The sequence below is a fragment of the Neophocaena asiaeorientalis genome, unplaced genomic scaffold (assembly GCF_003031525.2).
Source record: "Neophocaena asiaeorientalis asiaeorientalis breed wild unplaced genomic scaffold, Neophocaena_asiaeorientalis_V1.1 scaffold70, whole genome shotgun sequence".
In the NCBI taxonomy this organism is placed as follows: Eukaryota; Metazoa; Chordata; class Mammalia; order Artiodactyla; family Phocoenidae; genus Neophocaena; species Neophocaena asiaeorientalis.
In genome coordinates, this window is record NW_020175410.1 from 9,988,292 (window position 1) to 10,060,380 (window position 72,089).

Here is a 72,089-nt window from a genome sequence, read left to right on the forward strand (position 1 = left end):
AGTGGCATGGACATATATACACCACAAAATTTAAAATAGATAGCTAGGGGAAAGCAGATGCATAGTGCAAGGAGATCAGCTCAGTGCTTTGTGTCCACCTACAGGGTTGGGAGAGGGAGGGTGGGAGGGTGATGCAAGAGGGAGGAGATATGGGAATATATGTATATGTATAGCTGATTCACTTTGTTATAAAGCAGAAACTAACAGAACATTGTAAAGCAATTATACTCCAATGAAGTTTTTAAAAATAAATAAAACTAAAAAATAAAAGTTCTCTTTGTATATCAAAAAAAAAGGGAATACATGCACCCCAATATTCACTGCAGCGTTGTTTACCATAGACAAGACATGGAAGCAACCTAAATGTCCATTGACGAATGGATAAAGAAGATGTGGTACATATATACAATGGAATATTACTCAGCCATTAAAAAGAACGAAATAATGCAATTTGTGGCAACATGGATGGACTTGGAGATTATCATGCTAAGTGAAGCAAGTCAGACAGAGAAAGATAAATATCACATGGTATTTCTTATATGCAGAATCTATTTAAAAATGATACAAATGAACTTATTTACAAAGAGAAACAGACTCACAGACTTAGAGAAGCAATTTATGATTACCAGGGAGGAAGGGTGGGTGGGGGGGATAGACTGAGAGTTTTGATTGACATGTACACACTGCTATATTTAAAATAGATAACCAACAAGGACTACTGTATAGCACAGGGAACTCTGCTCAATATTCTGTAATAACCTAAATGGGAAAAGAATTTAAAAAGAATAGACACATGTATATGTATAACTGAATCACTTTGCTGTACACTTGAAACTAACACAGCATTGTTAATCAACTATGCTCTACAATAAAATTTTTAAACAAGATCTTACTAACCAATAAATGTCCAATCCGAATAGCTAAAAAAAGGAAAAAAAAGACAACTCAATTTAAAATTGGGCAAAGGATTTGAATAGATATTTATCCAAGGAAGATATTCAAATGGCTCATAAGCAGTTGAAAAATGAACAATATTATTAGTCATTAGGGAAATGCAAATCAAAAGCACAATGAGATACTACATCAAAACCATTAGAATGGCTATAATCAAAATGACAGAAGATGACAAGTGCTGCCAAGATTGTGAAGAAACTGGAACCCTCAAACATTGCTGATGGGAATGTAAAATGGTACCATGCTTTGGAAACAGTTTGATAGTTCCTCAAAAAGTTAAACATAGAGATACTATATGAGTCAGCAATTCCACTCCTACCGAATCCACTCCTAGTTACATCCTAAGAGAAATGGAAACAAATCCACATAAATTTATAATACCCAAAAAGTGAAAAACCCAAATGGGCATCAACCAATGAATGGATAAACACAATGTATTGTGCCCACACAATTTTACATTTTTTGACCATAAAACAGTAAGAAATACTGATACATGCTATAACATAGATGAACCTTGAAAACATTATACTAAGGGAAAGAAGTCACACCAAAGACCATATATGACTCCACTTGTATGAAATGTCTAAATTAGGCAAATCCATAGAGAAAGTAGATTAGTGGTTGCCAGGGCCTGGTGGAAGGGGAAATGGAGAGTGAATGCTAATGGGTATTGGGTTTCTTTTTGGAGTGATGTAAATGTTCTGGAATTAGATAGTGATGATAGTTGCAAAACTGTGACTATACTAAAAACCTGTGAGTTGTACACTTTAAAATGGTAAATTTTATGGTATGTGAGGTAGGTATATGAAATCTCCACATTTATGGTAAAGAAACTATGGTTCAAAAAGGCTGAGAACTTTAAGACTGATTAAACCAGTAGGTCTCAAAATGTGGTTTGCAAATCACCAGAATCAACATCACCTGGAAATTTGTTAGAGGCACACATTCTTAGGTTACACCCCAGATCAAAGGAGCAGACCTCTGGAGGTCAGGCTCAGGATTTTGTTTTAACAAGCCCTGAAGGTGATTCTGATAAACACTCAGGTTTGAAAGCCACTGGGTTAGTTACAACTTTAAAGCCTCATTGCTCTTCCACTCACTAGACTTGTAGTCTTTGGCAAGTTTCTTGACCTTTCTGTGCCTCAGATTATTCATCTGGAGAAATGATTCCTTACAAGGTTATTATGAGGATTAAATATTTAAATACAAGTAATGTGCTTGGAAGACAGCTTGCCACTTAATGAGTTGAGTATTCAATAAGAATCAGCTATTATTCTATCAATCAAATGCAGATCCCCTCATCTGGTGGAATTAAGCCACATACATGTTTAAATTTTCTAGCAGCCACATAAAAAAGTAAAAAGAAACAAAATTAACTAATAATAATATAATTTATTTAATACAGTGTATTAAAAATATTAGCATTTCAACATGCAATCAATATAAGAATTTTAAGATAGTTTACATTCTCTTTTCCAAACTGAGTCATCAAAATCCAGTGTACTTTATACTTTGAGCACATCTCAATTCAGACTAGTCACATTTCAACTGCTCAATAGTCACCTGTGAGTAAGAGAACACAGCTCTTACTCAAATGCTGTGCTCTTTTCCCTCTCTAAAGTTCCTGTGCCTTCAGCACGTAGTAATCTCTGCCTAAGGATTTTCAAAGAGTGGAGGGCCAAATGAAGAGAAGTCAAGAAGCATCCTTTCCTGACCATGTCCCATCTTAACAGGTGATGCTGGGTTGCAGATAGGCCTCCAACCCACGTTCTCGACTACATACTGTTATATAAGAATGATCTGGTAAACTGCCTGAGGAGAATTTTAATGGAGTAACAGATCCCAGGCTTTCGTGTATTGTTCGCTCTGGTATCCACAGGGTCTAGAAAATTCGCCTGGCACAGAGCAAGCACTCAACACATTTTTTTCCAGTTAATGAATGAATATTAACAGTCCTTTTCTAACTTAACCTCTAATTTTATTACCATTTTTTCAAATATTTGAAAACATCTAATAATTCCTTTAATATTGCCTTTATTTCTTATAAGCAGATCCATTTTTGTCTTCCAAATTGATTTTTAAGCTCCTCCTTATCTTTAAATATTTATCAAGCCCCTAGTAAAGATCAAGTTTCATAGAGCATGAGCCCATAATAGAATTGCTGATATTAGGGGTTTATTTTCTGTGACAGAATACATATTTCATATATGTACAAACATCATATAAAAGTCACAGATAAAATTTTGTTTGGATTTTTCTATTGCTGGTCTAAGAATAAATGGAAGCAAATATCTAGAGTTCCAATATTGATGAGCATTCCTCATTCTTAGTAAAACTCTAGGACATATTTATACATTAAGGGCCCACAATGCTGCATAACGCTGACATGATTAAAACTTATAGACTGAAGGAGCATGCAGAAACAGTGCTGATGTGTGGGTGGAGCGGTTTCCCAGGGAGGCTGACACCTGGTATGAATTAGTTTCTTCACTGAGTTCCTAGGATTCTTGAAGCAAGATAGCGTGTGTAGTTTACTCAGAGTAAGAGATGGGGTCCTAATAACAACCTCCAAGGCCTCCCAGACCTCACTGTAGTAGTCTTCCTTAAGCTTACTCCCCTCCAGCCACACTGGCCTCCTTCCTGCTACTCAGACACACAAAGTTTGCTCCAACCTTCCAGCTGTGCTTTAGGTTCTCTTGGACTAGAATGCTCTTCCCCCAATATCCACTTGGCTACCTCCTTTTACTTCCTTCAAGTCTTGCTCCGACGTGTTTCCTCCCTGAGTTCTACCCGGACTGCACATTAAATACAGTAAGATTCCTGGATTCCACCCTTGCCCCTCATTTTCCTTACCCTGCTTTTTATCCTCCTTAGCACCTACCACCTTTTAATTTATATCATCCTATGTTGTTTATCGTTCCTCACACTAGAATGTAAAAGCCACAAGAGCAGAGATCTTGTCTGTTTTGTTCACTGATGTACCCTATCCTAGAGCACTGGCTGGCCTATAGCAGGCACTCATATCCTTGTACGATGAATAAATGAATTAGTTCACTCATAGACCAGGCACTTTTATAGATTTCTTTCCCTTTTCAATTTTTTAAAAATAAATTTATTTATTTTTGGCTGTGTTGGGTCCTCGCTGCTGAGCATGGGCTTTCTCTAGTTGTGGGGAGCAGGAGCTACTCTTCATTACGTTATGCAGGCTTCATCATTGCAGTGGCTTCTCTTGTTGTGGAGCACGGGCTCTAGGCACACATTGGCTCTAGAGTGCAGGCTCAGTAGTTGTGGTGCACGGGTTTTGTTACTCCGTGGCATGTGGGGTCTTCCCAGCCCAGGGCTCAAACCCAGGTCCCCTGCACTGGCAGGCGGAGTCTTAACCACTGCACCACCAGGGAAGCCCTCTATTTTCAATTTACTAAATTTTTTCTACTATTAAGGTCACCTGGGAGGTTTTGCAAGTCTGTCTGAGAAGTTGAACTCTCCCAACCTGTTGGTTGGTCTTGCTCACTGAAGGGTCCTGTCTCTGGAACTTATTCTGCTGGGCAAGTTGCCAAAGCCTAAATTTGTCCACCTTGGGGTATGATGCAAGATTTAGGTTCTTTTTTTTTTTTTTTTTTTTGTCTCTTTGGAAGGGTGTGTTTCAATTTTGGCTGGCTTCACTGTTTTGTCTGGGGCTTTATTCTTGTGTTGAGTTTTATTTTTTCCTGGGTTAATCAAGCAATTTAGCAACTATTCTTCCCAGAGCTATGGAATAGTAGAAATTAGAGCTGGAAAAGACCTCACAGTTGATCCAGTCCATCCCCCTTGCCATTGAAGTCTTGCTCTACACAATACAGTGTCCATGGCTTTGTTCAATGAGGTTTTAAATGTCCTCAGAGATTCCTTTGGGAGCCTACTCAACTAACCTAATACTCTTAACAATTAACAAAAATTCTCACTGTTTGTCTAAACTTTCCCTTTCATATTTTCATTTTATTTTCCCTATTGGTAGTCCAAGGTAGCAAGCCCTTTCTCTTTGGGGATTTTATACCTTTCAGAGAAGTGTGGATTACATTTCTGCTCTGTCTGTTCCTAGCCAAACTATACATGTGTTCCTCCCTTAATCTTTCTATATTCTCTGTTTAATTTTATTTTTGCTTATTGAATTCCTTCAAACTCTTCATCTTGATTATTAGTATGTGTACTTTCACTAACCATCCATTGAACCACTGTAACATAATGCTTTTCCTTCTGAAACCTGAAGACAAAGCACTGCCGTCTACCATGTGACATTGCAAATATATCCGATTCACTGTCATAAACAACTAGAGTATTTTTATTCACCAGAATATTAAATAAGTTCTGTGCAATGCTCTTCACTTGAGTTTAAAATTTTGATGATAATTGTGTAATGTTGGATATCTCATTTAAGGCCTTTGCCCTTTTCTTTTCATATCTACAAAAGGAGAGAATATCCGCTTCAGCCTCCTTTACTGGAATCTTAATGAAAGTAAATATATGGTTATAGGGCTAGAAAGAAATCTTTCAGAGATAAAAACCTTTCATTTCCCAGCTGTTTTTCAAACAGAATCACACAGGTTAAATTGTTTTCAATACTATGAAGTTCAAATGGCATTTTTTTGTTTGTTTGTTTACAGTAATTTATGCTAGATCAATGCATCTCAAACTAATTGTAGTAAAGCGAAAATTTTTTAAATCGCCAAATGCCATGGACTGAGTTTTGTAAAATACAAAATCACAGGGTTGGGTGAAGTAGTAATGTCAACTGCTCTAAGATTTTCAAATTTACACTCATCTTCTGTATTTATCTTGTCTCAGATGGGCACTGGTCCATGGACCTCATTTTGAGTAGCCTTGATGGACAATCATATTCCTTACCTTCAGATTCAGATACTTTTCAAGATAAATATTCTCTTCTGATGATTAACATAATACTTGCTTTTACTTTTCAGCTTGTTTTCTGCTCCCCTTCAAAGTCAACTTTTAAAAACTATTGATAGAAGAGCCAATCAATTAATCATTTCCCCAAAACATCTAGTTATATGTTTCCCATTTATTTGTCTTCACTCTTTCAACATGTAGTAATCCTTAATTTATTTCATAAAATTAAATCTAAATGAAAAATACTTTTAAGAAAGAAAACAACAACTTCCTGGAGTTTATACCAGGTCAGTGAGTTATATGATGGTTTCCTGGTCACACATGCTGGTAGCTTCACTTCTGGAACTCTCACTAGTCTCTAGCAATCCTGACCAAGGCCACACTGATAGCAGGCAGAAATCCACCAATCCAGGAAAGATTAAAAAACACTCTCACTGGGGCTTCCCTGGTGGCACAGTGGTTGAGAGTCTGCCTGCCGATATAGAGGACACGGGTTCGTGCCCCGGTCCGGGAAGATCCCACATGCCGCGGAGCAGCTGGGCCCGTGAGCCATAGCCGCTGAGCCTGCGCGTCCGGAGCCTGCGCGTCCGGAGCCTGTGCTCCGCAATGGGAGAGGCCACAACAGTGAGAGGCCCGCGTACCGCAAAAAAAAACAAAAAACAAAAAAACACTCTCACTTATTTCACCCTGTCTGGCATTCTGCCATCAACTTGTAGTTTTTGGATTCAAGACACAGATTATATGTCAACAATAACCAGAGTAGCTATTACATAAGCTGGTTATGGGATGCATGTGCTTTCAACCGGTATCTTTTACAGTTTGGGTATAACAAAAATTTAGTTTTAGCACTCTCTTCTGAAATAAGCTTCTCTTATTTTTAGTGGCTTTTAATTACTTTGAGAGGGATTTAAATAAAAATATACTGAACTATCATTTCTCCAGGGAATTAAAAAAATAAAGTTTATGGGAAAACATGAAATGTGGGGAAATATTAAACACAGTAAACTGCACAAATGTAATACATAAGTTAGACATCGAGCTTTTTATGATCTAAGAATCTATTCCAAGAAAAAGAAAAATTGAAATTCGAAGGCTTATGAGCTTGTTTCAAAAAATAGTAAAAATAAGTTCCAGCTGGTGTAAGAGCATAGTAAAGGTACAACACAGTACGAGGGTAAATAATAGCAGAGGATGGGTGAGGCATTGGTAATGGGAAACTTTAAACATAGAACATTTTACACTGCTTTTTAAAGGGATTTTTACAAAGATAAGGAAAAAATATATACACACACATAATATACAGAAATAACAGAGAAAATGTATTACAACAATATATCTCTATCAATAACAGGGAAAATGTATTACAATATATCAGATGAAGTTTTCTTTACACAATTTTCCAAGAGCAAGCATATGGCTAATATGGATTAATCACTAATGAATTTAATAACGTGAACAGATTATTAGCTCCTAAAGCTAGTTATTTTGTTTTCAAATGTTTCAATGTGCCAGATGTTTCATAAAAACAGTTTTTATTATTTAAAATGATTTATGAAGCTAAATGCCCAACTTTTATTTCTGTGTTAAAATTTAAGAGTTAAAAACCATTTAACAGACAAACAGAATTTGCAGTTCAGTTAGCAGTCACTGAATGTGAAAAGAGTTCTTAAAATGCTCCTCTTTAGAGCCATTCTCGTTCCCATAGAAACCAATGTGAGATCCAGGAAAACAAGGTAAGTTCTAAAATAATCACCATTATAAATACCCATTATATAAATGTAAATACAGGCAATTGAAATGATTTAGACGATTTTGAAATTGCATATCATTTCCCAAACCATAATGATTCCTTCAGAGTGGTTCTTGTCTGTCACATAAATACAGCATTTACTAAATTTTTAAAATTCTTATGATTTACTTGTGAGACCATAATTGCCTTCTCAAACAAGTCTTGGGCATGCAAATATTGATTTTTGAACATGTATTCTGGTGCAAGATGGGTCTTTTTTTTGGCTGGGCTTTTACTTTATGGTAGATTAAGTACTTATCATTATTAGCATTTGAATTTTACGTAACCATTTCTCTATTCATTATTAATTGCTTTACAATGAGATCTAGAGATTTTAGTTATTTTACAATTACAATTTTTCTCATTTTTATTTGTCCAAGCATTTTGTCATGATAAAAGATCCAAGAAATCTTTTATTGGGATTGTAATTCCTCTCAAAGTCCAGAACCAATCATTGAGTGTACAGTACTCATAATATTAATGAAGATGTGAATGTGAGTTGTTATACATCCCTCTAAGAAGAGCTAAGCCTCCTAATGACTAAGGAGCAAGAACATTTCAGAGGAAAAGTTCCAACAATGAGAAGCAAACATTTGAATTTAGTATGGCTGTTGAAGGAGTTCTGGACATGCCACCCCAAGATATGCCGCTTTGTTATATTATTGTGAGCTGAACACATGAAAAATGGCAAGAGCTTTCTCTGAACTTCCTTTTACCTGCCTAAAGACAGATCCTCCAAAAGGAATTCAATTGTCATAAATCCCCTCCCGAGGATTGACTCTTATCACCTGGGAAGACACTAGATTTCAACTCCAAACCCAGATAAACTTTGTCACAAACTATCGTCATATCTCCCATCTATTCTTCTAAGAGCCCATTTATCATTCTTAAAAATCATTTACTCTCCCCTAGGTTGCCTATGTCTCCCACCTTCCCCTATTAAGACAGTATATAAGCTCTCAGATCTCACTGCTATTTGGGGTGTTCACTTTTTTTTCTGTGATGCCCCAGTGTGTTATAATAAAAATTAATAAATTTGTTTACCTTTAATGCTATTAATCTGCCTGTCATAAATTTATTTTATAGACCCAGCTATTGAACCTAGGAGAGCAGATGGAAAGTTTTTTCTCTCCTACAATGTTAAAAGAACCACAACAAGTTATGGACTAGTCACACAGTTTTGTTGGCTGGATGAATTTTCAGAAACTCAGATATTTTCCCTTACATTTCACTGAAACCCTCGATTCTTAAAAGGTGGTCTCCAGACCAGCAACATTGATATCACCTGGGAGCTTGTTAAAAAAGTAGAATCTCAGGTCCTAGGCAAGCCAAATGAGTAAGAATCTGCATTTCAACAAGATTAACATAGATATGAATGCACATTATAGTCTGGAAACACAGTCAGTCCCAAATATTTGCTCCAGAAAAATTTAGAAGTTTTATTCTGGTGGACTGATGGAAGCTAAAGAAGCTACTACCTAGGATGTAATTTCTAAATGGGGAAAGACCATGTCTGCAAGTAATTTTCTAGGACCCCTCAACTGGTAAGTAGCAAAGCCTGAGTTTGAACTCAGGTAGAGCCAAAGCTTTTTACATACCTTGAAAAGACATCATAGAGACTTGAGGTGTAGGTCGGCCTCCTCAGTTCTTCATGGCCAGCCAATTAGCTGTTCCTTCCTAAAGTCAAAAGGAAAGTGCCTTTGAAATTGGTCCTTCAGATATCAGCCATTTAACAATCCCTCACCTGGACACAGATATAGAAAGGTCAGTCTTATTGATCCATTCTGCCTAGTTACTGAATGGTCAACTCCACAGCAAACTTAAGGATTCAGGTATTTGTGATTTAACTTATAGCATGTGGATCCCGAATGGAACTTTTAGGTTTCATTTGCTTGAGACAAATGGAATCACCTACTATAAAATCTGCTTCTAACTTGATTTCCTGTGAAGCCAAATGTAATCAACTAATTATAGATATGACCTGATATGTAGGTAAAGGAATAGTTTTAACTACAATGCTTCTCACTAGAGTTGTGGAGGGTTTCCCCTCCAGAGAGCTAAGTCAATCCTAAGGTTGTTTTCTTCTTCATTCTACGGCTTTGCCCTCTGCCCTCTGCATGTCTATCTACATTTATGCGTTTTTGCCATTTTCCTACATGTGTGTATGTTTAGTAGTGTTAGAAAGAAATGATTCCAGGCGTTCTTGTGTCAACTGTCTGCCTCTTCACACGTTGATATGGTTTGTTTCTTATCCTTTAAGAGAGCCCTTAGGATCTAATAGCTCCACCACTTCTTAGTACTGTGGTTCTGGCCACATCACAACTTCTCTGTACCCATAAGTATAAAATGGATTTTTTGGTTCTCACTTAATAGGGCTGTTGTGAGGAAGATTCAATAAGTAAATACACAGAAAGGGCTTGGCACAGTACCTCATACAAAGTAAACACTAAATACATGTTACCGATTATTACTTTATTATTATTATCATTGTTGTTATTATTATCATTATTATTAACTTGTGGAGGGCCTGACTTCCTTGCAAAGTATCACCAAGATACCATCTAAGAAACAAAACCCACGTTTAGAGACTTTTAGGAGGGTTGGTATGCAGGATCTGAGATATTTAAAATGTACTTCAGAGAAATTATGTGATTTGCCTAAATCCCTGTTTAGTAGGGGTTTGGATTGAGTTTGGATTTATATGCTGGTCCATCAAATACATATTCTTATGTGCTTAATTTAACTAAGTAATAATGCTGCTTACACTTTAATAGCTACCATTTTCCAAAGTTTTTCCATGTGCCATGACCATTAAAATGAGAAGTTGTTCATTGTGCCATGTGTCACGATGATTAAAATGAGAAGTTATTTCAGTGGTTCCAGCTTTCTGGATTTAATGAATTAGTAAAATTTTTTAATTGGGGATTTAACATAAGGTTGTTTTTTAACAATTTATTGCCCAAAGACATATTAGTACGTCTTTTGTTACCCGAATGTTACTGACCAGAGACGTATCAATACGTTTTCAGGGAGTGATACAATTAACATCACCCTGTGAAGTTGTTAGAGCTTAAAATTGATCATGGGTTCATTATACAACTTATGTTGTTATCATTCATATTTTGCTCCGTTAGGTTTTTGTTCCAACCTTGTGTATATTATAAACACAAATTTATTACCGTAAAATTTTCAAAAATGATGCATCATGAAATTTTGAGCGAAGAAGAATTTTTCAGTGTATTTTATGCAGATACTTTCTTTGATTGTCCGAGCGACATATATACTACTGTCTCAGAAGATGACAGTTTTTCAGAATATAGTCCTGATTCAGATGATGTGAATATTCGACCCACAAAAAGACAAAATACCTTAGTGATTGATTTTGATATGGCAAGTGAAAATGAAACTCACAGTGCTGGAGAATGCTCCTTTGCTTCTACAGAAGAGTGGATTGAAGACAACATTTCATGAAAATTAGAAGATCTTACAGGTGTGTCAGGTATAACTACTGAATGTAATAACTCACAAAGTGTTAGTGAAATAACAGAATTAATTTTTGGTAAAGACTTTTTTGAGTTGGTCACTTCTCAAACAAACTTGTATCACCAACAGAATAAAAAAATCATACAAAAAGTATGATAAGACTTTTAAATGGACTGATGTAACCAATAGTGACATGAAGAAGTTTCTTGGATTAATAATTTTGATGGGACAAGTAAGAAAGTCACACTGGAAAGAATATTGGTCGACTGATCCCTTACTTTAAACACTTATCTTTCCAAAGATTATGAGGAGGCGAAGGTTCAAATAAATAATGACATTGCTTCACTTTAACGATAACTCAGAAACTCCACTTCCTACAGACAGAATTTCAAATGTTAAACCTCTTCTGGATTATTTTCTACCAAAGTTTCAATCGATCTATATACCCAAACAAGAGCTATCACTTGAGGAGGCAATGATAAAGTGGAGAAGACGACTCAGATTCAAAACCTACAATCCTGGAAAACTTGAAAAATATGGAATTTTGGTCAGGATGGTTAGCGAAACTGCAAATATATATGCAACCTTCAGATTTACATGGGTGAAGGAAAGAAACTGCAAGAAACAGTATTATCAGTCCTACAACCTAATCTTGGTTCATGGCACCATATTAACCAGACAATCTTTACAACAGTGTGTCCACATCTGAAATATTGTTGAAAAATAAAACCAGAGTTTGTGGGACTATAAGAGAGATTGTGGTCTACCAAACCAATTAAAGGAGAAATCTAAAAATCTAGAGGGGAGAAATGACATTCTTACGGAAGGGAGAAGTGATTCTTCGCATAAGGAAAGACAAGAGGCTAGTCTGCATGGTGACAACTATTCATGATGCCTCCATAGCATCTACAGGAAAGGAAGACAGGAGGACTAGCCATCAGATAACTAAGCCCACTTGCATATTAGAGTAAAATAAATTTATGAAAGGAGTTAATCGATCCAATCAATATCTGGCAAACTTCAATATCCTCTGGAAAACTCGAAAATGGTATAAGAAAGTGGTTTTCTATTTGAGTAATTGCAGTTCATTCAATGCATTTAAAATTTATTGTAGCCTTAGTGCACAGAATAAAATGACTTACAAGCAATTTTTGTTAGCAATAAGCTAGAGAATGGGTAACTGACCATTCTGGTGAATGTAGCGGTACTCCCGCACCTGGACCTTCTTGTGGCATTTCTAAGAGTCCCCTGAAAAGATCCACCTTGTCGACTATAAAATAAAATAAAAGAATATATTCAAGAGGAAATAACACCCACAGGACTAAAAAAAAAAAAAAAAAATGCCCAGAAAGTGAAAAGTCTGCTCTTCCAGGGGAAAGCGCAGTGAAACATGGTATATTTGTAATAGATGTTCTGTTCCCCTGCACAGAGGTGCCTGCTATACTGCCTATGGCACTCTAACGAAATATTAGAATGCTTTAGTAAGACATGTTTAAAGTTTCAAATAAATACATTAAGTGCAAAAAAAGTTGTTGATATTTACTCAAACACGGGTGTTTCAATATTCACTTACATAACAAATTGCTGGCCACAGGCATTAGTCTCTACAAAAATCCCCGGGTCAATAATATGTTAAAATTATTCCTTTAATTGAATATATTCAGTTTTAGGGGAAAATCATTATACTGCCACTGATTTTGTTCTTTTGCTAAGAATTAATACAAACGTCACCACATATCAGATTATATAATAGGCCCAGAAACTAGAATTTGAAATTCTTGACGTCTTGGTCAAAAATTTTATAGCACTTCAAAAATTGAGATATACGTACTTCATGTAACATAAAATTAACCATTTTGAAGTGTACACTTCAGTGGTTTTTAGTATATTCACTATGTTTTGCAACCATCATCACTATCCGGTTCCAGAGGGTTTTTATCACTCCACAAAAAAACCTTCCACCTACTAGCAGTTAGTCCCAAATCACCCCTTATCCATCTCCTAGTAGTCATTAATGTTTCCGTCTCTTCAGATATGTCCTTGGGAAAATCTTTTATCTCTGCACAAAATGGCTGTCTCAGATCTGTGATTTGTTTTTTATTCTTTGCTGCCTAATCAAACTGCCCAAAACTTTACCTTGGTGTGTGAGTTGTCAGCGGCATATGTAATATGTACAATAGAGGGCATAATAGAGAGTATGAAACTCTAAGAGATCTCACTGTCTACATTTACTTCCAATTTTAGATCTTCCTCATCTTTTCTTTCATTAATTTGGTATTTACTTATATAACATGCCAAATTACACATCCTTTGAACTTAATTTGAAGACAGCTAATGTTTTCAGTAATCAATACAAGTCAAAAGAGTATTATAAGAACCATCTTATTTTTTTAAATTTACATCTAATTATAGGTTCCCAAATTCTGGTCCAAATTTGTGCTCTTATTTAGTTGCTCCATTCTCTGTATGCCCATACACTCTGTTCATTTCTCAGATAATTTTATTTTAAAATAGAGATTCAAATGTGTTACTATGTTTCATTGTGATTTATCTGTTGACATGTCTCTGAGTGGAATATGAACTCCTTGAAGGAAGGCCTTTGTCTCCACATGTTTGATTTTCAGCACAGTGCCTAGTACATGATATAAGTTAATGTTGTTGAATGAAGGAATGGGATTTAAATATACAAACATATGTATCAAAATTTACAATAATACCCGATTATGTATCTATATATTACACACTATTCCTCTATTATACTATATATACATATACCATGTCAAGTTTTATGTAGTTCACAACTATATTCAAAATGACTTATTTTGAACACCATAAAATGTTACATATATCGAGTTTTACACAGTATTATAATAACCTCTAAACTAGTTATTACACACACACACACACACACACACACGCAGCACAATGTTTAACAGGTTATTTACCACAGCTTAACCGCAAGACAGAAGAACACTGAACAATGGAAAAGCTTGGAGATTAAAGTCAGGCAAACAAATCTGCTTTTGGGTTGTCTAGCAGTACCTCAGTGACGTAGGCTATTTTTTTCTGAACCTGAATTTCCTGTGATGTGGAGACATTTAATACCATGTTTAGGGAACTGGTTTAAGGATGGAGTTAATCTAATTTAAGGGCCTGGCACTTGGCAGGCTTTTAATGAACTTTAGTCGGTACTTCATCCCTCAGCCTAAACCAAGTAAAGGTGGGGTTTTTTCCCACACATTATGAGTCTTTTCCTGTCACGGAAACCTACCCTGTTCTCAGTTTGTCAAGTCAGAGGGTCCGCGTAAGACGGTAAACGCACAAAATAATCCACCTTGCTAACTCTGAAGGGCTGCGAAACCCGCAGGAAGCGCTGGGCGGACCTCCAGTATCCCAGCATCCCTCGCGCTATCCGGTTGCTCTTCTCCCGCGTCTCTATGATAGAGCCGGCCTGGGAGGCTGCAACGGCGGTGGGGGCTGTGGTAAGGCGAAGTGAGAGGTCCAACTTTCTTACTGACTGAGAGGTTTTGGCCGCGGAGGGTCGCGATGTCAGAGAAAAAACAGCCGGTAGACTTGGGTCTGCTGGAGGAGGACGACGAGTTCGAGGAGTTCCCTGCAGAAGGTAACCGGCTCGCCCGCGGCCTCTGGGCCGCGCGGACAGTGACTAAGGCCTCCGAGTGGAGGCGGCGCGGGTGGAAGGGCTCGGCCGGGAGACACCCGCGGGAAGTCTGGACCCCCGCTACTGACTCTCAAGGCTCTGCACGCGCGACCCTCCACGACCGACTTCGGGTCGAGGTGTCACGGTGGGACTCACCTCAGCGGTGAGGCTAAATGCCTTCTGCTTCCTCACTGGGAGGAGCCACGGGGACCCTGGTTCCCTAGCCCGGTGTCCGGGATGGTGGGGCCTTTTCCTCTTCAGCCCGGTTACCGCCACCTCGTTCATGTCTACATAATCCCTTTTCCCTTTATTTATTGTTATTATTATTAGTTTTAGCAGTCTTCCTTTGCTTTGAACCCTTCCAGAATTAAATTGTTGTTCCTAGTTAGGCCGATGCTGCCTACATTTAGGACTTAACATATGAAGCCTGTTAAGTAGAACGGGAGGATCAGGTGTTAGGGCTTAATTCCCGTTATTGCCTTCCTCTTGTTCCTCATTAATTTTTGATCACTTAACTTCAAACTAACATAAGTTTAAGTATTTATAAGACCGTAAAACGTCTACATTTTTATTAGCTTCATGGTTACCGAGAGGAGCTTTAGTTTTCTCATTGTAGGTACCAGCAAATAGCTAACATTGTTTGGGTGGTTGCTTGTCTGAGTATTTTGCTTCTATTAACTTAATTCATTTTCACAAGCCTAGTAAGTAGGAGCTGGTATTTACATTTTTCAGATAAAGAAACCGAAGCTTGAACAGTTAAGAAACTTGCCCAGTGTCACGTAACTGGCTAGAAATGTTGGGAACCTGGCCCAGTTGACACTAGCACTCTTAAAACTCTTTAGCTGTACTGCTTCTGTTTGTTAGATCGTTGTTGCCAATCAGGGTTTCAGAATTGTTGGTTTTATCAACTAATTGCTATGTGTAAGGTAAATATTTATGTTATAAGAAAAGGAGGTTACTATTGGGTGACCTTTCTGAAGGTGTAGGAAGAGAACTGTGGTTAATGGTTACAAATCTGTTACATTAGTTACTGCTTCACCAAAATGGTCCTGAGTTGTACTCCCTCATGATCCTACTGTGCATAAAGCCACAAAGCTGTAACATTTGTTATTTTTATTTATAGTGTACTGGGTTGTTTAGTGGAAGAAGTATGGAGCACATACTACACAAACTCGTAAACTAACCCAAAGCACATCTATTTTCAGTTCTGGGATTCATTATGTATTGTGGGGATTGTTTTTTGTTTTGGTAGTGGATTTATCTGTGCAGACATGTTTTCTTGATCTCACTTTCAAGTTGGTTCATAATCCTCCAACAGTGAGCTATGTAGTAAAAAACTGGCTTGAGATCAGGATCTGCTTCTAACGCAAACTTCATATTTGATATAGTTAGCATTTATTGTTTATCATATACAAGATACCATGTTAGGCACTTTATCTACATTATATAGTCTAATTATCAGATCTCTGAAGAAACTGAGGCTCAGAGATTTTAAAAGCTTGCCATTAAGTGGTCGTCAGGATCTGATAGGTCTTTCTGAGTCCCCAACCCAAGCAAACTTTAATCTGAATCCCTAACGTTTAGCCAAGTGCCTGGCACATGGTAGATGGTCAGTAAATGCTTGTCGAATGAGTGAACCTGTGTTTAAAATAAGTAGTCGAGAATTGACTGCTTAAAAAGGATCTAAAGATAACTGGGCCTGATGATACATATGATGTTTCAGCAACTTTCATTTCATCAGCTTTTGCAGAATATGTAATTCTTGTACTAAGTTTATGTTGGGAACATCAATTTGTTCAAAATGTTGGTAGTTACATAGTAAAAAAAAAAAAATCTCATTAAAGTTAAAAGGAAAAGCAAAGAATATTTTTTCTGAAGACAGGCCTCCCACAACAGACTGGTTTATTATCATAAGTAACTCACCATTTATTGGTCACCTTACAGAAAATCTGTCATCTTCTGGTTTGAATATGTAGAACCTCATTCATTCAGGAGATTTTCTATTTAGAATGAGCAGTAACATTTGAAATGCTTTTGCTTGTTTAGGTTTTTGTGTGTTTCTTCTCTGGTTTTTAATTCAGACAGGTAAAGTTGGAGAAGCAGTACTTTGAAACTGGCCTGTTTTGAATCTTTCAGTATTTGAGTTTTCAGATCAGTTTTTAGTGCCCTGAATTACCAAGTCCTTTGCCTTTTCTGGAGATTCTTTTTCTTGTGATTGTCTTTATGGTGACTATGCCATTGACAAACTCACAAGTAGATACAACTTAAAATTGCCTGTAATCATCTAATCAATCTAGAGGAGGTCTTACTTTCAGTGGCCCATTGGGTCTCTGTGTTCCAGAAAGTGAATGATGTCCATTGTCTAGGGTAGCTTGCAGTTAAGAGCCTGTTACATGAAAGCATTACTGAAATTATGTATCCTTGGTTTGACTACAGAATTGTATATTTTTTGAGGGTGTTGTTGCTACATCTTATTCCTGATAAGAACTTGTTTGGTAAGATGTCAATTCAATCATTATAAGGAAGGAGAATTTCTGTTTTGAAAAGGAAACTAAGATAATGCGTTTTCATGGAGACTTCATTGTTTCTTCTGAATAGCTCTTCTTCAGTGTGAGGTGTGACGTGTGGGGTGATTTCCTGAAGGTGCAAAGAAACAAATGCTCCTTTTTTATCATTTGGACTGTGGATCTGTGTTACATTGGCAGTTCCTCAATTCTAATTGGTGGGTGTGTGATCTGGTCATTAAGTAGGAACTGTTAAAAATCATGTTTAGGATCTTTGTGAATTCTGCAACTTCTTGACTGTTTAAACTCATTGACTATCAGATTTGTTGGAAGACATTCAACGTTTTGGGAATGATTTAATATAATTTTGGAGGCTTGGCATGGTTAGAATTTTAGAACTGGAAAGCAACTTAAAAGTCTTGAGAAGCTAGAACTTGTCAAGATCATACAGCTAGGTTAATAGTAGTAGGGTGGGGCCTAAAACTGAAATACTCTATAATTTATTTGAAACTTCAAACAATTTTTCAAATCAGACATATATTGAAAAGGTATTAAAATATTTTCATTAATCTCATTTCTCTTACAATTAGAAGTGGATGAGAGTGAAAATGGGAAGAACAAGTGGGCCTTTCATTTCTTTTATTCTGTTCTTCCTATGCCAGAATTGAGAGATTTCTTTCCTTTTTTTGAGGGAAAGAATATTTAAAATGAACCTGAGTTTGCCTTCAGAAGCAATGGTGTTTACAAGAGAATACTATTATACCAAGTAGTTTATAATTTTTCTATAATCACTGGAACTGCTGTGTTATCTGAAGCAGGCTGGTGGTTCCCTAATGCTGCTAGCATTCTGGAATAACTGAGGCACTCTCGCCTGTGCCTAACAAAGTAGGACATCTTATAGTGGTTCTTAACCAAGGAAGTATTTTTGGATATCACATTCACTTGTCAAGTGAGAAAGTAAAATAACTGCCAGCATATAGTGGGTAAAGGTCAAGGATTTTAAATACTTGCTATGCATAGACCAGTCCTGCACAAGGAAGAATTGTCCTGTGAAAAATGCCACTGAGAAATATTTATGTGAACATTGGATACCAACTGGACTAAATCCTCAACAAAAGAGTTCCTTAGAATCTTAGTTAAATACTGACTATGTCAGATACTGTACTAGTCAGTTTACCTAGAGCCAAAAGGGCTTTGGTATTTTCAGTTATTAAATGTAATATAGTGGACACATAAATAAATAATGTCACATATTTAAATTAGTTGCATGGTAGTAGCAAGAAATGAAGAATTCATGTTACTAAAATCTTTTAAGAAAAAAGATAGATATAATGAATGATAAAGTGCCTATTCGATGTCCATTCATGGTAATCATATGCAAGAAGAAAAGTTTTGAGCTCCAGGATGGAATAAGCATGAATGAATGAATAAGCATGAATAAGCATGAAGCATGATGAATCTAGGATCAGACCTAGGTTCAAAATCCACCATCCATCAACTTTTTGTTTTCCCTCAAAATTCACAATTTTATATGTTGTAGAATATGAATACAACAGAGAAGTCATTACCACCAAAAAGGTAACAAACATATCCATCACCCCCAAAAGTTCACTTGTGTCCCTTTATAATAATCTCTCCCTGTCAGTCCTCTCCACATCCCTTCCCATCCCCAGAAAATCACTGATCTCCTTTTGACATGATAGATTAATTTGCGTTTTCCAGAATTTTATATAAATGGAGTCAGACAGTATCTTTTTCCTCAGGCATCTTGCACCCAGCATCATTATTTGGAGATTCATCCATGTTGTTGCGTTTATCAATAGCTTGTTCCTTTCTCTTGCTGAGAAATATTCCACTACATGGCTATACCACAATTTGTTTATTCTTTCACTTTCTGAGGAACATTTAGGTCATTTCCTGTTTTTTTTTCCAATTACCCTTTTTCTTTTCCCTTACAAGTAAAACTACTGTGAATATTCATGTAGAAGTCTTTGTGTGAACATATGCTTTCATTTCTCTTGGTTTAGCACCTTGTAGTGAAATGACTGAGCGTTACAGTAGGTTTATGTTACAGTAGGTTTATGTTCAACTTTAAGAAACTGCCAAGCTGTTTCCAGTGTAGTTATACATTTTACATTCCCACAAGCAGTGTATAAGGGTTCTAGTTACTCTACGTCTTTGTCAACACGTGGTCATTTTAATTTTAGACATTCTGATAGGTGCAGTGGTATCTCATTGTGCATCAGTTTTTAACTTGTCGACTTGTACTAGTTACTTAAATCCTTTAAAATATTTTTGCAGCAAAATATGTAGGATAATTGTACAAGTAACTGCTTATTTAAAATTTAAACCTATGAAAAGGTATAAATTAAAAAGTGAAAGCACTGTTTCTCGCCAACTTTCCCCAAAAACATTACTTATGCTCCAGTATAATCACTGTTAAACAGTTCTTTCAGTGTCCTTCCTGAATTTATATGTATGTATACATATATATATTTATTTGTGTGTGTTTGTATATATCCTCACAAAGGACCATATTACATATACAGTTTTTCTTCTTTTTACATTATATATCTTAGACGTGTGTTCACATTAATATAAACATCTACCTCATGCTTTTTAATAGTTGTGTTCTAGTCTATTGTATGCACAATAAATAATCTATAAATATCTATTGATACCTAGGTGGTTTTAGGTTTTTTGTTTGCTTGTTTTTATGTTTTGTTTTTTTCTGTTACAGAATATGTTGCAGCAAATATTCTTACGTCTTACATCTTTGTTTTTGTTTATAAGATAAATTCTTAGGAAATTGCCAGATCAAATTGGCAGGTTCATTTTAATTTTTTTAATATAATTTTTATTTTGAAATAATTATAGACTTACAGAATAATTGAAAGTACAATACAAACAACCTTTTTTTCCATGAGCCAGCCTGATGTTCATCACCCCTAGATATTTTAATGTGTATTTCCTACAAAGACATAACCTCAGTACAACCATCAAAATTGGAAATTAACACACAGATATATTACTGTCATTTAATCCATAGGTCCTTTTCAGGTTTCTTCAGTTGTCTTAATAATGTCTTGATTAAGAATCATGGATTACATTCAGTTGTCATATCTCTAGTCTTCTTTAGTCTACAGCAGGTCTCTTTGTCTTTGAGCTTTGTGATTTTGACACTTTTGAAGATTACAGGCCAGTTATAGAATGTTTCTCAACTTGGATTTGGCTCACGTTTATATATGATTCGATTTAGGTTCTGCACCTTGGTGGGAATATCATAGTAGTGATGCTGTATTCCCATTGCATCCTGTCAGGTGGAACATGATTCTCATTTATTCCATTGCTGATGATGGTAGCTTTATTAAGGTAGTGTCTGTGAGACTTTTCCATTGTTAGATTACTGATTTTCCCTTTGTAATTAATAGGTATTTTACTAGGAGGGACTTTGAAACTGTGTAACCACAGTTTTCCATTCATTATCAAACTTTCAATTTATTCATTTGTGTATTTATATCAATATAGACTCATGAATTCTCATTCGATGGGTTATAATTTGTTGCTATTATTTATTTTGATATTCAGATTGTCCCAATTTGTACATGGGGAATCCCATCAAGCTGTCTTCTGTGACCTTTTGACAAGTCACCATCATTCTTTGTGCATTTCCTAGCATTCTGACACAAGTAGGTATTCCAAGCTAATCTTATACTTTTCCTGTTCCAGTCCTGGAATCAGCCATTCCTTTAAGGTGCATAGCTTTCAGTGGAGAATGGTATTTGGAAAGTAAGATCTTACCTCCAGTTGTGCTAATGGCTTTTGGGATGCTGTCAATGGAAGGAAATAGGAAATAGACAAATGTATGTACATATATACATCTATTTATGTATGTGTTTGTATAAAACCATGAGTTCACATAGGTATCTCTAATTTACAGTTCAACACCACAGGGCTCATTCTAGTTTTTTCCCTTTCCATATTTGTAACTTTCTTCCCCAGCAGTGAGAAACTTGGCTCCCATTATTGTAAATATTGGGTCATTGTCTATTATGTTATCCTCCTCCCTAACCAATGTTTGTTGTCCCCTACACCCACAGATCCCCTCCTTATCTCACTTAGGCTTCAACATTTTATGCTAGGCCACTGTCACTTCTCCTTACTCCAGCATTGGATGGTTTCTTGACTCTGTCCTGGCTATGACACACCAACCACACAACACTGCCCCTCCACAGGAATGCCTTCCTGGCTCTGCTTGGGCTCTGACACCTCATTCAGGACCAGGTGCACTTTGAATTTTGACATATTCTCAAATTACCTTTTACAAGGGTTACACAAATTTCCATCTACAGGTCACCTTTTACCTGCACTCCATATTAAACATTTTAGTCATTACAAACCTGAGGGATGAAAATGGAATCGCATCATTTTGATTTGGATTGATTTCTTTGAGCAAGATGGACCATTGCGTTTTTCCTTTAATTGTTACCTTCTTAATCCTCAGTTCCTTCATGTAATTTGTGGATAATAATCAGAGTCATGTAACGATTGTATGATTGTATTAGTCTGTTTGAGCTGCCATAACAAAATACCATAGACTGAGTGGCTTAAACAATAGAAATTTATTTTCTCACAATTTGTAGTTTGGGAAGTGCAAGATGAAGATGTTAGCCTGTTCAGTACCTGCTGAGGGTTCTCTTCCTGGCTTGCAGACTATTGCCTCTCACCATGTCCTCACAAGGTAGAGAAAGGGAGCTCTCTGGATTCCCTTCCTATAACAACACTGATCTCATGAGGACTCTACCCTCATGACTTCATGCAACACTAATTGCCTTCCAGAGGCCCCATCTCCAAATACCATAACATTGAGGGTGGTTAGGACTTCCTCATATGAATTTCAGGATTGGGGGACACAGACATTCAGTCCATAGAATGATATATGTGTAAAATATGTAGCATAGAGTTTGGCACAAAGTTGGTATTCTGTGAACATTAGGCTCCTTTTTTTCTCCCTCCTAATCTACTTAAGGATTTGGATTTTGCATGATGTTTGGTATTTATTTAATTTGAACCATTTTCAACAAATATTTTGTAATTTTAGATGTATCCAAAATTAAGCTTGTTGAGCTTGAGGGTTATTTGATTATTTTTTTAATATTAAAAACTTATAAATTAAAAAATTGTCAAAAGTTTTTCCAAAAGTACTTTAAAAAATAGTTTGATTATTCATATAGAATATAAAGATACATAACACAATAGTATGTATTGTTTAAGGATGCATACAAATGTACAAGAGGTATAAAGAGATACAGTGGAATGAACCCCCCCCCAAATCAAGATATTAGTGCTTGCCAGGGGGTTGTGAGTGGTGTGACTCAGGATATTAAACAGTAAAAACTACTTTGAAAAACTGTTTGATTAGTTATTTAACTAGTTCAATGGAATGAAGAAGCATTAAGCAATTGTGACGGGTGTTCATTGTTACGTAGTAATGTTGTTTTTAAGCATAACTCATTGAAAGACATGAACAGTGAAAACAATGAGGGGAAAATAAAAGTTTCAAAAGCTATACTTACACTCTTCTGAAGTATTAAAAATTTACCAGATATCTTTTTTTCCAGTTTTGTGCTCTGTTATTGATGTAATGCTTGGTAGAAATGGTATCTTTATTCTGCAACCTGTTTCTCTTTTTACCTCCATCACCCCTTAAGTTTCCTTGGTGTGATTAGCCCATAATAAATGATTTATTCTTTTGATATATGTTTGTAGAGTGCTCCCTATACATCTGGCACTGAAAGGTGCAGAGTGAGAATGATTCTAGCTGCCGTTTATCTGTACAAAGCGCTTTAGGTACATTGTTTTATGTAATCCTCATAGCAGCCTTATGACAGCTTTATACTTGGGGCTCAGCAAAATAACTTACCAAGGACAAAGTTAACTAGAGGCTGCACAGAGGCAAATTTGACTCTTTAGGTAGATATTTGTCTTTGGACTTAGTGATATAAATGTCAATGGAGATCAGTAAGTTTTCATGCCAGACTTGAGCTTTTTAGTATTTTGCAAGTGCTTATGCTAGGAGGGGGCACTCCAAGCCTTTCTCTCCCCACACCCAAGTAAACCAGAACACCTTTGCTTTTGACTGTCTTTTTCTGTTGGGTTTCTGGGTAAGATTTCACTTGGTTTCCTTCCAGTGGAAGCGGGTGGTGGTGGTGGTGGTGGTGGTGGTGGTGGTGGGGGTGTGGGGATTAAACCACTGATAGTAAAGTGCAACAGCAGCTGAAAAGAAGGGGAAATTATTTACAGTTGTGTACCGCATGAGGCCGCAACATTTGAACAGAGCTTTCAAAAGGTAGAAGTGTAGGAAAGGGGTTTCCAGAAAAAGGGAAGAGGAGTAGATGCTTGGAGGTGGAAGATCAATGTGTATGTGTATTTTATTTGGCTGTGAAATAGTAGTTGTAATTACACAGGTAGTTTGGGGCCTAATCATGGAAAGCTTTAAGCCAAATGACCACTTTGGACTTGATCCTTAGGGTTTTGTTTGTTTGATATGTGTATGTTTCCTTTAGGCAGTAGGCAGTTTAGGAAAAATTAACCCAGCAGAATTTGAAAGGATAGAAAGTCAGGGAAGCTAATTAGCAAATTGTTGAAATAGCTTAGGTGAGGACTCAGGGCCTGAAATAGGTTGTTATTAGGGAAGAGTGATGCAAGAATTACAAGGGAGCTTTGGCAGCTATTTTGATAGTAAGAAATCAGGGATTGTGATTTTGCACTTGCATAATTAATGGAAGACCGATGGTTGAGTTCACATTGGATACTCTTTCTTTTCTTTTTTTTAAAATTAATTAATTTATTTTTGGCTGCGTTGGGTCTTGGTTGCTGTGTGCGGCCTTTCTCTAGTTGCGGCAAGCGTGGGCTACTTTTCATTGCAGTGCGCGGGCTTCTCATTGCAGTGGCTTCTCTTGTTGCGGAGCACGGGCTCTAGGCACGCTTGCTTCAGTAGCTGTGGCACGCGGGCTCAATAGTTGTGGCTCGTGGGCTCTAGAGCGCAGGCTCAGTAGTTGTGGCTCATGGGCTTAGTTGCTCCGCGGCATGTGAGATCTTCCCAGACCAGGGCTTGAACCTATGTCCCCTGCATTGGCAGGCGGATTCTTAAGCACTGTGCCACCAGGGAAGTGTTCTACATTGGATACTCTTGCCTCAATAATATGGAGGATCAAAATGAGAGAATCAGTATGAGTGTAGGAGTGCTTGGAAAAGATTAGAATAACTAATGGCTTTGAGGAATTTTATAGAATTAAAGAGAAATAAAAGCACTAATCAACCAAGAGAACCAAAGTCAGCATGTTTGTAGTGGAATCATTCTGATATAAAATATATGCACACACACATACGTGTGTGTGTGTATAAGTCATTTTGGACCTCTGTTTCAGACTCAGAACCACAAACAACTGAAAGTTCACCAATAGTTTGGTAGCAACATCGTTTAACAGTTGCTTTTGGTTGTTTGCTCTGAAGTACCCCACTGACATGTTTGGTCTTTGTTGGAGAAAATATAAGTATAGTACAATGGTGCTATGCTAGTAGTGATTTCTTAGCCACTGAATAGACATTAGATTTCTAGGGTATATAGATGTTTTTGTATCATAACTTACAGAAATGAAATTTTATAAAAAATTTTAATCTGTTTTATACAGCTTAAGCAGGAACATGTGTAAATTTATCTCAGAATGACTAGATTTAGTGTGGCTTTATTATCATATTTATCAGTGTAATGGTGCTATTTGCAGCTATTCCTGTTTCACCTATAGCGGTGAATGTACAATTTAGAACTTTTTAGAACTTTCCTTTGTTTGTTTTATATTTTTCTTCATGTAATGTTCTGTATATATATGCATATTTTTTATTTGAAGCAACTTTGTTGGAGATTAGTTTATTTATATTCAGAGTAGCTTTACTGTTAAGGAATGAATGAGAGTTTGATTGATGCTCCTGAAAATCGCTTTAAAGTAGAACGTTTGCAACCCTATTTGGTATAAATAGAATTTCCTCTTTACTTTTCTCCAAAGTGGTATACTTTATACTTTTTAGAAATTTCAGAAGGTATGTTGGAGGGTGGGGGAGAGTAAGTACTTTTAAAAGCATTGAGAGAGAACCATTTTTCACACTTAAATGTCAAGGTGATACTTAGATGAAGTATGTGGGATTTTTGGTAACTCAGATTTGTGACATTTAAAGCTAGTCCAAGATGTAATTCTCACTGGCAGATGTGAACAAAGTCAAATTTGGGGGCAAAGTCTCAAATAATTTAGAATTGCTAGACACTTATGTATTAGGCATCTGTTATTGGTTATTTCCAATTCTGACTTCTTAAAATATGGTAATTTTTTTTACCAGTACACATCTGGAGGCCTGCACACTGAAGTAAACACAGCTGTGGTTATTTAAATGATTAATCACAATCCTGGCAATGCATTTAGTGTTGAAGATAAAGTGTGTACTTTATAGTCATCTACGTATTGAAGGAAGACATTAGACATAAATCAGGTATCCTTGTTTGATTTTATTATTTTGCCCTTTTAAAAAAAGCTGTTTCTGGGTTTAATGCTTTAAAAGTAAGTGATTAAATAAAATTGCATGGTTAACAGTGCAGTGTTATAATTGAAAAGTAAAACACAGTTCAGAGATGTTTTGCAAGAGAAGTCTGCCAAATCCAGAGATTACAACAGTCACATGTTTTTTATGTTCCCCTTCATTTAGTTGAGTTTACATATATTGTAGTTTATATATATTGTAACATGTATAATACGGAGGACTTATAAGTGTTGGAAATAAATTTGGGGATGTTATACCCTATCACTTAAACATTTTACGTAATATAGTTCAGTACATTCGTAGTTAATAAAGAAAATCTTTAAAGTTTCCACCTAAAATAGATTATAGATTTTGGTTTGTCTTTGTATGCTCAGTAGTGTCATAATTGTGAAATGCTGTATAATAATACGAATGAAATACAGAGCTACTGTCATGAATCTTTTTGTGTGTGTGTTCTACCTAAAATCTTTTTTTTTTTTAATTTATAAATTTATTTATTTTTGGCTGTGTTGGGTCTTCGTTGCTGCACGCGGGCTTTCTCTAGTTGCGGCAAGCGTGGGCTACTTTTCGTTGCAATGCGCACACGGGTTTCTCGTTGTGGTGGCTTCTCTTGTTGCAGAGCATGGGCTCTAGGCGCACTGGCTTCAGTAGTTGTGGCACGTGGGCTCAATAGTTATGGCTCGCGGGCCCTAGAGCACAGGCTCAGTAGTTGTGGCGCACAGGATTAGTTGCTCCGCGGAATGTGGGATCTTCCCAGACTAGGGCTCAAACCCGTGTCCCAGGGAAGTCCTCTACCTAAAATCTTGCTCATAATACTATTTTCCCTCCATTCATGAGCCAGTTTATTTTTCTTGGGACTTTATTTCTACCTTCTTCCCTTTCCTTTCCTTGCCATTAAAGTAACATGAGATGGTTGTTACCAGAGGGAGAGATACTTGATCCTTATGCTAAATGATCATCAGAATTCAACTTGATAAGCTAAAAATTGTACTAGTTTTAAAATTTTGAAAAAGATACTGTTCAGGGACTTACTTCCCTGGCAGTCCAGTGGTTAAGACTCCACGTTTCCTCTGCAGGGGACACCAGTTCAATCCCTGGTCGGGGAACTAAAATTCCCACATGCTGCTCGAGGCCAAAAACAAAAAAACAGAAACAAAAAAAGACCGTGTTCAAACTCGTATTTCCCATATTACATAAAGAATTTGATTGTTTTTTTTTCCCTAGCCTTTATGGAGTTAAGGATTGAACCTCCTACAAAATAAGTTATTGAAGCTGTTACGTTTCTTGTTTTAGATTCTCTGAGAGAGTAGGGTACAAATTAACAAGTATGTTTTTTTAGTCTCTTAAAGTTAAAAGAATTAAAGTCAACTTGAAGGTATTTGAATGACATCAGTATTAACAATATTGAAATCAACTTTTTTTTTTTTTTGGCCGTACCATGTGGCTTGTGGGATCCTAGTTCCCCAGCTAGGGTTTGAACCTGGGACCTCAGCTGTGAAAGCACAGGGTCCTAACCACTGGACCACCAGGGAATTCCCTGAAATCAACATTTTGAATCAAGCCATAATCAGATTAAAAGTCCTGTGGGCCCTGTATTTTTATTGTTCTGGAAAGGGTAGGCTTACAAGATTAGCAGAGAAATGTGAAATAAATATTCTTGTTTTTTATATTTCTAACTTGAATCTTTTGACAATTTATTTCCTTAAAAATTTAGGAAACTGGTTAGTTAGAAGTGGTTCAGGCCGATATGAGGCTTGGTGTCTTAGAACTTTAAAGTTCAATTGTGACTTGAGTTATGTCACCTTCTTTACTCAAGAGCATATTATACAGTCGTAACGTATTCAAATTATTTTGTGGAACATTAAGCTCTATTAGATATCTTTATAAAGATTCCTTAAAATACCAGTGAAACAAATATTTCATTTGACAATTCTTGTTTCTAGGCTCAACCCAAGTATATTTAAAGTCTAGGATTTGAGGTTGTGAAATAACAGTAGAAAAAAGTTAATAAATATTTTCTTGTAAGACAGTCTTCACTTTCTGTTTTTTTGGTAGTGATAATGGTGGTGGTTTCAAAGCAAAGAGGGGTATGCTGTACAGTGATCTCTAAGGCTTTCTCTGTTTCCAAAATTCTGTAATTTTAAATAATCTTCAGTCTTAGCCATTTTATAAAAACTTGAAGTATAAAGCCAAACTTTGCTGCATTGTTTTAATGAAATAGTTTTATGTGAATTTTTTATACTGGAATGTTTAGTGTCATTAAAACAAATCAAGAAACAAAAACTCCTAAGCTGTCCATTAATATTATTAGATAGCTCAGAACTGTAGGTTATAGGAAGACTGGAGGGAATGGGGAGGAATAGCATGATTCACTTGCTATAAAAGGAATAATGGATTGCAGTTTTCCATTATAATAAGTTCAAGGTACAAGAATCTGAATTTCTATGATTTGAAGTGTTTTATTTAATTTTAATTTAAAGAATTAAAATCATGTAGTTGATTCTTGATGATTTAGTATTAGGGAAATATATCTACTTTTTGAGCCCCTTTTTAATTTAAAATCTGATCTTAGCCTGCAACCTGTACCATCTTTACATAATGTTCCTCTCTTGTATACTTAATGCTTCAGTTTCTGCCCCCTTTATTTTTGCCTTAAAGTAGTTCCCTTCTTTCTGAGATTTCTCTGCTCTTAGAAAAACAAAAAGAAAATTTGTATACAACAATGTACATATTAAACTGTTTATTATTGATTGCAATGGCAATATGAGAATAACAGTACTGTTTTAGCCCTATACCTAATGATTAACTCTTGACTTAACTAAGTCACTTTGCTCGTTTATAAAAGTTCAGAAATATTTTTTATCTTTAGCTTTGGAAGTAGATATACTATCTTTATTTCTTTTTTTTAATTTCTTTTTTTTTTTTTTGGCCACACCGGCTGGCATGCGGGACCTTAGTTCCCCGACCAGGGTTTGAACCCATGCCCCCTGCATTGGGAATGTGGAGTCTTACTTACTGGACCACCAGGGAAGTCTCCAGATATACTATTTTTAAAAATTTGGTTGCGTTAGCTTTCTCATCACTCTTCCGTAGACTGTAGGAAATCCTAAATGTGATTTCCTTTACTTTAACTTCTTAATCTACTCTCATTAAAAACTATAGGTAGATTCATAAATAGAATAAAAATTTTCAGTTTGAAAGGTACTTCTATAAGAAAGGAGAACATGTAAGGATATCTGTAGCCCAGTCAACTTAATTTTGAGATGTAATTAATACTTAGTATTGTTAAGTATTACTACTGTTGAGGACCTCAGAGAATAGTATAGGATTTGAATTTATATCATTACAATATTTCCTTTTTGAGAATAATAATATTACTGGGAGATACAAGAACATTTAGGCCAGTAAAAATCAGTATTTTTGATTATTGAAAGTTTTTATTAATGAATATACATTCACTACCCTATACCAATGATTAAAGTTGAGTATACATTTGACTGAGCTTCCTAGCAACCTGAAATAAATTGCCTAAGAGAAACTTTCATCTTTTCAGGCACTAATATCTTAAAGAAATTTCCCGCATGATCTCTCTTCAGGGAGCATTCAAACAGATGATCGCAAGTCTCAAAAGTATTCTTAGAGTAAATACAGTTGAGAATTCTACACGACTCATTCATAATACAAGATATTGTTATTCTCTTCCATCTTGAAATATATACTCTTGACTTCACTGAAACCACACACTGCCCTCTTTTTCTTGAGATTGACCACTCAGAGGAAGGGATCTTGAGAAACGTAGTTCCATTTACCCAACATCTTTTTGAGTGTCTACTATGTGCCCAGTACTCAGCTATAGACATTAGAGTTGCAAATTTAATAAAATGTGCTTCCTACCTGAATGTTTTGCATAGTTACTTACAGGAATGGTGGTCATTTTGGGCATCAGTGGAAGAGGGTACAGACTGGAAGATTAGAGAGGAGGGGACAGAAAAAAGACCACAATAATAGTCCGTGAAGTATGGAATAATCCCTCCTAAATTAACATCGTGGCAGCAAGAATAGGGAGGAGGAGACTATAACTCTGTAGGTTCTTGAGCTGGAATCAAAAGGATATAATGAATGGTTATGAGAGTTGAAGGAGAAAGGATAGCTAAGCTGCCTCCCAAATTTCTGGTTTGGGGGGACCAGGTAAATGGAGGTACTTTCTTATATTCTTAAATCATGATGTTGACATATGGCATTTAAAATTTTTTGTTAGATACATAATGTAACAAATATAATACCCATATGAACCATTGTTGAATACCTTTAAATCTATATGTGCTTTATAAGAAAAGCCTAAATCATACCTTTTCTTATTGACTTCTTTTTTTTAAAAGATCGAAATGTTCTTAGCCATGTTTCTAATAAGTAATTACTAAGATGAAGCTACTAGGACACATTTAAGAGCATGTGTAACTCATGCTTACTGTTTTTGGAGGGGAGGGATCAAGCAAAAACACAAGGTCTGATTTAGAGTTCGTTGCATCTTTCACAACCAACTGTCGTGCATATGCACAACAGGTATTGTTGTGGCTTAAGAATACAAAGGTAAATAAAAGAGTTTTATTCTTAAGGAGCTCAGATACTAGTAATGGACATAGGCATATAAAATGATAAATCTGATTGTACAGTATGTAGGTGCTGTGATAGATACACACAAAAGAGGGGACCTAATCTCTGAAGGAAAGGAAGAGGGAATCAGGAAAACTTCCAGAGGTTATTTCCATACTGGTTTTTTAAAAACTAGTTTTCTCAGATTTTAATTTTGAAACTTAACCCTGTAGAAGTTTTAAATAAAGGACAAATGGGAGGAGTGTAATGGGTGAAGGGATCAAAAGGTACAGACTTGCAGTTACAAAAATAAGTCATGGAAATGTAACGTATAGCATGATGACTATAGTTTTTAATACTCTATTGCATGTTTGAAAGTGGCTAAGAGAGTAGATCTTAAAAGTCCTGATCCAAAAAAAAAATTTGTAACTGTTGGTGATGGATATTAACTAGACTCATTGTGGAGATCATTTCTCAGTGTATGCAAGTATCAAATTATGTTGTATACTTGGAACTAATATAATGTTATATGTCAGTTATACCTCAAAAAACAAGAAGGCAACAAACACCCATGTTTCATCAGTTAACATTTTGTCATATTTACTTTATTTCTATCATATGTATGATAGATATGTATGATATAAAATATATTTCAGAAGCATTTACAAGTAAACTTGTCAACAAAATGACACGATTCTTAAATATTTCAGCATGTGTGTCTTAAAGAATAAGGACATTCTCTAACACAGTTTTACAACCATGTTTAAGAAAATATTTGGTTTACTTTTTGTTATCTGAGTATGAGTTATCTTTTTTTATGTTTAGCAGTTTTGAATTCCAGGCCGGTATCGTCCTGCTATTCAACTTACTTTTCTGTTATTGGTGCTGTGTTTTGAAAGATTTTGTAATAGACCTTATAAAAATTATCAGCAAAGTAAATATCCTCCTGAAGTTACAATAAATTTTCATAGCAAATAGAATTTTTTGTATTAACTACTGTTTTAGATCTGCAAATTCAAGAAGTGAGAAAACAAGATAGCATCAATTGAGATTTAAAGAGGAAGATTACCATTTCTCATAGATATGGTTTTAGATGTTTTGAATTGAGAGAGTTCAGTAGCAAGCTTTCTGAAGTTTTTGTATTTATGGAAATAATGTATGAGAAATATTTAGATGGCATCTGTTTCTGTTTTTAGACTGGGCTGGTTTAGATGAAGATGAAGATGCACATGTCTGGGAGGATAATTGGGATGATGACAATGTAGAGGATGACTTCTCCAATCAGTTACGGTAAGTTTTAAGCCAAATTTTTATATAGCTTAGTATTAATTGTAAGCATGGAATATGTAACTTATATATGGCAGTTGCCTTTGAAATAGATTTTCGAATTATGAAAAGTAAGATATATTGCCTCATCTCCTGTGTTTCTAAACATGAATACTCTGTGTAATTGCATAGAACTTTTGTTCTTTCTAGTCTCTTTATAAAAGTAGTTAACTAGAAGCATATTTGCTATTTTTTTAAATCCTTGTAGGTTTAATTCTGTCACTGTTAATTTTCTATCAATATTGAACAACTCAGCAGAAATTAGAATCATAGGGTGCTCAGACCCAATGTATTGGTGATTCTCAAACTGGAATGGAGAGTGAGGTGTTGGGAGTGTATTTTTCCATATTCATGTACAAATCTACCTAAAATGATTGGTTGGTTGATTGATTATCAATTGATTGAAGTAGCATTTATATAATGTAAAATTAATCATTTTAAAGTGTACAATTTAGTGGCATTTTGTATATTCATAATGTCATACAACTATCATCTGTATTTAATTCCAAAACATTTTCAGCACCCTAAAGGAAACACCATATCTATTAAGCAGTCACTCTACATTCCTCTCCTCCTCCAGCCCCTGGCAACCACTGATCTGCTTTCTGTCTCTGGATTTTCCTGTTCTGGATATTTCATATAAATGGTATCACATGAATGATCTGTATGTCTAGTTTCTTTCACTTAGTATAGTGTTTTTAAATTTCATCCATGTTGTAACATGTATCCGTATTTCATTCCTTTTTATGGCTAAATACTGTTTCCTTGTATACATAGGCCACAGTTTGTTTATCCATTCATCGGATGATGGACATTTGGGTTGTTTCCAGCTTTTGGCTGTTGTGAACAGTGTTACAGTGAACATTCATTTACACGTTTTTGTTTGAATATCTCTTCGGTTTTGTTGGGATTTAGTGGAATTGCTGGATCATATTGCAATTCTGTTTAACTTTTTGAGGAACTGTCAAACTGTTTTCCACAGCAGCTGAATAATTTTACATTACTACCAGCAATATAGGAAGTTTCTAACCTCTCCACATCCTCGCCAAAACCTTTTTTTTTCATTTTAACCATCCTAGTGGATGAATTGGTATCTCATTGTGGTTTTGATTTGCATTTCTTTAATGATACTGATGAGCTTCTTTTCATGTGTTTGTTGTCCATTTGTATATCTTTTTTGGAGAACTATCTGTTCAAGTCCTTTGCCCATTTTCAAAGTTTGTCTTCTTGTTGTTGAGTTGTAAGAGTTCTTATTTATTCTGGCCCTTATGGGACATATTATCTACAGATATTTTGTCCCATTCTGTTAGGTTGTCTTTTCACTTTCTTCGTAGTGTTCTTTGCACAAAAGTCCAATTTATCTACTCTTTTAAGAACTCATTGCCAAATTCATGGTAATGAAAATTTATCCCTATGTTTTCTTGTAACAGTTCCAGAATTTTAGCTATTACATTTAGGTCTTTGATCTATTTTGCATGAATTTTTGTATATGGTGTGAAATAGGAGTCCAACTTCATTCTTTTCCATGTGGATATCCAGTTATACCAGCACCATTTGTAGACAATTCTTTCCTCCCTAATTTTGTTTTGATTCAACCCATACATTATCTATCTTGGCCACAAAGATATCTGTGTAAACTATCATTTGCTTTGCTCAAACCATGATATAGAAGTTCTATTGCAATCTTTTAATTTCCTAGTCTCTAGTACATTTTTCTAAAAAGTAGTGAGATAATTTATACTAAATTTTTAAAATTTATTTTTAGTAGTGGTACAGTAGCTTTTGTTCTAAACTGCATTTTTTTATGGGCTCAAAAACCCTACATTCTAAAGACTTTTTAGTATTTTGCTGGAAACTAATAACAGTTTTACCCATCTCATTTCTCCCTTTTTGGACATAGTACAGTTTGCCTTTCACGGTTATTCTGGCTCTTTTACAATTCTCCATGATTTCTCAAAATTGCTGACTCTCATTTTTTTCCTTCTTTCAGTACTCTGAGATGTAATTATTCAGGCCTTGAAACTTTAAACTACTTTAATGTAGTTTGGAATTATCTCATCTGTCTTAATTTTCAATTTTGTCTTAATGATGTTGTTTTTCTTTTTGCAGTTTTATGGACAAGATAGAGCAGTAGCTGTTGAACAGTAATCTTGCTTTTTCTCTAAAATCTATTCTGAGCATTGGATCTCTCTCTTCTCATTCTTCTTTAGCCATATATGGCTTTCAGAAGCCCTTTTTGTTCTTTTTACAGATCTCATTCCATTCTGGGATTAAATTAATTCTATGTACAAGTTTTTGCCACTTTCTTTTTGTATTTATTTTAGGTTTATTTATTTTGCCACATCAGAGAAAACCTTGCTGCCTTTTTTTTTTTAATGCATCCCTTCTTTTCTTTCTCATTATAAACATATGCTGTTAGAATACTTATTTTCAGGCCTTACAACTCTGTTGATCCCTATTTTGTGTTTTGATTTTAATCATGTATCAGTTTTTTCTTTTTGTTATCTTCTTGAAATTTTTAAAGTTGAAGCCAAATGAGTTTTCTTCCTTCGCTATTCAGAAGAGTCAGATTCCTCCCAAGTGGGTTTTGGGGTGAGGGTGTTTTTCATTAGTCAGAAAATAGCACTTTTCTCTTAACAATTAAATCAAGACATTACTGAATACTTTGGTTTTATTAGGGGACTTTTAGTAGTAAATGTACTGATAATTGGATTTCTTGTCACTACTGCGTCTTGCCTTTTTATTGGTTTTGGAAATAGAACATTATCCTTATATTCTTTGTGGCTTGTTGGTTTTATAGTATACCTCCACAGTGCTCTTATGTTCTATGTTGTGTTTCTGCCTTTAGGTTTGTGGATTTTTGTAAGTGTATAAATCTTGATACCTCCATTAGTGAATGAAAATTTTCTTTTTATTTCCCTATTTGTGTTGTGAGTTTTTCTTTTTTAAACAAAGTTTTTGATATATCATTAGTGCTGTCAAGTAGAACTTACTGTAGTTATGGAAATGTTCTATAAGCTGCACTATCCAGTACAGAAGCCACTAGTCACATGTGGCTATTAAGCACATGAAATGTGGCCAGCACAGCTGATAAACTGAATTTTTAATTTTATTTAATTTTAATAAATAGCCACATCTGATTACCATATTGGACAAGGCAGCCTCAGATAACATTTATATTCTTGCTTTTAAAAACTGTCTTGTTTAACAAGTCTCCTGCAAAGATGTTCTTTTCAGTCTTTGTAAAATGCATCGAGGCCCTTAATGTGGTATTATAAACCATGGTAAAGAACATGTTTTGTTTCGTTTTTTTGGCCGCGCCGCGCTCGTCTTTCGGATCTTAGTTCCCCTACCAGGGATTGAACCCGGGCCTGGGCAGTGAAAGTGCTGAGTCCTAACCACTGGACTGCCAGGGAATTCCCCAAAAATGTTTTATTGTTTTCTCATATGATTGAGTCCTAATTCCATCTAAATTTAGAGAGGCAGTTTATACTCTAGAGTCAGTCAGATTCCCTGAGTTCCAGCCCCTATCTGTGTCTTATTTAGCTGCATGGCCTTGGCAAGGACTTAGCCTTAAACTTTCCATGTTTCTCTTTCAGTGTAATTTACCTTCAACAAGTAGAAGTACAAAGAAGGCCAGCAATGTTTCCATGTAACTAAAGATCATTCTGTTTTTACTGCTTTTGAAACATTTGTTTATGTACGTATCAGTAGAAATAGGTAGGATTATGAGATTTTTTTGACCTTTATCACATTTTACATAAAAATTCCAAAAAGCCAATAATTCCTGATTTACCATGTCAGATATAGCCAATGTCACATAGCAGAGTAGTTTCTTGGATAATAAGAGTTCTGAAGCCTACTAGTGGCTGTTAGTCTTATTCTTGTTTTGTTGTAAAAGGAATGCTGCTGTTTTTGTTTCAAATAGTGTGTATTCTCTATATGTGCCCTATGATATCTTTCCAGTTGTGCTGGATTTCTTTACTTTTTCATCTCTGTTGGATTTTTCCATTCAACAGGCTCATGATATTAGTGTTTTTGTGTTGTTTTGTACTTAGTGGTGTTCATTTATTTTCCTTTTGGTTTCTTACAAGTCCTGAATTCTACCAAAGAACTTTTCATCTTTTCTAAGAATTTAGCTAATTGAGAAATATCTCATACTCTCCTTTGTGTTTGTAAACAATTTATAAATGTAATTGGTCACCACCTCCTGTCATGAAGACAAACAGACAGAAACTCGGATGGATTTGGTGACTTATTACCTAAATCTTAGGTTGAATTTTGGGTTTTTTTTTTTGTAAAATAAGAGAAAATGAATAATCTACAATGATTTTGTTAAACGCAGCAGAAGTATTGTTTAAGAAAGTTTAAAATTATCTCCATTTTAAATAGGAAACATATGAAAGACAGGTATTATAATCTTTAATTTCCTGGGGAGGAGAGGACAAAGGAAGCATTTTAGTTAAATTTAGCAAAGGAGGCGGTAGAGTCAGAAACTTGTGCTGATCTCTTGACTCCTAATCCAGTGTTTTACCACCAGCCCATACTGTCCTCTACACCTGAGCAGAAGACAAAGATGATTCATATGAATAAGCTCTGGCCTTAATATTATTCATGGACTTTAGGTCAGTATTTGTATTATAAATATCTAAAGATTTTAAGGAAGTGAAGGAGTTTGGGGAAATGAATAATAAATATTATACATCGTTCCTACCATGTATTTTTTGCATCACATTTACATTGGATAGTGTGATAGTGTCTAAGCGAAATTATGCTTGAGAACAAATGTCTTTTTATCTTACACGTAATGGTGTAATCATGCTTAACATTTGTACAATTTTATCATAGGTTGGTCCTCACATAATTTTATTGTGAACTTTTTATAAAATTCTGTTTTTATAAAATCAGAATTGTGGCAGAAAAGTTGCTGGTGATGTTTGGAATGGTAGTTTAAATAAGTGATATTGATTACAGGGCTAAACCTTTTTGTGCAAATGTTTATACAAGGCAGATCAACAATTGCAGTTGACATTTTCAAAGTATGACTGAAATTTCAGGTTGAAAAAATAAATTATAAAAAGTATCTTTTTAAAGTGTTTATGTTTATACCAATATACATTTTTGAGATTTTTATCCACATTTAAAGTTAGGAAAGTAAAGTCTTAATATTTTATAACTTGTTTATTATATTTAGCCTATATATATTTAATACAGAATAATTTTCACACCCTTACATTTGATTAATAATTTTTGATTTGTTCAGGGCAGTATATATGTCAGTATGAAAAGTGATCTGTTTATTGTTTATGTGTAAATAACAGTATTGTAATTATAAAATCTCTAAAAGTTTGATAGCAGTGTCTAGTGTTCTTAGCCATATGGTTAATGATTCTTAAAATTTATGTTTAAATATTATGAACAGAATAATTGTACAGTATTTGGAAAATATCAGTAATTCCCTCACATTTCTTCCATAAATAGATCAGAAAAATAAGGAATATAAAACATAAGTTTACTAATGGGAAAACAAAATTTTATTAGCATTATTTGGATTCACATCCTGTTTCCTTATATAGATTTCTTTTTGGGGACTACAGTACAGCTATTTGGTAGTATTTTAAATTGATGTTTAGGCTTATTAGCTCAATTATTTATTAATTGTGTTATTTCTAAAAATCATCTGTTTCTTTAATTTATCATGAAGAATGTCTAGTGATGTTGTTCTTTTGTGTTTCTTTATAGAGCTGAACTAGAGAAACATGGTTATAAGATGGAGACATCATAGCATCCAGAAGTGCTGAAGCAACCTAAACTTGAACTGTTTACTAAATTCTAGAGCAGAGAACCCAAGATGGGACACTTAAAAAATGTTTATTTCATTACCTCCTTGGATTTATTTTTTTTTTTGTAACACAAAAAATAAATGTTTTGATCTAATATTGGTTTGGTTCAGAAGTCTTGATCTTTTGACTCTCGTCATTAATTTTCTCATACTATTTGTGATTTTTCCAGAGCTTTATTATAGACAGAAAAATTTCCTATTAATGAATTTTTTTTTTTAATGTTAACTGAGGCTCCGAGAGGTTAAATGATTTGAGGCCAGAATTCATCTGATTCCAAATTCAGTACTTTTCTTAAACCACATAGACTAAATGTTGGTCTTATTTATAAGGTACTCCTTTTTAAGTTACATTTAACCTTAATTTCATCTGTATTTTGAAAGCTTAGGCATTTACTGACATTTCTAAGGTGACCCTTCAAAACCTGTGTTTTTAAAATATTAATCATTTTAAATTGCTGTAATTAGTTCCTGAGCCATTAATAATATTAGTAGTTGATAAAGTATTATTCTTAAAATCCAGAGTGGTTTGATCACACTTACAAGAATGATGTCTGTGTCAAAACTGGGTAAGTGGGCTCAAGATGCTTTGTTAACATGTGCATATTCTCAGATACTACAGAACAGATTCATTTAGTACAATTAAGTTTCTGCACAGTGATTACTGTTTCTACATCTACTTTTGTGAAGGGGGAGATTTAATTTGATTGGTAAAGGATTCTTATAAGACTTAGAATGGGGCTAATATATACAGTTTTAATTTGGAATATTTTCAAACTTGAATGTGTTACTTATTTAGAAGTAGAATCATTGGTACTGTGGAGTAATTTAAAATCTAAAAGTTATGTAACATGATGTAGTATTGACACCAAAATAGGAGTTGGGCACCTGAAATATAATTTAAGGTATGCCTCGAAATGATTTTGAACATAAATAGGTTTTCTCCTACTAAGACAAACATGAATCTGCCTTGCCTACCAGGCAGAACTACTGTATGATCAGTTGGAATAAAAAATAAGAAAGAACTTTGGAAATTATAAAAAAAACCTTATTGTTTTAATCATATAATGAAGCACAGGCAGCCATACTAATGTAGCATTTGAAGAAATATTCTGATGTATATTTTCTCAGTATTCTGGTAAGTGGTTTACAAGGACACTGTTAGACCCCATACCACCTTGACAATGTCAGATTAGTACCCAGAGGTATGGCCACTTCATATACCTTGAATTTAAATTGGTGAGGTACCATTCTGAAACCTCACAGGAATTGGGCAGAGGTTTTAATGGGTTACCTCTAGTTTTTCAGTGTTTTGTCCTTAATAAGTTTTCAAAATTTAGTTTAGGTGGCTTTCTCTGTTAAGCACTGAATACCTGAAAATTGGTAGTTGGCATCAGGATGATGAAACACATCATTGGTAGGAAGTTAGGCTAGCCAGGCAGCTGAAGAAAATTATTTTTATGGGATTTTGCAGTTAGTAGATACTCTTCAACTTTTGATCTTCACAGTGAACCTGTGAAGCAGGCAGGAAGGGCCTGTCTATTGTAGACATCTCATGAAATAGAAAACTGGGTCTCACAGAAAATAAGAAATGAAAGGGTCCAAGGTTGCATAGCCAACAGTTGTCAGATGTGGATTAGAACCCAGGTTTTTTCCTTTGTAATTTTCCATAATCACTTAATTCCATTTAAATCATTTTGAATTCAAATTGTAGATGTAATAATGGTCAGTATTTTTCATCAGGCCTTAGGTTAAAATTGTTGCCATTGGATGCCATGTCCCTTCATACTGTTCCCACTAAATATTTAATTTAGATAACTATGATAATGAGCCAACTCTCTTTTGGAAGATTGTGTAGTATACTAATAATGCTTTTTTTGTGGCATGTCAAGATCTGCCCTGTATTTTTTTAAAGATATCCATCTTTTTTCTCCCACACTTAACCTTAAATTGAAAGAAGGAACATCTGCCACCCCTTGGCAGTGAGCTAATAATTTGCACTATTCTCAATCCACCCAAATATATGACATTGAAGAGTTGGACTAGAGTTTTCTAGCTACCTTAATGGCTCCTGTTTTACTCCACTTTTAAATCTTGGTACGGGTCCAGTCTCTGCCCTAGGTCCACTTCTTGCTCTATCCATATACTTTCTTAGTAATCTTGTCTGGTCTCAGTTGCTTAAAACAAACAAACTCTGATTTGATTCTCTATTCTCAGTCTTGGCCTCTCCCTGAAACCCCAAACTCATAATCAGCTAACAACTCCATCACCTCTCCAGTGTCTAATGAGTATCTTAAAGACAACTTGGTGAAAACAGAAACCTTGATAATCTTTCTCAAACCTGATCTTTTCTCTAGTCTGTTGCATCGCAGTGGGTACCCCTTTTCCCCAATGCTAAAGCCAGCACTGTTAGAACTGTTGTCGAATCCTCTCTTCTCCCAGGATTCAATCCCTTGACAAGCCCTGTCAACTCCATCCCCAAAGAATATCCCATGTATTTGATATTGTTGCCTGCTTACTCAACGTCTATTTCCTCCTTCCTCTTTTCTAACAAATACTCATATTTCCCCCTCAGGTATCCATCCTTCATTCACATAGGCCATGTGACTCAAGGCAAGCCAACCCCATTCCCAGTTCATCTCCTATACAAATGAATGAATGAGGGATGGACAGGCTTAATAAGTGTGGGCCAATGAAACAATGGGTTAGAGTCAAATGGCAGAGGGGAATTCTGGCTCTTGAAATAGCACATAAAGTGAGGCTCTCCCTCTGGATATGAATAAGGGAGCACCTAGTCTCAATTGCTAGTGGCAGTCGTCTAACAACCATTCCAGTTTGAGGGTTAAAATGATTAGAAAATCTGGAAGAACATGGTTCTTTGATATCATTGAACCTACTCTAGCACTAGGCTTCCTGAAAATAAGCTTATGAATTTCGTTATTTAAGACATCTTAGGTTGGGTATTTGGTTTCTTAGCATATCCAGAATCTGTCTACTTCCACTTACTAGTGTCTTAGTCTAAACCACCACCATCGTTGACTAGGATTTTCTGCAATGTTCACCTAACTGGTCTCTGCTGCTATTTTCTCTGCCCTATAGTCTTTTGGGAAAAACAGAGGAATCTTGTTAAAATTTAGATCCTGTCACCCCTTAAATGCCATCAAGGGCTTCTTAAAGCAGCATAAAATCTGAAGAATAAGTAAAAAATCACCTAAGCAGAAAATGATTAAACTGCACGTAGTTGCTTGAACGTGCCAGGGGCCTTTGTACCAGTTGTTGCCTGCAATGCTTGCCGCCTTCATCCTCACAAGTCAGGCCTTCCCTATTCACTCAGTCTAAGGTATCCACCTAGTTGATCCGTAAGAGGTTACCAGTATTATCAATAATACTTGATTTTTCCATTAATGTTGCAATGCTAATGATAAGAAAAGTATGTTTTCAGAAAGTAATGGTGAATGATGACCAGAATATTGACTTGGTTTTACTCTGTCTGAAGTTGTCTTGGGAGGTTGATGGATTGCCAAAAAGGTTAATGCAGGATAAATTTCATTTTATGGTAGATATGGTTTGAATCCACTTGTCAGGTTGAATCACTATATTGTTATTCTTTTTGTTCCACAGATGTCATGGAATTAAATGAAGTTTATACTTCTGCCCTTTTTGTTACCCTTTGGCTACCGTTTATTATTCAGCAACTATTAGAACAATATCAGTAATGGCAATAAGGTAGGATGACATTTTAGAGTAAGGTGAATATTAGATAGTCTTACAGTTTTTTCCCAATGAAGATAATATTTAGAGTTATAGGAAGGACCATTACTAACATTGTAGTCGTACACAGAAAATTTAAAACTATCTAGATTGTTATCTTCACCTGAGCCAGCATACCTTTATTTACAATGTAATATTGTATATTTTTCCTCTTGGTATCGTTTTTGTTCTTTGGTTAGTTTGTTTTGTTTATTATTGGTCTCCTGTTTTAGGTTGTGAATTCTTTAAAGGTAGAACCCCTTTTGTATTCATCTTAATACCTCCTTGTCTTAGTTTGGGTTCTCTTGGAGACAGACCTAGAGATAAGGATTTGAATGTTTATTACAGAGTTCACAGGGGAATTTGGAGAGTGAGGCAAGAAATGGAGGGAAGCTAATAAAGAGTGAATATCAAGTAAGTTACAACCTTAATTCTACCTGGGAATTCTGGGAGGCCATTTATAACATACCTCAGTTACTTGAACCATGGGACTAGTGGGCCAGGGTATTTACCAACTCCAGTCAGTCATTGGTTGAGGGTGAGTCTGAGTGGAAAATTGTTAATTCTCCAGTAACTTATGGTTTGGCCCATGTGCATGGAGAGTTCATTTCTCGCTGCCAGGGAAAGACTTCAGGCAGAATCATAGCTGCTGACAGTTGGAAGTGAGGCTGTCCTCCCTGGAAATGGTAAGTGATGAATGAATAAGGGCAGGACACTGACAACATCTGCACATCCCTAGGCTATACTTGATGTGTCATATTTACTATAAAGTAAATCTTGAAACCATTGAGTAGGAGATCAGAAGAAGCATTGGCAGAATCAGCATAGACCAGGAAGTAGAGATATCTTTTAATAATGAGAGATGACTTTTGCCTTCCTTCTTGGTTATCAGACACAAATCCATATGTCATGTCATCTAATTGGTTGTACCAATTCAAAACTTATATCCTGCTATAAGAGGTCATTAGGATCACCAATGATGATGAAATATACTTTTAATTGTTACCTGCAGGGAAAATGTCCTGCAGAAAAATTTTCATAACTTTTTGCTTTGACCAAAATAATGGCATCATTGAAGTTCAGTAACTATTCAATAAATTGATCACATGAATCTTGTTTATATTTTCAAGATTAATCTCAAGGTAAAATAATATGCTTTTATCTACATTAGTGTTAATAAGTAAATAAAGATGACTTTAATAAGGATGTTTGAATTTTGCAAACCTCATACTCAAAGACTCATGGTTGGCATTTTATGTGTAGAAACCTGTGGTCCAAGTTAATAGGAAGTATCTTAATGATGTTGATTATGATATTTCTAAGTAGAGGAATGGACAAAACACTGATTTTTTTTTTTTTTTCAAAACACTGATTTTATGAGAAGAGAAATTGCTTTTCTTTGTTAAGGCTAAGAAGGTCACTATCATTAACCACAAAGTTGACAATTTATGTTTGTATCATTTAATATTTGTCAGTAGTTTCCCCTTTGGTGATTAAAAAGGCACATGCTAAATTACGTTGGCTTGGGAGACATATGTATCTTTCCTCTGAAGCAGGACTGTAGGAAAAAATTATACAGGAGAAAGATGTCTTGCTGAAATTTATCAAAATTATAAGCAAAATTTTAAATGCTATTGATTTATATATTGGAGAGTTTTCATATTTTACAATTTAGCTTGTTAAATAAGTAGTAAAATGTTTTGGAAGCTGAATTTTCACTCTGACACAATAGTCTTCATCTGTATATTACTAGTTGTCAATGGTGTAGGGGATTAATTGCTGTTTGATTTTATTTTTCAAATTAAAATTACTTGTTGATAGACTAACACATTGTCTAAGTCTTTTTAAAGCCACTGGAAGAGAGCGTGTATACTTTTCCTTTTCCATGGGAAATTTTTTTTCTTAATTTTTCCTGTCTGAAATTGGTTATCTTGTTTTTAGAACTATCATAAGGTACAGAAAAATATAGGGATATTCAGTCAGGAATTAGATGAGTGATGTCAAATGGTGTTCCCAGGAGCCTGTGCGAGAAGATGTGAGGATGGTGATCCACACATCCCTCTTTGTTTCAGTTGTAGTTTTTTGACCTTTATTTGTTTTAGACATTGGGATTCAGTGTAAGATTTTACTTGAAAAATTGAATCCACTGCCTTTCTTTTAACGTTTGATAACAGAGATCTAGATTTTCTACAATATTGGCAATTTCTCCTAAATACTACCAAGTAAGTTAGGTTTTACTTTCTGTCCAGATTCAGGGTAGAGCCACTTCATACTGTGAAAATTATAAGTATTTTTTTCTAAGTTTGCTGAGTTTCTGTCATCTATATATTTGTGACCATGATGTTAGGCTTATGGAATTGGACAGATTCTTAAAGAGCATGTACCTCTGTCACTTCATTTTACAGATGAAGATATAAACCCAAAGCGGTTGTGACATGTCCCCAAGGTCACATTGGGCAGAAGCAAGAAAAGATTATATTACATTATTCTTTCTACTGCATTAAACTTTCTCTTTTAGAAGTTCCGTTTCATCAAATCTTGAATAAGAAGTATTTGTTAAAAGTGGGAAATATTAATGGCATACAGGAAAGGATGAGAACAAATAACATTGCAGAAGTTAATCCTTTCAAAATATATTTATTGAGGAGCTACCATGCCTCAGGTATTGTTACTTACTGAAACAAGGCTGTTAACTTACATATGAAAAATCTACATGTGTTCTATGCAGTATGTGGTGTTAATGTAAGTTAAGCAGATGACTCCTGGCCTTGAGGGTTAAAATAATTTCCATTTTTAATACCATATTGGACATTAGTTTCATCTTGGCCACCTAGGATACCTTGCTCTTTGTGTTAATAACAACACCCAGATTTCCTTATGGGTAATTAACACCACCACCTCCCTACTCCAACCATCCCCCACCCCTGACTCTGCCTTTGGAGGGCCAAAAATCAAGTTCATCCATCCAGCCCTAACCAAAGGGGTGGAAAGCATATGGCCAGTTCTAGGCCAATTAAACTGTTTTTCCTGGGACCTTCTATCTCCGAGAGATACAAACATGGGGAAACTGTCAGAATTCATTCAGTCTTGACCACTGAATAGTTCCCATTTCGGAGATCCTCTCCTTGCCAGAGCATCTTAGATTCCTTCTCAAGGCTAGCATTTCAGCCTCATCTTTGATTCTCATAACTCTCGTGTTCTTTCACTAAATTCCCTTAAGCTTACGTTAATTAAAGTTGGTTTCTCTCACTTACACTGATACCTTTCTGCAATTCTTTATTGGACATGAAACACAAACTGCTAGAGAAGAACAGAAACTATGAAGTTAGGTTCTTGTCTCAAAGTCCGAAACCTGAGTCATTATACCAAGAAATGACAACCCTAATATTCCCCCACACACACCCCCCCCCGCACAATAAACCTTTTAGCTCTTTGTTATATTAACAAGCTTGGTATCAGGAGACCTGTTGCACAATAAAGATAATTCCCTTCTCTAACTTATCTTCTCCCATTTAAAGGCTGATTCCTAAGGAGTGGTACTGGGCCTCTTAGGGCTGTGAAGCACTGTCATCCTTTTCCCAGTCTTCATTTTCATCTGTTAAAGTACCATCACACCAGCCCTCTGCTGAGTGCTGTTGACCTTGTTCGCTGATTGCTTTTAGTGATTCCCTTCAATGATTGATGAGATGACTGGACAGTAATGAAAACAGAGCTGATTCACTTTGCTTTAGCAGGATTAAAGCCTGAAAACAAATTTAATTTTCTTTTATGGGGAAGGGAAATAGGAACAAAAGATTTTCATCAATGTCTTAAAGTAACATGAAAGGAAGACAGGAGGACTTAATATGGTAAAAGGAAACTTTGTAAAGGAAAGGAAGCATAACTGTTAGATTCCTAACGGAAGGAGTGGTGGTTCTCTAATTTCCTTTTTAACGGTAAATGCCATTCACATGCTAGGCATGTATATATACTAGTTCACAGACCCTCCAGATAAATTTGTGATCTAAACTGGGAGAAAAAGACATGTGGGAGACATAAAACAGTCATGGAAAAATTGAAGAGATTATAATGGAGCTTTGGTCAGCATAATTTGAGATCTTTCCCTTTCCATGATCTCTATAAAATCGGGAAAATCTAGCTTGTAGAAAATTAAGATATGTAAAAAGTTCTTGAGTTCTTTGAGTTGTTTTTCTGCCAGTGGTGATGAATATAAAGGGTTAACTATTAAAAACTATATTGTAGCACAGAATGTTAGATATTTGTACATATTTTTAAAGTTAAAATTCTAATCCTTTTAATACTTGTATGCAAGTTACAGGTACCTGTGAGTATGGTAGGCCCTATCATAGAAGGATGGACTACTGCAAGGACACTCCTTCTCATTTCAAATTTTCCTTGCAGGAATAAATAGGTGGTTCAATCTGTAGGTAGAGAAAAAAGCAGAATAGCCCAATGTGATATTATTGCATTACTGTAATCACAGTTTACTTGTATGACTTAATCTCTAGGCCTCTGTTTTATAACTGAAAAAGGTAGATGTATCAGTCAGGGGCAGGGCCACTGCCTGTCTATACAGTGCCTCTGTGGAAATTGGAAAATGCCTCTCTTTCCTCCAGTAGAATGTAGCCCCTTGGCAAGTGGAGCACAGGCTGGATTTCAGCTCTCCTGGTTTCTTTTGCTGGGTTCTCTTATACAAAGTACTACCTACATAGCTATACATAGTAGCCCTGGTTTGACTTTTTGGTTGTGTGCAGCAGAGACTAACCCCAAATATTTTAAGCCAAAGGAGAATTTACTGGCAGGATATTGGGGGCTGCAGAAATCTGAGAAAGTGAAAAGAGCTAGGGCATCTCTGGTACCAGGAGTTAACCAAGGTTTTCAACTCAGGAGCTTCCTGGTCCTTGGGTCCTGAGGGCTGCAATGGATTTGACCTCTGCCTGTACCCTCTTCCTTTGTTTCACTCACTCAGGATTTAACATCCCAGGGGTGGTGTTTGATTGCCTGGCCCCTGGGTATTGCAGGGAGCTCGTGAAGGAGCAGGCTCCCCATTTCTGAAGTGGGAAATGGCAGTGAGAGGTGGCACTTAGTGACCTCCCACTGAGACTACACACCATTTGAATTATCCCCAAGGGGAGGCTGGTGTGCTATTAGGAAGGTGGGTATATGTGGAGAGAGTTGGGTGCTGGATAACTACAAAATGATAAATGTATGGTATAGGGCTTAGGTAATAATATCTGCTATTTTTACCTGGATAAGGTATTATTTAGTCCAAGCTCTGGTACAAAACTGCTGTAAAGACAGTGACATAAAAAATGTAATAACTAAAGGCACTTACGTAACTAATTTTCCTGACCCAGTGTTGTAGTGCATGTCCTTTTCTCTGTGTATGGAAGTGATGGCAGAAATGGATAACCCAGGAAAGAAGAATCTCAGGTGAAAATGTGTAGTGAAATACTCAGAAAGTAATGTTGTGAATTCATGATTCCTCTTGGTTCTTTGTAGTCTGCCCCATAGGGCAGAAGACAGTTTTCTTTGAGAAAGAAGGAAGGTCCCAAATTTCTATTATCTCCTTTCTTACAGATAGAAATGCATTTATTTTTTACCTTTTCTTTTCTTTCTCTTTCTTTTTCTTTTTTTCCTTCCTTTCTCCATCCCTTCCTCCCTCCCTCCTTTCTTCTTTCTTTCTCCCTTCATGTTCTTTCTTTTTTTTTTTGCGGTACGCGGGCCTCTCACTGTTGTGGCCTCTCCCGTTGCGGAGCACAGGCTCAGGACGTGCAGGCTCAGCGGCCATGGCTCACAGGCCCAGCCACTCCGCGGCATGTGGGATCTTCCCAGACCGGGTCACGAACCCGTGTCCCCTGCATCAGCAGGCGGACTCTCAATCACTGCGCCACCAGGGAAGCCCCATGTTCTTTCTTTTTTTTCTACTCTTTCTACCCTTTCTTCCCTTTCTTTCCACCCTTTCTTCCCTTTCTTTCCTTTCTTTCTGCCATACTCAGAGATAGCAAAGAAGTGCTTGTTATAATCAACAACGTGATCTGCTGGGGGTGGGGTGAGGTGCTATGTCCCCTAGGCTCTTATAAGATCCAGAGCCTTCCACATGACCCTTCCTGGCTCCTCCCTCCTGGTGCTTTTGGACAGGGTTACTAGAATGGGAGAGAGTATAACAACGATTCTGGTTTTCGGTTCTTGCCCATGACGCTCTGCTGATTTTCCTCTTAGCTGTGAAGTTTTTCATGCCCTTGAGTTTCTTCTGTGTACAAAACTTTTTTGTAGTCAAGTCTCTGTACAAATTTCTGGCCCAGCATGTAGTCCAGTGGAATTTGTCTTTCTTCCAATGCCATTGTCCATATTATGAAACAACAAACTTCCTGCTACTTTATATATACTTCTTTTGATGGATAGATGTTAATTTATTTTTTAAAAAAAATACAATAAATAAATAAATAAAAATTTAAAAAATACAAACACTGTTCTAAGACCTAATGATGTTCTAAGCCCTAGTTTATTTTTCTGTTTTATTGGAAAGTACAACCTAGATGTTCTTATAGATTTCTTGTGTATCTTATAGTCTAGTGGTGGAGACAAGGAAAAAACAAGTGGACAAATGTGTAATTATTAATTACAAATTATGAGGGAAATAATATTAAAGAAAAACAGCTCAATATTAAGAATAGTAAGGGTGGTACCTATTTAAGAAAGGATGACTATTAGGCTTCTCTGAGGAACAGATAAGCATATGATCTGAAGATTGACAAGGAACCTATTAGACAGGTGGATGGGGAGGTGGGAGACGTAAGGTTGATGTGGGGGCGGGATGTAAATGGTGTGTATTATTCAGGATGGGCCAGGCTTAAGCTAGGGTAGCAAATCATCGTAGCTTAACACTTAAAAGTTTATTTCTGGCTTACGTGGAGTATGTTCTGTGAGACAGCTATACACTTGGTGAGTCAGGTCCATCACATGGACTTTGATCTTGACACACGGGTGCCACGACTTCACCAAAAGCGGGGAGGTTATGCGGTGCTTTTCTCCACTGTTAAAAGACCATTGACCCGATCTGAGTTCACAGCCCTACGTAAGTGCAAAGAGCTGGTATGCTCAGGAAGGAGTAGAGAGCTGTGCATTGTTGAGCACGAGTCACATCCACCTCAGAGTCTGTGGGAGTGAGTCAGGAGCTAGAACATTCCAGGCAGAGAGAGCAACCTGGAGGAAAGTTTTGAGGTAAGATTATGGTTAGTATACTGCAGTACTATTGAGTCACAAGAGATCATGCCACCTCCTGTAGTTATGTAGAAGATGCAGAGTTGAAGAGTGACACCATTGTTTCAGTTACCAGAGTTCAGTGCAGCATTATGTCTTTAATAATATGGCTTCTAAATTTTAGAGTCCTAGATGAGAAAGAGATAACTACTAATAATTATTAGTCTTATGCTGTGTGTGACAAATGTAGCATATGCATTTTCTCATTTAATTCTCATTTAATTCTAAGTACTGTTATTCCATTGTACAGATGAGGAAACAGACGCAAAGAGGCTAAGTAATTTACTTAAGGTCATAGAGCTAGTAAGTGATGGAGCTGGTGTTCAAACCCAGGCAGTCTGACTCAGGGCCTATTTAACTACTAACTCTAATGCAGACTGAAAATGTTTTCTTGGTCTTGGCCAGAAAGGGCCTTGGTGACCAGGTGTTTGACCCTGTAGAAGAGAAAGTGTTATTGCGTCTCTCAGGCACAGGACGGAGGACAGGAGAAAAGAATGAGTGTAAGGTGCTAATGAAGTTGTATTACCTTTTGGAGTTAGTGTTTATCCTAAGAAATGAATTTTGGATAGTGAGAAGCCATTACATTTTTAGCTTAACTAGATACTGTCCTTCTACTGTTGTTGTTGTTGTTCTTTCATACTGAGTGTTTTCGGAAACTTCATCCTGTTGTAGTTGGAGAGCCAAAGGTACCCTGTACTGCTCTAGTGCCCAAGTCATAGAGGCACCACCCAGGGGGTGGTAGTACCCATCATCAAAGCATAGAAATGAGGGGGACAAAAATTCAATGGGAGGAAGCTGGAAGTTCTTGAACAACTGCCTTTTCCCACCTAGAGTGTTTCCCCTCAAGGCTAAAACCTTGGTGGGTCTGAGGTTCTCTTAATAATGGAGGTTTTCCCCTCCAAACCTTTGAGTAATTGCCTGACAAATTCCATAACTTGGCACCCAGTTGTGACCTTGAGGCAGAGAGGGTACCATTCTTGGTTTCCTACCCACCATTTTTCTTTCCTTATAGCAAGTGACTCTGGGATAGAAGTGCAAAGTACTGCCTAGAAACCCTGGGAAGAAACGCCGGTGTGCAGGATATTCAGTAAATAATTTTCAGGGAATTATACTTGAGAAGCCATTGGGTTTCTATTTGTCTTACCTGGAGTCACAGCAAGCTTTCACTCAATGAGGGCACTGACCTGAGAACTGGTGTGAGTTGTGTAACCAACAAGGAGACAAACAGAGTATTTTGGTTTTCTAAACATAAATCCATTTTTATAGAAGATAGCTCTAGGACCAAATTCTCCCTCCTGATATGGGCATCATATAGTAACAATAAGTTTCCCAGTTACAGTGCCCACTGAATTTAAAGCTTTTAACGTTATTCTCCAGATAGTTAATTTTTTCCATTTAGGAAGGCATGAATTACAATTTTCAGGTTAATTCTGCTCTGTATCCCCATAGCATGTTTTGCCAGCATATTCTATGATATTTCCTGCCTCTTGGCTTTACTCATGCAATTTCCCAAGCTGGGATGCCCTTCCTCCTTTCTTCAGTTGGATAAATCCTCATTACCATTTTAGGATTCATTTTAGGGCACTATCCCCTCTTGGAAGCCTTCTTTGGACCCCCACGTTGGGCTCAGTGCCCCTCCTCCAGCTTCCCATTGCACTCACTCAATACCTTTATCTTATTTTTTAGCTTCATTTAATTGAAATTATCTGCTTTGAGGGTTTTTTCCCCTCCCTTCATTAGAATCTCAAGTCCTCATGGGTGGGGTCTGTCTGTATTCAGCCTTTTCACCTTTAAATCTAGTAAAGTCCTTAATGTCAGTTGAGCCAAACTAAATGGGCAAAAGCTGGTCATAAGATGTAGTGAAAGTTCTATAATTCATTCATTTCAGCTTTGGAAGTGAGAACTGATTCTGTATAGCCACCATTGAAACAAGGGAACCAAAATTAAGCTCCAGCCATCCCAGAGAAGGTAAATAGAAGACACTGAAGCTAGACTTGAATCGTATTGCTGACTTCTAATTCTAACTTGTTTTGAAGCAAGTTGTTTATTCCATGTGTCTTAATTTGCACAACTGCAAAATGACTATATTATATTCACTGAAATCTGTGAGGCCTGCTATTCTTATTGAACCATTGGATGTCTACCATTATGAATGCAGCTCATTATGCCAAAAACATAGCACGTGCAGTTTAATCAATGCAGAAGTGAAGACCAAGAGTCTTGGAACAGTTGTACTGATTTGACATTTTCCTGGAATCGACAAGGAGATATACTTCCATGTGGCAAGCTACTGGATCCCCCCCAACCTACTCCTTTTTCAAGTTATAAACACTTTCCTCATTGACATTTATTAGAAAGTAACACAAAGCAGATTGCTGGGTTTGCATTCTGTGGACGTTTCATATTGGGCATATTGTAAGCTCTCTGTGTGCCAGGCATGATGGCATTCTTGGAGGTTAAGCTTTTAAATCCTGTTCTACCACTTAATAATTTCATTGACTTAACCTTTATATAGATGAAGTGTATAATTTCCTCAAAGAATACTTTGGTGCCCCATGCTTGCCGAAAGAATACTTCAGGTTGGAAATTCGGTCTGTGATCTGTCAGGTGATGAAACAAAAGGTTTAACTTAAACACAAACGCTAGGTCACAAAGGGACCTAGGTCACAAAGGATCCAGATGATTTTGTATTTGGTTACAACATCCTCCATCTCCCTGGCATCTCTATCCTTTCGTCTCTTTTCTGCCATCTGTCAATATACTTGAATGAGGAACTTAATCACATATGCTATCAACAGGTTGGTTTGGGTTTTTTTCCACCTTCTTTTTGATGAGGTGGTAATAAAAGAGTATATCATAAAACAGTATCCAGTTTTACATTGTTTTTAATTTTTTTTCCAGAGCTAAATAGTTTAAGACTAAGGCTGGACCCATTAGTAATTCCAGTATTTGAGTCAAAGAAATCAAATGTTATATTTGATCTAACTTAAAGAGGAAAATAAAATATAATTTTCTTCCATTTTTTTGTTCTTTCTATTCTATCCAATTTTTCCATTCTATGGTGAATTGTATATTTGATTATTAATTGGTTCTTATTATTAATAGAATTGTAGGTTTTGTTATTAATTATAATACAATTAATTATAGTAAATTACCACATTTGGAAATTGAACATTTGAAATTAACCAATATAAGAAATTAACGACAGTATATAAAGTGGCTTTATTTATGAACCTTGGAGTCAGAATCACCTGATTTATTCTGGGCTCAGTTAAGTACTAGCTGTGTGGCCTCAGGTGCATTGCTTAATCTTTCTAAGCCTCATCTGTAAAGGGGATATAGGCCTATGTAACTTGTGGGGTTATTGTATGATTAATGAGATAATTGTATACAGCATTTAGCAGAGAGCTTGACACTGTAAGTGCTCAATAAATGATAATAGTTTTCATTTTTAATATTTATTCTATTTAACTTTGACCACTAAAGTAAAGAGATAAAGTAATGAAATGCAGTTTTTAAAAAAACTACTACTCCATTTTTAAATGTGATTCTCAGATGGTTTTATAAAAACTATTTTTATTATACATAGAGAGATATAGCTCCATGAATACAATTATTATTATCTGCAGAAAGTCATCCACTGCTTAGCTTATGTGTCTTGGGTAAAGGCTGCATATTGCTCTTCTATCATGCTTTCTACCAAGTCCATTGTACTAATGTCAACAACTTGGAACAGGATTCAGCAAACTGCAGCCTGCAGACCAAATCCAGTCCCGTCTGTTTTTGTGTGGTCTGAGAGCTAAGAATGGTTTGTACATTTTTAAATGGTAGGGGAAAAATTTTTTTAAAGAATAATATTTTGAGACTTAGGAAAATGATATGAAATTCAAATTTCAGTGACTATAAATAAAGTTTTATTGGAACACAGCCACTCGCATTTATTTACATATTGTCTACGACAGCTTTCCACAGCAGAGTTGAGTGCTTGTTATAGAGACTGCATGACCTGCAAGGCCTAAAATATTTATTATCTGGCCCTTCACAGAAAAAAGTATGTTGACCTCTGACTTCAAATAATAAAAATATATTTATGGATAAGTCTTTCAGAATCTAGTCTTCTCAATTTAAAGATTGTATTTTCGTTTGCTAAGGCTGCCATAACAAAGTACCACAAACTGGGTGGCTCAAACAATAGAAATTTATTGTCTCACAATTCTGGAGACTAGAAGTCTCAAATCAAGATGTGGGCAGGCCATGCTCTCTCTGAAACCTGTAGGGGAATATTTCCTTGCCTCTTTCTAGCTTCTAATGGTTTGCTCACAGTTTGGTGTTCCTTGGCTTGCAACTACATAAATCCAGTCTCTGCCTTTGTTGTTGCATGACGTTCTCCCTGTGTGTCTGTCTTCAGTGACTGTCTTCTAATAAGGACACCAGTCATATTGGATCATACCCTACTCCAGTATGACTTCTGGAGTCATACTTCTTAACTAATCTCATTTGCAAGGGCCCTATTTCCAAATAAGTTCACATTCTGAGGTACTGCGGGTTAGGATTTCAAAATATCTTTTTTTTAAAAAAATTATTTATTTATTTATTTATGTATTTATTTATGGCTGTGCTGGGTCTTTGTTGCTATGCACGGGCTTTCTCTAGTTGCGGAGAGCCGGGGCTACTCTTCATTGCAGTGTGCGGGCTTCTCATTGCGGTGGCTTCTCTTGTTGTGGAGCACGGACTCTAGGTGCACAGGCTTCAGTAGCTGTGGCTTGCGGGCTCTAGAGCACAGGCTTAGTAGTTGTGGCGCACAGGCTCAGTTGCTCTGTGGCATGTGGGATCTTCCCAGAACAGGGCTCAAACCCGTGTCCCCTGCATTGGCAGGCGGATTCCCAACCACTGCACCACCAGGGAAGTCCCCAAAATATCTTTTTATTGGTTGGTTGGGGAGACACAATTCAACCCATAACTGTCAGGAAACTAGATTCCAAAAATATAAAGGGATTCCCTCAAAGTCACAAGGAGAGTTAATGGCAGAACAAAGAAGAGACTTTGAAGTCATACAGACTTGAACCAGAACCTGGAAAGCTGAAATTCTAATTAATGAATAATCTTTCCACTACACTATATGGGTTCAAAGTGAATTAATCTCCCATACCTAATGTATACGCAATATAGAACTTTTTTGAGTCCTTTTTAAGACATATACATGTCATATATATATAAGCATTAATAATGAAACATACTATTTAAATTTCTGGACTATTATTGGCTCAAATTCCCAGTACTATAATTAATTTGTATTTATTAACACTAAGAGAGAATGAATGTGATGAGTTTTTTCTTTCTGTTTCATATGTCAACTAACCATTCCAGAAAACAGAGTAAACTGTATTCATAATCTACATTATGTAGTGACGCTTCAATATTCTGCTAAACTGTCAAAGTTTACATTTTTATTCAGAAGTGACATGCATACAAGACAATACTAAAGAGAAAAATCAGTAGCTAAATAATAATTTAAGTTCTTTTAAAAATAACATATATAATTTTTTTCCTTTCCCAATGGCTATCACTTTTATCAACCACAAAAACTCAAGCTTAAAGTTATTTCTCTCTCAAAGACACTCTAAAAGTAGTACCTGTAGGTAGGTTCTCACCTCCAGAGGTCTGTTAGTGGTTGTATGCAAGGGGCTAATAGAATTTCTCAGTGTTAAAATATCGTTAAAATATGGATTATGGGAAAAAGGATCCCTTTAGAACTAAAAGTAATAGAAACATGGCAAATAAAAGAAATATGTTGGTGTCACACAAGGGCAGGAAGCAGAGTTGGGAAACTTTTCACCAGACTTTGTTTGCCTGTGAATACCAACTATTCTACAGAGTATTTTTCAAACAGTATCAGATGCTTATGGTATGGGGAAGCCAGGGCACTTGAGGTTAAAGAAAGCCACCTGTGTGATTTAGCAATGCTGTCCCCTTGAGCTAAATCCAGGCTTTTTGGTTTAATGTTTTAGAACATGATTCTGCCTCCATCAGCCAGTATTAGGGCAATGGGGTACATGGCTCAGTAACCCTAGATATTAATGCCTCCAAATGAGCTTCCAGGTGTAACACTTGGACACTCAAAGCATACAGTATTTTAGGATTAAATTACTAGACTTTGAAGGAAAAAGCTGACAGTAGCTTCATTACTGCACGGAAAGTTCCAAGTTTAGTGGGCCATGGGGTAATTAATTGTCATAACCTTTGCCTTTGAAGTAGTTGGAAGAAAGAAAAAGTTACCCCATTTAACTGACAGAAAAACTGAGACAAGGGCAGCTAACTTGTTTGTGGTTACCCAGGGAATAGTTGGCTGAGACTCCAGGATTCCTGACTCCACATTCATTGCTGTAACCACCAGACTAAAACCATCTGCCAAAAGCTGTAATTTGGTCTTGAGGCCGTGGCCATAGTTTAGAACCACAGTAGTGAGGGAAACACACTTAAAGGAGAACCTTGAAAATCTTTCAAGGGAATTATGCCTCTTTATCTATGTTGCTTATGCAGTGATTGGAATAAATGCGGGTTTGGGCCCCACCACATTTGTGGTTTGGGGTTAGGCTAGGGTCCCTTTCAGGAAACTGGGAAGGTTTGCCTCACCCTCGGGCCCAAGTTTTTAAACCAATTGTGTTGAGTATATGATGCACAAATCAATGTGTTAACATTATGCTTTTTATTTGGCAGAAGTCATAACATGGGTTGCCATGGATGTAACAAGATGGGCCAGAGAGGAGAGGATTGGAGACGTGGAAACTGAGAGAGCACACTTCTTGGGACCACACGGCGGTCTGGAACGGCCCTGAGGTGGGTGATTTGCAGGGAACTGAATGGGCATAGACTTTGCATTGAGAAAACCTTCAGTGTTTCCAGGAGAAGTAGCAGCAGTAGGTTCTGACCGTGGGTACCAGGCTGAAGTTCTGGAAGGCAAGCCTCAAGCATCATGGAGGTTGGGCTGTTCATCTTTGGGGTTGAGGCTCAAAGAGTGGGTTTCAATGTCAACATTCAAGTTATTTTTGAAAGAATAAAGCAACACACTCCACTGGAATGGTATCCCAGGTAATAACAATCATCACAGTAATATTAATAATAACTATATGACATCTACTCTTTATTGAGCTTCTATAGGATGGGTATTATGCTACTAGCTTTTTATATTTTTTATCTTGTTCATTCCTAACTATGGCCCTGCAATATAGGTTTTATTTTTTATATTCTGTAAATGTGGAATTGAGACTCGGCAGGGTTAACTGACTTGTCCAAAGTCACAAGGATACAGTAAGACAGAGAAGGGATTTGAACCCAAGACTCCAATACCACTGTGCATGCTTTATGCTCGTCCTTACTGGAGTAGGGGACATGTCAGTACTTCAGTCCATAGGCATAAGGTGAGAGCCTAATTATCAGATCTAGGAGGCAAGCCTGATGGATACAGTTGGCAAACTCTTAATGTGTCTTTTAAGAACAAGATTGATTCCAGAGATTAGGCCTTGGCGTGTTCATTCAAGTAGGAATGAAATGGCTCTAGAGTAGGAAATTGAAGTTGCTAAGCAGGTCCTTATCCATATGTAAGTGCCTTTCCCCATAATGACAGCTTTTCCTCACTTATTAATGGTTATGTGCATGGACTTTGAAGTCATACAGATTTAATTTCAAATCTTGTTTCAGACCCTTACTGGCTGTGTGGTCACAGGTAATTTACTTAACTTCTCTGAGCCCTAGTTTCCTCACCTGCAGGGCTCGCAGTTCACAGGATTGTGAAGAGTCAATAAAGTCTTGTATACACGTTTAGCCTTTGACAAGTTGTCAACAGTCCTCAACATTACATTACATTTATTATATTAATTACTTTAGAATCACCCATAGGGCTGTGAAACCCCTGATGGCTGGGCACATTCCAGATCACTTTTTTTTATATGATTTCATTTTATTTATTTTTTTATACAGCAGCTTTTTTTTTTTTTTTGGTGCTACGTGGGTCCCTCACTGCTGTGGCCTCTCCCATTGCAAAGCACAGGCTCCGGACACGCAGGCCCAGCCGCCCCGCGGCATGTGGGATCTTCCCGGAGCGGGGCACGAACCCGTGTCCCCTGCGTCGGCAGGCGGACTCTCAACCACTGCGCCACCAGGGAAGCCCTATACAGCAGCTTCTTATTAGCCATCCATTTTATACACATCAAATTGTGTGTATGTGTGTACATACACATGTGTATACATGTCAATCCCAATCTCCCAATTCATCACAACGCCACCCCCACCCACCCTGCCGCTTTCCCCCGTTGGTGTCCATACATTTGTTCTCTACATCTGTGTCTCATCTTCTGCCCTGCAAACCAGTGTACCATTTTCCTAGGTTCCACATACATGGGTTAATATACAATATGTGTTTTTCTCTTTCTAACTTACTTCACTCTGTATGACAGTCTCTAGATCCATCCATGTCTCAACAAATGACCCAATTTCGTTCCTTTTTATGGCTGAGTAATATTCCATTGTATATATGTACCACATCTTCTTTATCCATTCACCTGTTGATGGGCCTTTAGGTGGCTTCCATGACCTGGCTATTATCAATAGTGCTACAATGAACATTGGGGCGCATGTGTCTTTTTGAATTATGGTTTTCTCTGGGTATATGCCCAGTTGTGGGATTGCTGGATCTTATGGTAATTCTATTCTTAGTTTTTTAAGGAACCTCCATACTGTTCTCCATAGTGGCTGTATCAATTTACATTCCCACCAACAGTGCAAGAGAGTTCCCTTTTCTCCATACCCTCTCCAGCATTTGTTGTTTGTAGATTTTCTGATGATGCCCATTCTAATGGGGGTGAGGTGATACCTCACTGTAGTTTTGATTTGCATTTCTCTAATAATTAGTGATGTTGAGCAGCTTTTCATGTGCTTCTTGGCCATCTGTATGTCTTCTTTGGAGAAATGTCTATTTAGGTCTTCTGCCCATTTTTGGATTGGGTTGTTTGTTTTTTTTTAATATTGAGCTGCATGAGCTGTTTATATATTTTGAAGATTAATCCTTTGTCTGTTGATTCATTTAAGTATATCATGCCACTGCCTTCTGGCTTGTAGAGTTTCTGCAAAATCAGCTGTTATTCTTATAGGAGTTCCCTTGTATGTTATTTGTCATTTTTCCCTTGCTGCTTTCAATAATTTTTGTTTGTCTTTAATTTTTGCCAGTTTGATTACTATGTGTCTCAGCGTGTTTCTCCTTGGGTTTGTCCTGCCTGGGACTCTCTGCGCTTCCTGGACTTGGGTGGCTATTTCCTTTCCCGTGTTAGGGAAGTTTTCGACTATAATCTCTTCAAATATTTTCTCTGGTCCTTTCTCTCTCTCTTCTCCTTCTAGGACCCCATAGTGCGAATGTTGTTGCGTTTAATGTTTTTCCAGAGGTCTCTTAGTCTGTCTTCATTTCTATTCATTCTTTTTTCTTTATTCTCTTCTGTGGCAGTGAATTCCACCATTCTGTCTTCTGGGTCACTTATCCAGTCTTCTGCCTCAGTTATTCTGCTATTGATTCCTTCTAGTGTATTTTTCATTCCAGTTATTATATTGTTCATCTCTGTTTGTTTGTTCTTTAATTGTTTTAGGTCTTTGTTGAACATTTCTTGCATCTTCTTGATCTTTGCCTCCATTGTTTTTCTGAGGCCCTGGATCATCTTCACTATCATTATTCTGAATTCTTTTTCTGGAAGGTTGCCTATCTCCACTTCATTCAGTAGTTTTCCTGGGTTTTATCTTGTTCCTTCATCTGGTACATAGTCCTCTGCCTTTTCATCTCGTCTATCTTTCTGTGAATGTGGTTTTTGTTCCACAGGCTGCAGGATTGTAGTTCTTCTTGCTTCTGCTCTCTGCCCTCTGACATTCCAGATCACTTAAATCAGAATCTCTAGGCATGGGATCCAGACATCAGTTTGTTTGTTGTTTTTTTTTCAAAACTCCCTATGTGATTGCATTGTACAGCCAAGGTCGGGCACCAACGTGTAAATGCTGAATAATATTTTTCTCTTGTTTAGGTGAAAAGTAGTTTTCTTCCTTAGTCTAGCAAAAAGCATTGGAGGAATTCCTTAGTAAAAATAACTATGGCTAAACTAAATATTAAACATAAAAAGAGTGCTTTCCCTCTCATTCTCAAAGGTGTCCTGTTTTGGCGAAAAGAAATTGTATGGCCCCCTATTTATAAATAGAGGAGTAACTTTTCATATTTACTCTCTCAGGAGTTCAAAGTTTCTATGTTTCCTTTATTTTATTAGGTTTCCTGTTTAGCTATTAATTTGAACAGTGAACAAGAATGAGAAACCAGGGGTATGTTTTTAAGTATGCGTATCTTTCTCTAAAACAGATCATCAAGCATTGCTCCCCTGCCCAGAAACCCCACCAACATATGTGTTTCCCACTTTGGGAGCTCCTCGTGTTGAGGATTGGTGGTGTCTGTGACCAAGTTGTATCTGAAACCCACCCCTGGGTTCTGGTAGGCCAGGGGGCAGTCCAACCAGAGGCCTGGGTCTGGGACTGGCTCCCAGTGATGGGTGGGTGGGGAATAGTGTAGAGCTGCCTTTCTGGGGTAGAGGATTGTGGAGACAGCCAGTGGGAAGTTTGGAGGCCATTGCCTACAGGGGCACTGAGAGTTTCAGAATTGAGAGCCCACATGCAAATGCTGAGTCCGCTGAGCAGGTGTGGGATTGTAAATGAGGGAAAAGTGAATGGAAACTGGGTTGAATCAGGAGCAGACTGGAAACCAGTAAAGAGGTTGCCTAATGATTGTCTCAAACATCACTGTGTATCCTATCCACTGCTCAAACTGTGAGTGTCAAGCTGGTTTATTGGTCAAGGTGGGCTTGTAAAAAGATACATGTCATGATCCTTAAGTCACTCTATCACCAATAATTTTTTAAAAAGTATTCGTTGGCTTAGAAATAGTTGGCGTAACTGATAGAACAAACTAGTTGTTAAAAGAGCAAAGAATAGAGTGAAAGTAGGGTGTCTATCCTGGTTTGACAGGTATAACTTAATTATAAATAGGGCTCCCTCTCATTCTCAAAGGTGTCCTGATTTGGCCAAAAAAAATTGTATGCCCCCCTCTGTAAAAGAGTCTTGGTGTTCCATATTCTTCTAAATTGGAACCGACCACACAAATTATGTCAATAAACTTAAATAGAATTGGAAAAATAGTGTCTGTGACCACCTGTGAGGATAAAAGTAAAAATGATTTACCAAATTCATTCCTTAATTTGAGGGAGCAGTTTTTCCACAGGTTGAAAGCTCTTTATAGCCAGGTGGTAGAAGCAAGGTTTAGCAGAAATTAAGTTCACTTTGGTCAAATTTATCTATTTCTATGCCAGCCCCATACCACTCTAATTAATAAACTATACAGAAAGTCTTTATATCTGGTGGGGCAAGTCATCTCATCTTACTCTTCTTCTCTAGGAATAGCTTAGCATTATTGACTGTTCTTTTCATATGAATTTTAACATCACTTTGTTGAATTCCTAGAAACAACTTGTTGAGATTTTGATTGAAATTACATTGAATTTAGTGAACAATTTTGAGGGCAAATTGATATCTTAATGATTTGGGGGTCTTTCTAATCAGAAATGTGGTATATACTTTGACTTAGTAGGTCTGAATATCTTTCAATAAAACTTTATGGATTTACCCAGAAAGATCGTGCATGTCTTTTGAGAAGCAGTAAAGAATAGAGCCGTAGAGTTTAGAATCTGGCACCAGACTGCCTGGATTTGAATTCTGTCATTTGCCAGCTGTGTAATGCAAACTTATGTAACCTCACTGTGCCTTAGTTTCTTCATCTTTAAAATGGGGATATAATTATGCTCACTTCAAAGGGCTATTATAAATAGTAAATGAATTAATATGCAAAACATATAGGAAGAGGTCTGGGAAATAATAAAAACATATAAGTATTTGCTTCTAGTATTCCTAGGTTCCTTTTTTTTGTAATTACATTTTCCTACATAAACATGTAATTGACTTTTATATAATATTATTTTAAACTTAATTATGTTGTGGTCAGATACCATTTATTAGATATTTCTTGAGAATTACTCTATGGCCTACTCTTGGTCAATTTTCATAAATATTCCATGCGTTCTTCAGAAGAATGTGTAATCTTAAATTGTTGGGTACAGATTTGTCTATATGTTAATTAAATTGAATTTATGAATTATGTTGTTCAAATCTTCTATGTTAATACATTGAAAGTGTGTGGGTTTCACTAGATTAGTGGATGAAATTGAGTTAGTAATGTAGAAGATCTCTAAACAATTAAAAATTTTCACAATGCCTACTGGAAATTATACATACAACAATCATGAGGCTTCTCAGCTTAAATAAAGCATAAGGTTCCTTTGCTTTTTACTGGGATTAGATTGAGGCCTTATCTTCAGAGTAGCAGTTATTTATATTTCTGATTTTTAAAAATAAAATTATTGTACAACAAAATGCCACTATATTTCTACTAGTGTTTTGTTTTCTTAGTCTCTTTGACCTATTCATAATTGAAGGTGTGTTGAAATCTCCCACTATGAGAAAGGACTTGTCCATTTCTCTCTATGCTTCTATCAACTTTTGATTTATATCATTTGAAACTATTTTATTCATTATATGCAATTTTAGAATTGTTATATCTTCCTGGGGAGTTGAAACTTTTGTTGTTATATTGGGACATTCTCTGTCCATAGGAATGGTTTTTTGTCTCAAAGTCTATCTCATCTGTATTATTATAGCTAACCCAACTCTATTTTGATTAGTATTTGCATGGCTAGTTTTTCCTGTCCTTATTTTCCACTATTTTATGTCCTTAGGTATGTTTTTGGTATACTACTTGTAAACAATATATAGTTGAATTTTACCTTTCATCCAGTCTGATACTTCTATTTTTGACTGGCAAGTATAAGACAATTATGCTTACTGTGATTACTGATATATTGGGGCTTTTTTTTTTTTTTTAACCATCATACTTTGTTTCTTCTATTTGATTCACATTTTCTTTGCTTCCTCCAATTATCTTCCTGCCTTTTGGGGGTTGATGGAATATTTTGTTTTTTCTTTCCTCTATTTATTTGAACGTTTTTCATTGTAATTCTGTTGTTTTAGTGATCACCCTTGAAATTTGGAAATAAGCTTAAAGAAGTCAGTAATCAATGCCTTAGTCTCTCTCTTGAAGAATACATATATCCTTACTATATTTTAATTCTAATCACTCTCTCACCATCTTTAGTGTTTCTGTCTTCTTTTAAGCCACCAAATTTGACTTATTACTATTTTATACAAATAATTTTACTTTTCTTCTTGTGGCTCCCATATTTTCTTTCTTGGGATCATTTTCCCTCTTCCTGATAATCGCCTTTGGAAATTCCTTTAGTAAAGATGTTTTACTGATGACTTCAATTTTTTTTTTGGCAAGTTTCAAGATATAAGTAGGTTTATTTTTATTATTTTTTAAAATATTTTAGTTTTATAGGGATATCGTTGATTTAAAATGTTGTGTTAGTTTCAGGGAATATAGTTGATTTAAAATGTTGATTTCAACTTTTGTTTGCCAAAAATGTCTTTGTTTTGCCTTTATGCTTGAAAGACAATTGTTCTGAGGATATAAGTTGGCAGTTATTTTCTGTCAGCACTTTGGAAATATTATTTCACTGTTTGCTGGCTTTCCTCATTGTGCTGGAGAATCTACCTATAATTTGTGGATCGGTTTTTCCTGTTGCTTTTAAGGTTTTCCCTTTGTCTTTGGTGTTCTGTAGTTTCACTAAAATGTATTCAGATAGGGATTTCTTTTTATTTATTTATTTTTTGGCACATGTCGTGCTTCCTGTGTCTGTGAACGCATATTTCCTCAATTCTGGAAAATTCTGGGACTTTATTTTAGATATTGACTTTCTATAAGTCTCTTTTATCTCTTTCTGGGGTTTGGTGCAATACAACTCTGCAGGTACGGACATCTACCAAGACTTTCACAAGACTTTCAATGAAGTTGCTGTATTGTTAGAAGTAGTTTAGAGACAACCACAATAATGCAACTAAGCACGTCTATAGGACCTCAGCTGGCTGGGTTAGTGCCTTAGTGCAAATTAGAAAAAAGTGCCCCCTTTAGGCAGGAGTAGGGCATTTGATTTAGTGAGCAGAGAGCATGACCTGGGGAGTAAGGCTCAGGGTAGGTTTTGGTCACTTGTTGCGTCCTTAGCTGGGTGTCTTTAAACCAGGGGTCCCCAACCCCTGGGCCGTGGACTGATAGTGATCCGTGGCCTGTTAGAAACCGAGCCGCACAGTAGGAGGTGAGCAGTGGGCGAGCGAGCGAAGCTTCATTTGTATTTACAGCCGCTCCCCATCACTCGCATTACCACCTGAGCTCTGCCTCCTGTCAGCATTATGGTGAGTTGTGTAATTATTTCATTATATATTACAATGTAATAATAATAGAAATAAAGTTCACAATAAATGTAATGTGCTTGAACCATCCCAAAACCATCCCCCCACTAAGATCTGTGGAAAGATTGTCTTCCACGAAACCTGTCCCTGGTGCCAAAAAGTTTGGGGACCACTGCTTTAACCAATCGCAGCACCCCTGAAATGGTAAGACCTGTGGTGGCTAGGTGCAGGGTTAGGGTCAGAGGCACAGGGAAGGAGCCCAAAAGGGCTACAGAACAACAGGGAAATCTTCATGTTGTGCATAGAGGAAGATGGCTTGATGACAGGGCAGTCTCTTCAACAACACTTACACACAGAGACTCTGCCACCTTTTGTGGCTCACCTTCTAACATGGGGATAAGTTATGGGCCCTGTCTCCTAGGAATTACATAGTTCCTGTGTATGGATTTAACCTTTGTTTCTTTTTACCTACACACTTTATTAAGGGGGACATGTGTTCATATAAAAACAAATTATTTGGACATTTTTACTAATGAAAAACATCCATGTGATTTAAGCATTTAATCAGTAAAGAAATGAAAACACTGTACATTAGAGATGTTCAGCATACTTTCATTATGTAAAATATATACACCAAGTATTCCTGATCACCAGAGTGGGTGCTTAGATACTGACCAAATTCAGAGAAAAGAGAGGCATGAAGATTTACACTCAGCCATTTTTTGTTGGGCACTAATACTGTGCCCAGGACTGGTCTGGCACCAAGCTTTGCACTACAAGGGTACAAAGGGAATATTTTAGCAAAATACTAACATGGTAACCCTTGAGCCCTGAAGCTAGGAGAGATGCAGGCCATTGAATCACACGTCCCATCCTCTGATTTCACTTGGGATTCATCAGCCTAAATAACCTAACTGAGTGTCATAATTGATTTGGGAGACTAATTTCCTTCCCTGGAAATCATTAAAGGTGGCCACGGCTTGCTTGAAGCAACACTTTCTCTAATGGAATCCCCTGGACTCCTTCATGAAGAAGAAAGGCCCTGTCAGCAGGTGACTGCTCAGCCCTGCTGGCCCAAGGCCTGCCCAGACCTGCCCTCTCCACAAAGGCTACCAGTAGCTCCTCAGGCCTCCCCACTGGGCGCCTTTCAGAGTGGACAAAAAGGGCATATTGCCAATGGAGGCAGCCACCCTGGGCAAAGGGCTGGCTACTAGCATCCTCTTGGCCATCACCCCAATTAGCGAGACACACTCCTTACTACTAAAGAATTTTCAGCAGGAAACTCTTTTGTGAGTGGTTCGACTTCTCCCCTGTGTGAAATACTTAGAGATTGTGACTTCTTTTTCGAAGCCAATGTTAAATTCCTAATTAAATCCTTACCTTTGAGGTTTTCCAGCCAACTGAGAAAACCCACTAGAGGTGGCCCTAAAGAATTTGCAATTCCTTCTGTTTGATTTCATCAGTGAGAGGTGAAGCTGGGAGCAGCCACCCTGCTCAGAATACCTTTGGAGTCACAAGAGGTGGTTCTCCTTTTCCTAGATTTTAATCCTCTTCTATTTAGGATGGAAATAGCCTAAACCAAAAATCTGAAAGAGTGGCATCAAGTCCTGATAAAGATGCTGAATTTTAGAGTCACAAATTGAAAGATGTCCGGGATTTAGTTTCATGACGTGCATTCATCTCTGTAGGTACTCTCTTCTTAATCATGCATCTCTGTCTGCAGTGGAAATTTCCATTTGAAATACTCCCCCTACAGGTGTAAGCCATCCCCAATTTAGAATCACCTCCATAGTGCTAAGATAGCCTCAAGTCTATAAATGGCATTTCTAAAATCATCTAAGGAAAAATGTCCATGTCATTGGTAAGATAGAAAGGCTGCCCTAACTTGCTCCTTGGTTTAACCATTCTCACTGTTTTTGCATGTTCTCCCATGCATCCAACTTAAATTTTCTTGCTGCTGTTTAAATTTCTTGTCTCTGTGGAGATGAATAACAGATGTTTCATAGTTTTCAGGCTTAAAGACAATATTTCTGTTGTAATCACAATTTAATATTGTAGATTGCATATTTTTATAGTAACAGCTACTGCCCAATTTATAAATTGGCTCAAATTATAAATAAGCCCAACTTATATATATTTTAAAAATTTCTTTTTATATTTTATATATTTTTAACATGTGCACTCTTCAGTTGGGCTACATCAGCCCCAGTAGTTGAAGAGCACACATGTTAAAAGTGCTAGAGTGTGGCATTCTTATTCAACCCTTTCTCACTTACAGATTTTATGGGACTCAGATGTTATTTTTCCCACTTGGTCTTGCATTACTAACTAAATAAATATAGATTATTTTTGATGTGCAAGGTAGATTTCTTAACACTGATCCTGCATTTAGATGAAAGACTCTTACTTTTATTTTACTAGGTCTACACTGACTCTTAAGGACTAAAGAAAAAAAAGTATAATTTATCATGGAAGCTGCTTAAATGCAAAATTAATTAGGCCAGGGGAGGATGGACATGGGGATTAAACTGTCATGCTGGGATTTGATGGTTGGTGACAGATCAGGTGGGCCAGGGAGGCCACGATATGGTGGGGGTTGATGTGTTTGGTATATCAGAGGCTGCAGGACAGAATTCAGTGAAGCAGTGATGATCAGACAAGAGAGTCAAACTTGGGGAGATGAGCCAAGCTGCAAGGGAAGAATGCTAAGGAATAGGGGACTAAGAATGCTAAGGCTGTAGGAATGGGGGACTCTGGCTAAGAGATTGGGGACGAGTGGGTCCCAACCTAAGACCAGAACTGAGACCAGAGAAATTAGGCTGCATCTTGTATGTGTAGCAGATGCTAACACCACCAGCAAGAATGGAATTTGATTTTGAGCTCTGAATTTGGGTGGAGGGAGACTTTATATGCTTCTATATATGCTTCTATCCAAGGCCAGACCTTGTCTAATCTGAGCCTAAGGAAGAAAGGAGACTTGAGATAGGGAGCAAAAGGACAAGGAGCTGGAAGTACCCTGCATAACAAGTTTCCTTACTGAATGAGTCCATTAAATCCTGTGTAGAATCAGTGTGGGAATCTGGCCCAAAGTTTCTGTCATCAAGATTAATGGCTAATTAATATATAGCCAGTTCCATTTTTACTTTCCACTAGTATTATAATAACAGTTGTATCTCTAGTCCTTTGTTTTATAATCACTGTCTCTCAAAATATTCTGGTTTTGAAGGTAGCTTTATATTTATTAAGGAGATGATAAAATGGAAGCTGAATAACTTAATCAAAGCCACAGGCACCTAAGTAATAAAACAAAAAGGGGGGAAGGACCAAATCTGTTGAGATGAAGGATGGACTGGATTACCAAGCGTCCTGGGAACACTTCTGAGGGGGATGGACTTGTTCATTATCCAGTATTAGTTTCATAGGTGTGGACATATGTCAAACCCTTTTAGATTATACAGTTTAAATATTGGCAGTTGATTATGTGTCAAATATTGTTCTATAAAGCTGTTCAAAACAAGAAATAAAATAACAGATGGTACCAACAGTTGATGAATGTAAGTGAATATAAGCTGCAGTTTTTGTACAACCACACGACAATGAAAATGGGAGTCTATTGGTATTAGATACCTCTCTATTTTTTCTGTCAACAAGACTGAGGGAGAAATTTGAATAAAAGGTAAGGGCTAACTTGTCCAGGATTGACCCCCTGCTGGCTGGCCTCCCTGAAAAGGAGTTGGCCTCCTGAAAAGCTCCATGGAGAGAAACTAGGCCTCTAGTGCTTAGAGCAATGAATCATCTCTGGTCGACTACGAGGCATGGAGCCTAACCTCTCCCTGTCCTGCCGGGGGAAGGCATGGTGCTTCATAACCATAACACTGACACGGTGAATGCTCCACATAACTTGCCACTTGTATCACTGTAACTCAAAGTGTATACCTCAACCTCTGATCATACCAGGGAAGAAGCCAGTGACCCTCAGTCATGAACCCTGACCTGACAGTACAGGCTTATGCCAAGATTCCATTATACTATGTAGGTTTTGTATCCTTGCCCTTCATTATGCCAAGGGAGGGATGATGCTTTCTAATGAAGCAGCTTAAAAGCCTCACAGCCCGAAGTTCAGATACCTCTCCTCGAATCTGAAACCTGGCCTGGCTAGGTCTCTCTATGATGCTGTAGAATTAAATGTGACATGGGGACCTATGTCTCCTGTCTCCGTGAATTTTCCTCAGTGAACACTGGTATGAGTGCTTCTTGGCCAGTTGCCATTGTTTACACAATACTGAGTGACGATACTGATGTGTTCAATTACAAATGCAGGGCTTTCTTCATCAACTTCACTCTCATGGTTGTCTGTAAACCACTTACTCTTCTCTAGTCAGCTCCTAGCTAGATATGAAGGTTTACAATTCTCTTCAAGTCTCCCACCCAATCATACTCCCTCATTTGGGGCAACTTTGTAGAGAAACAGACAACATTATGTGTAATTTCTCCCCACAAACATATCTTCTGTCTTTTCCCACTACTCCTTCATTCTTTCCTGTTTCAGAAGAGAAAGAGGAGACTATATTGTATAACAGGTAGGAGGAAGGAGGAAGGTGGCCTGGGTTCCTGTCTTGTCTGGTATGTTGACCTCGGAAAGGTTATGTAACCTGTCTCAGTGTTCTCATCTGTAATGCAGAGGTAATAACGCTATTGATTTTATAAGTTATGGGGAGGAATAAATGAGAAAGTGAATGCTTAGCACAGTACCTGGCCCATAACACGTACTCAGTCCATACGGGCTGGTGTCAACACTATGATGACTCCTTTCTAAGGTGAACTCTACACTCCCTCCTGACGCCATTCTTGTTCCCATTTCTAGCTCCTGGTTACAATAGTCACTGCCCTTCTACATCTCCTCCCATGTTTAACTGAAATGTCACCTCCTCTGTGAAGCTATCCTCCCTGGCAAAATAAATTACATTTATTTGTTTGTGTTATCTGTCTCCTCTGTTACAATCTGAACTCAGGGGCCAGATAATCATTCCTGTAGACCCTGATACTTAGGTGTTTACTTTGTTAAGTAAGTCAGATTTAGAAAGCAGTCAAAATTCCTCCTTCTTTTCTATTAGGAATCTGCCTCCTGTGTTAAAAGCCAAACATGATCATAATTCCCTTTATTGTTTTGTTCTGTGTTTTGAGAGGCAGTGTGTTTAAATGGTCAGCACATGGGTCTGGAGCCATTGAGCCCTGCATGGGAATCATGGCCCTGCCATTTACAAGCCACGTGACTTTGGTCAAATGGTTCTTTAATCCTCTGGTGCCTTCATTTGTTCATGTGCAAAGTGGAGCTAATCACAGTACCCACCACCATAGGGTTGTTGTATTAAGTCAGATAAGGCACAGAAAGCATGTAGCCCAATGCTTGACACACTAGCCATTTCTATCATTATTGTTATTAGAATTGAGGTATCTCCAAAACCATGGTACTCTAGCTGCTAGAAAATCCACCTGGATCATGCTTGTAGGTCAACACTAATGGTACTGTCAACACTACGGAAAGAGTGGAAATAAAAAGAGAAAAGGAGAAACGTATTTGTTCTGTTCTCTTTTCAATGAATGCTTAAATGATCATCTGTATGAGTATGTGTGTATTCATACAGTTAGCTTTTTATTTCACCTCTCAAACAACTGGAGTACAAAGAGGAAAAAACGGCACTTTCCTCTTTTGGGAAATACAACTGAAGATGAAAAAGAAAGTTTTTCTAAGGTAGTTTAAATTTCACTGGGAAAATCTTTATGCTTACAACGTGTTAAAAAAATGGTATTTGATTACCGTGAAAATTGAAATAGCCCAAATAATGGATTGGATTTTTTATGCAGCATATACCTTGAAATGGTCAATTAAATATAAAATCTTCCCTCTTCTTTTTGTGTTGGTGATTATTTTTTTGTGATATTCCTCCATTTTTAGCAAAAAAGAAGGTATTTCATCATGTCTGCAACATGCCCAAACTAGTTTACCAAAATATATGCAACATATATAAATGCAAAGGATTTTTAACCTTAAAATAGAATTAGCTCATAAAAATTAACAAGAAGTATACAAATGCTCTCATATAACAAATGGGCAACAGACATGAGCAGGAAATTCACACCATAAGAAATACAAATAGCCAGTAAATAATACAGTAAGAAATATTATTTTAACATTAAGAGCTTATTTGACTTGAGTATGCATTTTACCACAAAGTTATTCATTATTCAATTGCATTGAAACCAAACCTGCAGATTAAGAGAGAGATTCTATCTTTTCAGACAAGTTTATTATGTCAATTTTACATGCTGTTCAAAACCGATGAAAAAAAAGAGATAGGAAGAGATATGAAATAAAATAAAAAGTAGAAATATGTTAAATATTCAAACATGAGGCCCCTCTGCTCTGCTCTGAAGTTTCCTAGATAAAGTAATTTTCAGCCTCTTCCCAGGCTTTGAGTTTGGTAAAACTTTTGACCTTAACTTTTTGCATCCTAAAACCCTTTTGTCATCTTGTTCTTGGTCATCCCTGTAGGTTGAAGCTTCTTTTTCAGTCTTGATGATCACAAGTGCCCTTGTCCGTGAGCAGAGACCTTGGCATCCACCATGACCTGGTTCTTGACAGTGTCTGTGGTTCTTTCTCTCACGTCCACATAACATGAATTACATTTGATAGTATGTAATTAGTATGTAATTATGATATTTAATTAGTATGTAAATATCAAATTACATTTGATATTATACTTATTTTAAGTAATAATCGTTTATCTTTGAAAAATATCATCTGCTACTTTAATAAGATATGGGAATTCATTCACATATATAAATAATATTTTAAATAGGAATCTTAAAGGAAGAGCCTAACACCTTCTTCAGTATGGAATTTTAAGTTCTCTTAATCCCTAATTTATTAACACTCTGGCTACAGAGGTGACATTTCCTATGAGGTTTGGGAAATTTATGGCAACACTAATAAAAACCAATCCTTGACGTGCCACCCACGTGCCGTTTGAAGCTGTTCTTTTGGAAGACCTGGAGACTGTGGCATCTTAGATTCCTGACTTCGTTGTTATTCATCCCACCCACCCTTCATATTCCTCCATGAGTAACTGGTTTCCTCTCAGTCCTAGTAACCCAGAGGCAAAGAAGTCCAAAGGCAACAGTCAAATGGAAACATAAATCCCAGACCCTCACACCTGAACACACCACAGGCAAACTGACTGCCAGACTAACTCTGGGAAGCGGCTGCTATCAAATTTCATGGATAAGACTAACCTTATACCAAAAAAGTCTCTGCCTAAAAAGCAGAGAAATTTATGTATTTTGAAATGGTTGTAGCTGTCATGCAAGTTTTTTACATGGTGAGAATATTGGATCTTATCTGTAGCTCTGAGTGTGTGAGTGGTGTAAGTTCTTCCATTTGTTTTTTTCATTTAGAAGTTACTGGTTCTCATTGGAATTCTAAGTAATGCCTTTCAGAGACAGAACAACCCTACAATATTGTTGTTATTATTAATCTTTCCTCAGATTTTTAAATCTTTCTATTCTTTCATGTTAAAGCTACCAGAACTCAGTCTTCCCAAATGGCTTTGCCTCCTAGCATTGGCTTAGTAAGAATGAGTCAGAGGAAGGACCTGCTGGCAAGGTGTCTCCCCCACTGCCAGGAGAGCATTCCTGGGAGGCTGGGAACCATTGCCTGTCAGTGATGAAAACCTGTCTTCTCATCAACTTGGCAATAGCGTAACATGCCAGGCCAAAGAGGACTTCCTGACATCTGATTAAAGGAGGATTGTGCATCAGTTTCCCATCATTTGTGCCAGGGACCCTTAGTTTTTTGCAAGATGCCCATAGGAAAAAAGATTTTTGTGGTCAGGTCAGTTATGGAAACCTCTGCCTTTGAGCTGTTTATAGATTCACAATCCACATTAGCACCAACATGTTCTGAGACTTCCTGTGTTTAAAACAAAATACTCTGTTTAACTTTGTTTAGCTTAGTGATTTCCAAATTTGTTTGACCACAGAATCTTTTGGGGGGGGAACATTAATGTTTCATAGAGCTGGTGAGCTATAGAAAGCACACAGGATGTACTGATGGACAGTTAGGAGGATGGACCTGATTAACAATGGGAAGGATAGATTTGGAGTCACAGGTCTATGTTCACATTGAACGGCTGTTTACCAAAATATATATAAGAATTTTAACTTTAGATCTCCAGACCTCTCTCATTCTCAGTTTGGAAAAAAAGTGGAAATAGTAATACTGTTTACTACACAGAGTGCTGGTGGAATGAAAGGAGGCAGTGTGTGAGAGGCTATGGGACTAGTGTTTGGTACAATTTTGATCGAATCTTGACTCTTCTTGAGGAATGAACACTGGGGCCAAATGGCACACTGGAATACATGGCACAGAGTGATTGACTGAAGCCCTGCTGCTGTCTGACATGCACATACATGCTCTGCAGATGATGGCTTCATGCAGGGTTGGGAGTAGCAGCTTATTGATGAGCCGGTGCAGTTGAAAGAGATACAGGCATTTCTGTGCCACCAAGTTGGCCTTCTTCACAGTTGGTCAAGACTGGCCATCTGAAAGTGACAAAGGATCAGGTTAACTGCTCTTGTGACACTGGACCAACTGTAATTTTCACTAAAGGCCAGCAAGATCATTGATTGTGGAGATTTGGTGGACTCTTTCCTCAGAAGGAAAACACAGATCTTTCAATCCCAGCTTTGGCTTGTGATATTTTTCCTTATACAACCAAGCAGCTAACATTGAGTAGAGATCTTTTGTTGATGATTTTGAGACTTTTTCATAGTTTGGAGGAATATTTTCATCTGAATATCTTATCATAACTCAAAAAAGTTATCTTAGTTTTCTAACCTCTACCTTGAATAAAAACACATTAGTTTATGAGCTATCTCTATACTAACCTATCTGAAGACATGTAGTACTCAAGCTGTATATAGTTAACTCCTCAGGAGTCCATTGCTAGCTCTTTCTGCTGAATT

General features: G+C 36.7%; 1 protein-coding gene across 2 annotated transcripts; it reads left to right on the forward strand.

The window, feature by feature from the left end:
- Positions 1-14,547: 14,547 nt before the first annotated feature.
- On the forward strand, positions 14,548-37,720 carry SEM1 (SEM1 26S proteasome subunit). 2 transcript variants are annotated; one of them, XM_024766983.1, is made up of 3 exons: positions 14,548-14,732; positions 31,654-31,747; positions 37,526-37,720. In XM_024766983.1, exons 1-3 carry the CDS (start codon positions 14,657-14,659, stop codon positions 37,566-37,568), a joined length of 213 nt encoding a protein of 70 aa, XP_024622751.1. In that variant the 5' UTR covers positions 14,548-14,656; the 3' UTR covers positions 37,569-37,720. The 2 variants fall into 2 exon arrangements, with proteins under 2 accessions (XP_024622751.1, XP_024622750.1); XM_024766982.1 differs by lacking the exon at positions 37,526-37,720 and adding an exon at positions 35,383-36,313 and having other exon boundaries at positions 14,555-14,732.
- The last annotated feature ends 34,369 nt before the right edge of the window (positions 37,721-72,089 follow it).

What these genes read in the sequence shown, in the direction of transcription:
- SEM1 (XM_024766982.1), top strand. Translation starts at nt 14,657, where the DNA reads ATGTCAGAGAAAAAACAGCCGGTAGACTTGGGTCTGCTGGAGGAGGAC. An exon ending in CGAGGAGTTCCCTGCAGAAG is followed by an intron (nt 14,733 to 31,653) that starts GTAACCGGCTCG and finishes TTCTGTTTTTAG; the next exon opens with ACTGGGCTGGTTTAGATGAA. An exon ending in GACTTCTCCAATCAGTTACG is followed by an intron (nt 31,748 to 35,382) that starts GTAAGTTTTAAG and finishes TTTCTCTTTCAG; the next exon opens with TGTAATTTACCTTCAACAAG.